The 72,089-nt window shown below is 37.9% G+C and overlaps 1 protein-coding gene across 6 annotated transcripts; it reads left to right on the top strand.

The window, feature by feature from the left end:
• The first annotated feature begins 28,677 nt into the window (after window positions 1–28,677).
• On the top strand, window positions 28,678–50,430 carry IL33 (interleukin 33). 6 transcript variants are annotated; one of them, XM_036855849.1, is made up of 9 exons: window positions 28,707–28,730; window positions 35,858–35,909; window positions 37,081–37,188; window positions 43,124–43,249; window positions 43,805–43,945; window positions 45,088–45,195; window positions 46,111–46,161; window positions 47,056–47,153; window positions 48,538–48,891. In XM_036855849.1, the coding sequence occupies exons 3-9, from the start codon at window positions 37,092–37,094 to the stop codon at window positions 48,742–48,744; spliced, it is 828 nt and encodes a 275-aa protein (XP_036711744.1). In that variant the 5' UTR covers window positions 28,707–28,730; window positions 35,858–35,909; window positions 37,081–37,091; the 3' UTR covers window positions 48,745–48,891. The 6 variants fall into 6 exon arrangements, with proteins under 6 accessions (XP_036711743.1, XP_036711747.1, XP_036711744.1 ...); XM_036855851.1 differs by having other exon boundaries at window positions 28,712–28,730; window positions 35,858–35,864; XM_036855848.1 differs by lacking the exon at window positions 35,858–35,909 and having other exon boundaries at window positions 28,678–28,730.
• Window positions 50,431–72,089: the final 21,659 nt, after the last annotated feature.

Below are 72,089 nucleotides of genomic sequence, written 5' to 3'. Positions count from 1 at the left end.
CTGTGTTCTTTTCTCTGTCTTTTTTCCCTCTAGGACTCCTATTATGCATATGCTGGTATGTTTGAGGTGTCCCAAAGGTCTCTTAATCTCTGTTTATTATTCTTCATTCTTTTCTCTTTCTGCTCCCCAATTGACCTAACCACTGATTCTTGTTAATAGTCACATTTGTTACTGATCTCCTCTAGTGAATTTTTCATTTTATTTTACTTTTTTTTTTCAATTCCAGAATTTCTAGTTAGTTCCTTTTTATAATTTCTTTCTCTTTATTTATACTCTCTATTTGGTGAGACATCATTCTCCTGGTTTCCTTTATCTCTTTGAACATATTTAAGACAGCTGATTTAAAGTCTCTGTCTGGTAAGTCCCATGTTTGCTTTTCCTCAAGGATGGTTTCTGGTGACTTCTTTTTTTCCTGTGAATGGGCCATATTTTATTGTTTCTTTCCATGCCTCATCATTTGTGTTGAAAACTGGACATGCTGAAAATTATAACATAGTAACTCTGGAAATTCAATACTTCCCATTCCCAGGTTTGTTGCTCCTGCTTGTTGTGAATTGTTGTTGTTGTTTGTTTAGTGAGTTTTCTAAAGTATTTTCTACAGTCTGTATTCTTTGTTACATGTGACCACTGAAGTCTGTGTTCCATTAGCTTAGTGGTCAGCTAGTGTTATGAACATAATTTCCTTAAACAACTACAGCCAAAATTAGAAGAAAAAAAGGAAAAGGAAAAAATTACTCTCCCAGTTTTTGCAAGTTGGTTCTGTGTGGGGCATTCCTTCAATGCTTAGCCAGGTGATTTATAACTCTGCCTTAGCCTTCACTTCATGCTACCATGGAGACTGAAGGTCAGCCAGAGGTGAAAATATAGGGTCTTCTAAGGCCTGTTTTGAACATGTGTCCAGACTTGGGTATGAGCATTGACCTCCTGATTCCCCAGTATACATTGGAACTTTTAAAAGACATTATTCTCCCATATATCTCCTTTCTTAAGTTCTTCCTTTCCAGGTTTTTTGACTTGTCTGTTGCTTATTCTGTTTTATCTCTTGTCCCAGGATGCTGCAGCCAATTCTTTTCCCTTTAAATGTTTTTGGCAAACACTTCCCAGGAGGCCACCGCAGCCCTGGGAATGCTTCAAATCAAATAAAACAAAGGAAAGTACTTGCACCAGTCCTTTAGGGAGCAGGTCAAAACACACAACCACAATTCTTTGAGAATAAGGCCTATCTTCCTCCTTCCGGCACTAGCATCTGCACCAGGGGCGCAGGCTGTCATCTTCCTGGCTGCCATTGATCTGGGGGATGAAGGATGGCAAGTAGGCAATTAAAAGTGCCACAGCGCTCTCTCACTGCAATGCACCAGCTTCTTTCTTCATTAAGCTTTTTGTGGTGGTTGTAAGTTTTTACTAGATTGAAGGGTAATGTGAAACTTGATTTTAACAGTTCTTGTCAGCTTATTTGTTGCTTTTGTGAAGGCATGGAACCCTGGAATTCCATATTCTGCCATATTAAGTGACATCAATTGAAATAGTTCTGCAACTTACATTATGGACAAGAATATGTTTAATTTTGTAAATGTTCTATATGTGCTTGAAAAGAGTATGTATTCTCCACTCTTAGATGAAATGAAATTTATATATCCATCTGACCTAGCTCGTTGATTGTGTCATCCAAGATTTCTAAATTCTTACGAATATTTTTTCTGCTTAACAATAGTTGCTAAGATATACATATTCAATCTCCCACTAGAATGATTGATATGTGTATTTCCCTCCATAATTCTATTCATTTTTGTTTTATGTACTTTAGACTGTAACAGATTTTTGTTAGTTAGATATATTTCTTCCCAGTGTATTGAATGTTTTGTCATATTCAGTAAACTTCTTCATCTTTAGGTATACTTTTTACCTAAAAGCATAACATGAATGAAGCAATACTAGCTTTCTATTGATTAGTATTTGCCAACACATAATTTTCTATCCTTTAATTTCAATTTATAGATTTTGTATATGTTTCTTAAAAACAGCATATAGATGAATCTTTTCTTTTCAAGTCCAATGATATTAGGTTTTTGACTGAAGCATATTATTCATGTAATGAAATTATTGATATATTTGGGTTAAATATACTCTATTTTGTCTTTTCTCTTTGTCTTGCCTTTCTCATGTTTTGTTTTCTCTCCTTTCTTGATTTGTATTGTATGAACTGTTTTGTTCTTTCTCCAGTCTTGCTTGATTTGTATTGTATAGACAACTATTTTATCTCCTTTTTTTTTCTTGGGCAGTGCCATGGGGCCTCCAGGATCTTAGTTCCCCAACCAAGGATTGAACCCAGGCCCTCAGCAGTGAAAGTGCAGAGTCCTAACCACTGCACTGCTAGGGAATTCCCTATTTTATCTCAGTATACTTGACCTCATTCTATTTTTCCTCCTCCAATAGCTTGGAAGTTAGTTATGTGCCTGATATCTATTATTCTGAAAATCTTCTTGAAAAATGTAACAGGCATGTTTAATGTATCTAAGCCTAAAATTCAGGAATATTTTTATCCCCTTTCTGACAAATACATGGTCTTAGAGAATTCCCATTCCTATAATCACCTCTCCAGATTTATGGGCTACTTTCGTCATGTATTTAGTTTTAGCTTTTCTTAATATTACAATAAATTATTATCATCATTTATACTCAATATTTGTTTAGTAGTACCTCCATATTTATCATATTCTTTGCTCTTCAATTCCACTTGAAGCTTAGGTCTACCATTTGGGGTCAACTTCCTCTGCCTGAAGTATATCCTTTACAACTTCATTTTTTAAAGTCTGCTGGTAGCAAACCCTCAGTTTTAGCTTTTTTCTCTTTTAGGAACAAAGTAGCATTGCCAGATCTAGTATGTGTCTGTGGGTCAGCAAAATTTCAGACAGACTCCTTGTATCTACCCTGAAAGGAGGCAGTTGGTACTTGAGAAGGAACAGGAGAGGAGAAAGAACTATGTAAGTCATAAAACTGGGGTGACCATATCTCAGTGTTCACCTATTACTCTGGACTAATTATTAATAACACTTTTTTCATTCTAAAAAGTTTTACACTTTGGATAATAAATTCTACTGTCACTTGAATAAAGCCCAAATGACCTGCAGTCCTCCTGGCTTCTGGAGCCATGTTTTCATTTGTATTGAACTCAGATAGCTAGGGACTTTCACTTCTAATAGAATGGAGTAGCTTGTGGCAGTCCAATGTTGCCATTAAGAATAACCAAAAAGGGCTGATAAAGCATCACAAACAAACAAATGAACAAACAAAAAAACAAGCAAACAAAAACCCATTTAAAGGTAAGAGAAAGGTAAGAAGCATTGAGGATGAGGAATCAAGATTCCAAGGAGAGGGAAGCTGAAGCTACAGCTGCTTTTTTCCCACGGGCATTTGCCAATTCCATGTGTGCACCAGGAGGCAGGCAATCTGGATTCTGTCTGGGCAGAAGGCCACCGCTAGGAAACAGAGAAATCAGCAAAGTCTTTGGTTGTCTTGTGGGGCTGAAGAGACAAAATTGGAGGCTTGAAGGGCCAAGAACTTAGTGAAAAAAAAGGGCTGGGGAGAACTGAGCCTGACATACAAGGAGTTTTCTCCTCAAAACATTTGCCAAATTATGCAATTGCATGAGGCAGAGGTTTAAAAAAATTAGAAAGCCCTTAAAACAGAGCTGAAGTTTTGGCAGTTTTTGTTATATTTTGCAATCTTACTCTTCTGAGGAGAGAAAAGTTATAGTGCATGACTGCTAGGGGAAATTTTCATAATTTAAAAATTTGATTAATCCAAAAGAAGCAAAGAAAGAAAGAAAATGTGGCATAAACCAGGAGGACAAAATATAGAAAAATAAAGCAAAATTGTAGACATAAATGCAAATATATCAGTAAATACAATAAATGTAAGTAGACTAAATAGTCCAGTACAAAGACAAATGATAGTCAAACTGGTTAAAAACAAAACAAGACAAAAACCAACTACATACTGCTTATAAGAGACACTTCTTAAATAAATAAAGAGGAACATTTTATAATAAAACAGAGTTCAGAGTACATCATAAAGTCACACTGTTAATCCTTTGTAATCTTAGTATTTGCAAGAATTACCAGGGTAGAGCATAATGACAGTCCCTTGGTTGTTACCTGTCATCTCTCCCTCCAATTTACTGCACACAGTTCAACTCCAAATCAGCACGGATCATCTAGCTTCTTGCCTACTTGCCTTCTTCCTTCACTGCTTCATTTCAAGAGGAGATACAGCACTCTTCTTTCATTCCTCACAAACACAACACTTAGCTTGTAACAGATAATTGCTCAGGCTTAGGGATAATGAAAGTGTTGCATGTGATATGATTCTGATGTGAATTGGAAGTATAAAAACACAGAACATAAAATCCATACTTGCTGGATTAATTTAAGATGGAAATGGGGAGAAGACAGAAAGCAGTGAATCTTAGTTGACAAGATTGTAACTATTGGCTTTTTACATGCTATTAAAACCTGCTAAAATCTCACCCATTCAGCTCTCCCTTCTACAGCAATTTGGTTCTCTGCCAAACTTTCGGTAATAAATAGAGCCTGCAAGCTCTCTGAACAGAGAACTGCAGCTTTTCAGGGGAGAAATTAAAACCAGATCACAAGGTAAGAATGAAATCCATATTCTGGTAGATTTTTAGTCACATCTTGCAAAGTGAGATCTTGAGAACCATGGAAAAATGGTTTTATTTCTATAAAGGATTAGGTCGATTTATTATTATTGCCAATAGAAGTAAAAGTTGATGATAATAGTTGCTACTAACTTCAAATTCCATTTTGCTTTCCTTTGAGTGATTTATAAAATTATTAATAAATTGCTAAAATAAATTGTTTGTATAGTACTGTTCCCCTTCCCCACCACAAAACCTCGTAAAGCAAGTTGATAATTCTATTTCCTACTCCTGAAATGCTTATCCAAGACAAACATACTCACAATTGTTTACAAGCGGTTTTCAAGAAAGGACAAATATAAGAACTGAAAGGTGCCATTCCCTCAAAAACATCTGCTCAAAAATAATTTGTGAAAAAATAAGGAATTGACATCCTAAATGAGTAAATTTAAAAGCTCATTAGTTTTGCTACTATTCTTCATTTAGAGTGAAAATTGTTTTTGTTCTCTTTAATTCTTGCTGTCTTGCACTTTCCTCTGCCTTATCTTTCCCTGCATGAATACCTGCCTCCAGACTATTTTAATTTAAAAAATGGCACAAAGTCCTAAGTATTGTGGCTGTACACAAGTTGATTCTAGAAGGTCTTCAGAGACTTGAGAGTGGAGTATCTAGGACTAGGTGTGGCTGGATATTCTTGATGCTCACTCACTCCTCAGCATTGTGCTTCTTCAGCTTGAATCATCCCTGTATGTCACTGTATGCATCCCTGTATGTCATCCTATGCTGTTCCCTACATCCCTACCTACTGCTTCTCACATTTGTCTTTTGAATACTTTGTGCTATTCTTCTAATTTCAACCCTGAAAAGGCACAGCTCTGTGTTCAGAAAACTTGAGAATCCTCTGTTTCTTAAAGTTTAGGGTGGGTGCTTGAGCTGAATCACACAGCTGGGTAGTGTCCTTAAATTGTAAAGAACTCTCATGGGCATCACTCTCTGCAACTCAAATTTCACATTTTCTTCTCCATGCTTCTCTGAAAGGATTCTGGATTTCCTACCAATCTTTGACTGGTGGCTGCATAATTCATTTTCTCAGCAATGTATTGACCTAGATGTTTTTCTCTTTCCCATCACTGTTTAACTTACAATATCTAAAGCAAGAATGTACCTCTTTTCCTTTCCCATTTATAGCGAGGGAAGAATCCTAAGGGAAACTTTCACTTAGGGGTTGAAATAGGTCTAAAAAGTAAGGGAAGCGATTGAGAAATGGGAGCTGCCTCTTCTGGCCAGAGTCTGTAGAGGATTAAAGAAACAGCTTTCAACCAACTTCAGGGAATGTATCTGAGTTTCAGCTGTAAAAAGTTCTGCTCCATGGAGGAATTAAATCATTACAGGGAAATACTGTGGGAGGTGAGGAGGGGGGTTGGGGTGCAGCATTGAGGGAAGAAAAAAATAAACACCAAGAATTGTTTATGTGAGTAAATCTGACAGCATGAGGTCTGTTTTGGAGATATGAGTGCAAAGTTAAATCATTACATGGAAGTACTATAGAGGGGGCAGCATTGGGGGAAGAAAAATATATACATCAGGGAATATTTATGCTAGTAAATCTGATAGCATGAGGTCTTTTTTGGAGATGTGAGTGTAACTGCGCCAAAATCAATGTATCTTTCATTCAACAAGTTGAAATTTTGCCAAACATGGTGGGAATCGAGTGATAGAATTCTTCTCTTATATCTCAACTTGCAGCAGGGACATTTGGAAACATTAAGACCAAAAATAATTTCCTTGAACAGAAGAAAGAAATCTTAATTCCATTTAAAAAATGATGCTTGGTTCAAGGACTTTAGGAAATCCTGGTAGAACCTCTAATCTCTTTTCAATTTCCCTATGGTTTCTCTGGTGCTGATATCTGTATGCAAAAGGAACCTTTAAGGGTACACAGCCTTAGAGGACAGGCAAAGTTCATTTTTGGAGGTGTTAAAGGGGGGAATAAAGAGTTTGGGGCACTTCCTCCCTGTAGCAGACTCCTGGCACATGTTCACATGCTGTCCTTGTTATTGTTGGTAAATCATGCTATATCTGTGAAGGTTTTTGATTTTTTTGTTTTGTTTTGTTTTTTGCTTTAAGTGAAGAGTGCAGTATAGTATAATAGTAAAAAACACAGATTTTTTAGGGTAAGATAGGCCTCAACTCCATTATCTGTCATTGATTAGCTGTATGGTTTTGGATCTTAACTTTCCTGAGCCTGAATTTTTTTTCTCTTGTGTAAAATGTAAAACAAAAACAAAACAATAATAAAACACTCTACCCTAGAGAGATGATGAGATGCTTATGAAGGTAAAGCAAGTCAGAAGCAGTCATGAAAGGTAACTGTTAATGATCACCGAAATTTTACTAAATGTGAGACATTCATTCCACATTCTCCCATTTAATCTTCACAGTACCTCTGTGAAATAAATATTATCTTCTCCATTTATAAAATTAAGCAGGTGAGATTTAGAAAGATCGTACTAACCCAACATGACACAACCAGCAAATTTCAGACCAGCAATTAAAACCCAGAGTTAAGTTCCATGAAAGAGAAAGACCCAACAGGAAAAATGGATTCCAAATGACTTAATTTAATGCGTCTCTAATCCTCTTTGTGAAGCCACTTTCTATTCAAATTTTCCATCATTTTCAAACAAAAATTTTAGTGAGATAACATTAAAACCTTTCACCTGTTTTCTTCAGGGCTACATTCATTACCATCTGAGGGAAAGTGTTCTTGTCAGCCACTGTTCTCTTATGTGACTTTCTTTTGTCATTCCCACTGGTAATGCCAGAACCAACAGTATCCATCCAGAAACTTGGCTTTACTTTTAACCAGCATAGCAGTCTACATCTAGTTCCCCTTCACTTTGAACAGCTCATAAGTTGGATGATCATCACAATTTTCCCCAGCAGTGCTAATGAATCTGAGACCTTTTGCAATTGTAAGAATGTTTTGCTCATTACTTCTCTTGGATTTCCTAGCAAAGATTAGATATTTTCTTAAAGAGTTGGACAGAACTTCATAGTTTTGCATGTCTGCTGTGTTCAAATCTCAACCACTCTAACTTCTTAGCCCTAACTTATTAGCCTGCTGGCTCTATCAGTTGCAGTTGTTTAAGAAATGCTATTTAAGTAGTTTATATTTTCTTTTAAAAGAGGAAATGATATGACTTTTCCCCACGTTCTTTCATTTGGGGGCTTGTTAAACCCAAACATGAACTTTCCTCTAACCTGAACTTATTAGTTCCAAAATTTTTCCTACCTAAGGTTTTATTTTTCCATTATCTTTTGTACATATATTATATTTTAATTGTCCACATTCTTTAGCAATCCTGTTTAAACAGTACTTTATCAGTAGTCAGCATGATTGCTTCATGCAGGTAAATCAATAGCAGTAGTATTGTTTCCTTGAGTAAATATTTCTTTTTTTCTAGTCATTTTTAAGAGTTTGAGCCACAGACCTAGGTGCCAACATTCATTCTAGTGTAATTCGGTGGCTATCTTTAGCTTCCTTTTTTTTCTTCATTATGACTTGTATAAGATCCATATTACCTCAATGTATATGTAGCATTACTTTATCAAAGAGCATGCATATTTTTTTCTTCACTGACTTTCTCAAGTGCCATATGGGTTGTGAAATCATAATCATAACATGGCAGAGGTAAGTGAGAAAGGAACTAGCCACGTGGAGCATGCCAGCTGAATATCAACACTGGAAGGGACTCTCATTGTGGCTTTGGCCTTTATCAACTAATTTGGGATAATGTGGTAGTGAAGGAGCTGTGGAATAGCTAAAGGTTTACAGAACTTTTAACAACCTGGCAAGTGTTTCTGTTACCATTCGATAGGCAAATCCCAAATATAGGAGAAAAATCCTATAAAAGTTATGCTAGCAATAACTCTAGTCTTTGTATAAGGAAATACTTTCACGTATTATGAGAACATGTTTACAATTAACTTCTGAATGAAGGTAATGTAAAATAATATCTTAATCAGAAAACAGTTTTTAGTGCTTTTCTCTTTTGAGCATCATTACAGACTCATGATTTTTGGTGATGTTGTAATTAACTCGTTTTCAGACTTGTTTTGATTAGCTATAATTTTTTGTTGTCTTGAGTCACTTGGTCACAATTTAGCACACAGAAGCCCCTTCATGGTGGCTCTTTTTTTTAAACTACCTCAGAACTTTAAAATATGCATCACTGCTTTCAGGCAACAAGTTATTCAGGCTCACCCTGCATTTCTTCCATCTGAAACATTAAATCAGCCATTCTGCAAAGAGCCCTAGTTTCTCCAGTGGAGAACATTATTAGGCTACCAAAATCTGGGCCCTGGGATATACATTGGATTATATCATCTTAATACTGAAATTAAAGCAGTTCACTTAAAATCATGAGTTCATATTTATATTATCACTGGAGTTCTATGATATATGTCAAAATACTTCTTACAATTATTTTTAATATTTTATTTTGTTATGAGTATATAAACATTTGTTTGATTTACACTTTGGTCCAATTGTTTAAGTTCTTTTTGACTTTGAAAATGTTGGTGTGCTATTAATTGAAAGTTTTTAAAATTTGGTTGCTGCATTAGTTACTGGAGGATATGGAAACCTGCTTAACAGTTCACTTTATAAATAGGATGTTAACTGAAGTTTGATCTTCAATGTCTTTACAAGTCATTTCATTTGGTCACTATGTGTCCACTCACAATGACTTAATGCATGATTATATGTATATGATTTTCATAATCAATTTTATACACAAATTAATATATATATAAATTTTTGGTGAACAAATCCTACTGGTGTTTTACAAGAATAAAATAGCAATAAAAGTACTATATTGGCAATCTGTAAAATTAATAGTAAAACTAGTAATAATAGTACCACTATTGGCAATCTGAATTTTTTTTTTAAAAGAACATCTCAAATAGTTACTTATAAATTTCAAAATCTTTTCCTGATATAAAATTTTTCAGTTTATCCATTCTGTTTCTGTCATATCATGTTTTTCTCTCATATAAAATATTTTTATTGATTTTAAAATATCAATTTATTTATGTATTCATATTATTATACTAAAATTTTGCTTAAAATATATCATTATTTAAATGTTAAAATGTTTAAACTAGCTGCTATGGAACACAGTATGAAGGTTTCTCAAAAAACTAAAAAAAGAACCACCATATGATCTAGCAATCCCACTTTTGTGTATGTATCCAAAAGAATCGAAAGCAGGATGTTGAAGAGATATTTACACACCTATGTTCATTATAGTATTATTCAAAATAGCCAAGAGGTGGAATCAACCCAAATGTCCACTAATGAATGGATAAAGAAAATATAGTGTATACATACAATGGAATATTATTCAGCCTTAAAAAAAAGGAGGAAATCCTGTCACGTGTTACAACAGGGATGAACCTTGAGGACATTATGCTAAGTGAAATAAGCCAGACACAAATACTGTATACTATATGATCCCACTTATAGGAGGTATTAAAGTAGTCAAGCACAAGAAACAGAGAGTGGAATGGTGTTGCCATGGGCTTTGGGAAGGGGGAAATGGCAAGTTGTATGATGGATATAGTTTTAGCTTTGCAAGATGAAAAAGTTCTAGAGATCTGTTGCACAATAATGTGAATGTAGTTAACACTACTGAAGTGTACACTTAAAAATGGTTAAGATGGTACGTTTTATATTATCTATTTTTTACCACAATTAAAAATGTTTAAAAAAAGAAGGGCTTTGCGCAGGGGGTGGGGGAGAATGTTTAAACAGCCCAACTGTATTTAGAGATATTATTAAGTCAATGTCCAGAATACATTAGTTGTTAGCCATTTCTTTTTAGGATTTAGAAAAAGTCAATGTAGAGTACATTTAGACAAAAAATATGTAAAGATAATTTGTATCACTTGATATGCTTTAGCTGCAATAAAAGAATAATGAATTGAATATGGCTCAAATTATAAGGACACTCACTGCTCACTTAACAAGAAGTTCTGAAGTTGGCAGCCCCAGAGTTGGTGCAAAGAATCAAGGACACTACCAAAAGACCCAGGCTCTTCTTACCCTTCTGCTCTGCCATTCTCAGACTGTCCATGATCTCTCCCTTCATGGGAGAAGATGGCTGGCCCAGCTTTGCACATCACATCCTCACAGAGGCCAAGTGAGTGGAAGTCAAACAGCACTTACTTCTAAGGAGAGAAAATTTCCCAGAAGTCCCAGGCACACCTCCCCTTTGTCTCAATGTAAGATCTCTGTCACATGCCTATACCTAGACCTGTTATTGGTAGATGGAGACAGTATTGCCATGAATGGCTTAGGTTTCTGCATATCTAAATTTCTTCTTTGGGGAAAGAAAAGAGATTTGTCAGCTAAGAAACAACATTCATGCTAGGTAAACTATCAGCATCCCCTCATTCCTGCAGAACTCCAACCATTTTTAGTTTTTCAGGACTTCTTGCCCGTCGCTGAGAAGGGCAGCCAAATTCTTTTCAAAGTCATCCTGAGGATTCTGCCTTAGTCTGAAAAACACCTCAAAAATTGTCTTTAATCTGATTTTCAGTTCTTTCAGGACAGAAAACTAAGTCTTTAATCAGACATATCAGAAGCACTTCTTCCATACTAAGTGAAGAGAGGAATGTGTCCATTTCCCATCTGACCATTTTCTAGTCAGCTCAACTCATTCTTAAGTATAGACGCTGATGTTCCTTTAATTTTTTTTTTTTTTAGCCATGAAATAGATTGCTTACTTAATTCTGTCAATGAGTCTCTTTGACCGCCACACTTGAGAAAGTAGAATCCATATATTTTAGAATTCACTGACAGTCTCTATTTCCTTTAACTTAAAAAATTCATTAACATATACACACAGAAAATTGCACAAATCATGTGAACAAACCTATGCAACCATAAAAAGAAACAGAAGAGTAAAGAACTCCAGAATCCTCCTCCTGCCCTCTTCTTGTCACTTCTCTCTACCACAAGAAAAGCCATTATTAGGTTTTCTAATATCATATATTCAATTTGCCTCTGGGGGTTTTGACCTATTTATAAATAAATTCATACATTCTATATCTTTTTGTGTCTAGCCTCATTCATTCAAGATTATGTTTGTGAGATGCCTCTGTGTTGTTGCACATCGAAGTAGCTTGTTTACTCTCATTACTGGTTAGAATTCTTCTAAATGAATGTGCCACAATTTATCCATTATAGTGTAGTCGGACATTTGCATTGTTTGCTGCTTGGAGTTATATGACTAGGACTGCTAGGAACATTCCACTACATATCTTTTGGCAAATATTTTTATGCCTTTCTGTTGGATATATACCTTCAAGTAGAGTTGTTGGGCCAAATGTATGTATATGTTCAGCTTTAGTGGATACTACCACATTATTTTCCAAAGTGGTTGTAGCAATTTACACTCTCATAAGCCATGTATAAGAATTCCAGTTGTCCCAAATCCTTGCAAATACCTGGTATTTCCTGTCTTCCTCATTTTAGCCAGTCTGATAGATAGGCATTGTGGTTCTCCTTCAACTTTAATGCATGCATTTTCTTTACTTTTCCTAGAAATATGTTGTTTCAGTCTGGGGCAACTAGACTTAAGTTAGCTGACAAACACACTTCAGAAAAAGATCTCTTCCCTAGGATTGTAGTTTTGGAGTTGAGGTATGCCTCTGTTGTGTACCAATTGCAAAGCAACATTAGTTAGAGAAGAAAACATTAAGAAAACAAACCATCATATTGTATTTGGGTTTCAGAAAAAAAGTCAGGAATCACTTTTTAAAAATGTTACACTATAGTAGAAAGAAAGGATTATTCTCTTAACCCCATGATCACAAATGGAGTATTTATAGACTTTGAATACAACATACTTTAAGGAAATTTAGTCAAGTTATTATTGAATCATTATGAGCTAATAATAATCCACCCTCAATGTTTTATTAACTAAAACATTGCCCAAGTGACATACAATTTAACAAAGTATCTACTTTATGTAATTTATCACAAGCATTTGATAAACCAGGTAATATAGAGGTTCTACATGTGACATCAAAGCACTAAAGGCTGACTGACTGACTGGTTTGGGTTTATTTTTAAGCACAAGGCCAATTCTTATCTTCTGGTTGGGTGTCAGAAGCCTTAAGTTCAAACAAAGCAAAGGTATTTTTAGAGCTTATATTTAGTCTTCATGATATAACTAGCAAGCACTAACTAGTAGTTGACTTCCATTCTTAAAGAGGAAACGTTTTTCTTAAATGTTTTTATTTTTAAAGCGGGTCTGGTACATTACCTTCTACCAATGCAAAGTTTTGCTGCTTTGGGCTGCCTTCTCGTGGTCCTAAATTTTATTTTATTTTATTTTTTTATTGTTTGGCTGTACAGCTGCTGTGGAAGTGCAGAGTCTTAACCACTGAACCGCCAGGGAAGTCCCTCTTGGTCCTAAATTTTAGGCATTAGAGTCCTTATTTCCCCATTACCATAAATATCTGGCTCACCCTTTTGGAAGCTCCTCTTGTTATTCCTCAATTTTTCAAATCTGCCTTCAAATGAAGCCTACTAGCCTCCAGGATCAATTCCAGAAATATCTAGTGGCATCCCTATGCCCTGGGAATGGAAGTTAGGTATACTTTCACTGGCTTTAAATATATATATATATATATATATATATATATATATATAGTATCTGGAATAAACTCTTCTTATCAATGTTTTATGTAGTTAAGAAATGTACCATACCCAAATCAGTCTGCTTCTTTAGAAATTTAAAGATATATATTGCATTCTACTTTGAAGATGCACTTCAAAATCTAAAGCTTTTCCTGTCTAAAATCTGATGTTTCTCTTAAAAAACAAACAGCAAGTCACCTGCTAGAATTTCGGATGCTGCCCAAAGAACCATATCCTTGTTAGGATTTGGAATTGTGCAAATATTAAACCACTCTAGGCTTTGGAATCTGGGCACTATTTCCAGAGTCAAAGCTGATATTAATGGGCAAGTTCTCATCTTTGGTTAAGCAATCTGTTTTGGTTGTATTGTTGCCAATTCCAGATGCTCTCACGCTTCTTGGTATGTATTTGTGGAGAACAGGCAAGATCCAGAAATAATTCTTCCAAACATACATACACATAGATGCAATTACTACCTTTTTTATGAATAAACAGGGATGATAGAGTTTGATATAGCTTCATTGCCTACCCTTGCAAGTTGTTTTCCTTTGTGGATCTAGGTATAAACATTTTAGAAAGCAAAACAAGGCAGGTCTAAAACAACGAACTGAAGCAAAACAGATTGGATTTTTATCTCCAGTTTTGAGTGCTGATTTTATGACCTAGTGACTCAGGTATGTTCACATGCTGTGGCTTGGCACCTGCTTTTACCTTGTGTATTTCTCAGCAAAGCCTTTATCCAGACTGAGATTTTGCCCCCACTCCTTGTTCCCCTGCCACCTTCTATGGAATGCTGTGCCAGAAATATTTTCTGTGATTCAGTTTTAATCACATCTTCTAAAACCTTTCTCACTCTTCCCTCACATTGTCTTACAAGCTAGAAGGAAACAAATCAAGGCTGCATGCCCTTATCCCCATCCAAAAAAGTGAGCAGTTTCATTGGTTGCTAGAGATGGGATATTGCACTGTGGAAGAAGGTATTCAAACATTTATTAAATTCCATACTTGAGACTAAAGGACAGCATCAAAAATTTCCCTGATAAAATGGAACAGTTCCCTGTATTTTCTTCACACTTTGTTTTTCTTTGCTGTTGTTGCTTAAAATTTTAATGAAACATTAGCAGGTTATAGAGGAAAGAGCAGTCATAGCTATTGCTCTGTGAGTTGAGGACCTAAGTTCTGGTCCTGGTCCTCCACCATGTACTCACTCACTAGCTGTGTGACCTTAAGTAAGACCTGCTTTGAGTGTTACTTCCCTCGTCTGTAAAATAAGGAGTTTTAGGCCAGCCCTGCAGTTTTTAATGGTGCTCAGTGGATGGCAAATGTGCTTTAGTGGTTCTACAAATATCTGATGCTAATTTCACAGTTTCTGGGGCTACTCTAAGACTAAACACCGATCCATAAACCCAATCAAAATTTCCTTTCTGCTAATCCAAATAGTTTCATTGTCTTCAGTGACTGACATGACAATCTTCTCTCTTTTTAAAAATGTTCTGCAGTTTCATAATTAATATATCAAGATGTAGATATTTTTCTTTTTTTTCTTTTTTTAAACCTACTTGGGATTCATTGGGATTTTTAGATCTGAGGATTGAGGTCTTTCAATAATTCTGGAAAGTTCTCAGCCTTTATATCTTCAAATATTGCTCCTTTCCTATTCTATCTCCTTCTAAAATTCCAAATAGATACTCATTAGACTGTCTCATTCTGTCCTTGAAGTCTCTTACCCCCTTTTTTATATTTTTCATCTTTTTAAAAAAATAATTATTATTTTTTTAAAGCCTTTATTGAATTTGTTACAATATTGCTTCTGTTTTATGTTTTGGTTTTTTGGCCGCGAGGCATGTGGGACCTTAGCTCCCTGAGCAGGGATCTAACCCGCAACCCCTGCATTGGAAGGAGAAGTCTGGACCGCCAGGGAAGTCCCTATTTTTCATCTTTAAGTGTTCCTGGATTGTAGTCCAAGGAATATCTTCAGATATATTTTCTAGTTCACTGACTCTCTTCATATGTGTCTAATCTGTTTAATCAATCCATGGAGCTTTAATTTCAACAATATATTTTTCATTTCTAGATATTCTATTTGGATCTTTTTCAAATCCATTTGTTCTTTGTTCATGTTTTCAATCTTTTTAGAACTCTACCTAAACATATTAAAATCAGTTGTTTTAAAAAAAAATCAGTTGTTTTATATGTCATTTCTGATTGTTCTAATACACGAAGCCTTTGCAGTTTGGTTTCTGCTGTCTGTTCCCTCCATGGGCTCTCACCATGATGCCTAGTATTCTTGTTTGCTTTATAAATCTTGACTGCAAATTACTCATTGATCCTGCAAATTTTTCTCTGTGAATATTCTGTGGCTTGAGCTGCAGCTGGTAAAATTCATCAAGATAAGACTTGAGTTTTCCTTTCCCATATGCCTTGGGATACCACCAACCTAAAACCATTTTATGTTTAATTCTCTATTTCAGGCTTTTGGAGGCACACAGGTAGTGAGTGTGAATTCAGGCTGCAAACCCCTGTGGGGGCTGACTTTTCATGAGGAGGTAAATTCTCAGAGCAATGGTTTCCCTTCCCTCGGACAAACAAGCTTCCTAGCTATCCCCTTCGGCAGGTGGGGTTTATTTATCTCAATCAGCCTTATCCTGTGAGTGTAGCCCTTTGGATATCCAGGTTTGTGCAGCAATTCCCTATTAGAATCCCCATCTTAGGCACATCCTGGGCTTTATTTCCTGGCCCCCGCACTTCACGTAGTTGTCTGCTCTCTCTAGCATTTAGCAGACAACTTTAGGAAAAAGCCAAGCTTGCATGCCTACTATACATTCTTTACTTTCATTCCAGCTCAACGATAAATTTGAAAAAACTTTAAAAAATATTTCTGGGCTTCCCTGGTGGCGCAGTGGTTGAGAATCTGCCTGCCAATGCAGGGGACACGGGTTCGAGCCCTGGTCTGGGAAGATCCCACATGCCGCAGAGCAACTGGGCCCGTGAGCCACAATTACTGAGCCTGCACGTCTGGAGCTTGTGCTCCACAGCAAGAGAGGCCGCGATATTGAGAGGCCCACGCACCGCGATGAAGAGTGGCCCCCGCTTGCCACAACTCGAGAAAGCCCTCGCACAGAAACGAAGACACAACACAGCCATAAATTAAATAAATAAATAAACAAATAAATACAAATTAAAAAAAAGTATTTCTTACAGCATTATAGTTGTTTTGTCAGGTGGTTGGCCATGGTAACTAATCCACTGTTAAGTCGGAAACAGAAGTCTCTGATTAATTAACTTTATAATGAGCAAATATTATAAACTTAAATATATAAACCATATTTATATTAATAAATTAACAAATTCCTGATTTTCTCTTTTTTGTCTCTTGGGGGTTCTATTCAATATTCCTTTTTCAGAAAAGGATTCTACTTCTTATAAAGTTTTGAAAATTTCCTCTTCCACCCACAAACTGTAATGATTATAATGATTTCTCCTTATGATGTTGCTAAATCTATTCACTAGCTAGACCACCACTGATGGCGTATGAACAGAGTCTCAGTTTCACTCTCCCTTACAAGGTCAAATAATCCAGGTGGCATGTCATATGTTCAAACTTTTAATTTTGTTTTCTTAGTAGGGAAACCTTTTTGACCTAGGAAACTTTAAGCAGAAGCCCAGTATGGAAAAGAGGTTTCTGCTCTGGGCTCAGGAATAGGGAAGAAGGTCTGAAATCCAACAGATTTGAATTTCTCCACCCCTTTTCTGGAGTACCTCATGAATTCTAAAAGTGTTTGCTTGAGGTTTTAGGCTATGGGACCTTACGCAAGTTCTCTGATGTCTCTGTGCTTCAGTTTCCTCATCTGTAAAATAGGGAAGATTATAGTACCCCCTGATAAAACTGCTATGATGATGGAATGAGTTACATATATAAAGCACTTAGTACAGTACAGTATTGGCACAGAGTGAACACTATATAAAGGTTAATTTTTTAAAATACAGAACTTTTAACTTCAAAAATCCTATTGAATTTTTCATACTCCTTTGAATTTTTACAAAATTCATAATTTGTATATTACTTGCCCAGTTTTACTTAAAAAGAATTTTCAAAGTAAAAGAAAAAAGTGATCTCAACTTTAAACTTCAGAGTCAAACTAAAACCAAAGACCTATTTATTCTATGTTGTTTCATTCCCATACATTGCTTTCTTCTAGCACTTAGGCCTCTCTGAATCCATAAAAACAAAAACAAATCTACACTACAGACTCTACAGACTTCCCTTTTCATTTTAAGTTTGCTCTAAGACAAAACATACCCAAGTCCATTATGTACCTTGATTTCAGATCCACCTCTACCCAAGATATTACATCTAGGTTACTTAATGCTCCCTTGTCCACCCGCCTCATCCTGTCTGCTATAAGGTTAGTGAAAAGAGAGGAGAAGGGCACAGGGCTGAGGCAGAGCTTGTACATTTCTCTGAGGATGGCATCTTTTGGGTGGTCAAGGGGCTGGTGTGGCTGCTGGTATAGAACCAAGCCTAGGGAGAGGGGAAAGAAGGGGCTGAACCAGGAACCTGTATAGGAGCATAGGAAAGAGAGTCAAAAGGATAAGAAGATCCTGGCTTTCAAGAACCCTCTTCAATTTTGAGATGAGGAAACTGTGACCTGGAGAGCTAAAAAGTCCTGTGGGGAGGGAGCAAATCCTGGGTCTAAGCTCGAGAATGGGAGGTCATTCTACCTCTGCTTCTTCAAAAATTACTAAAGACTTGGTCCAATACACAGCTGGGTCTCCAAAGTATGTGAGGCATGGGGAGGGGCAACCAAAGGGAATAAAACAACACACTGAACTGAATAATTCAAAATGTTGATCACACTAAAACCACAGGGCCAGAGGCCAAACATAATGTCAGCTTCTTTAAATGCTTTAGAAAAAGCATTTAAACAAAGTTGGATATGATAAGCAAATACGGGAGGAAGCAATAAATTCTGCTGATTGGGAGACAAAGGAATTTGAATTGAGCTCTAAGGGTTAAAAAGAAGTTTCCCAGGTAAAGGGGAAGAGGCAACTTTAGCAAGAGGAACAACTTGAGCAAGGCATGGAGGTGTGAAAGTGCATGGTAGCTTGAGGAACAGTAAATAGTCCAGTGGGTCTAAAATGCACAGGGCATGGAGGAAGGGGCTGTATGAGGCTACAAAGTTTGAAGGGCAGGTCGTACCAGTGTACAAAAATGATTAGATAAGACTGCATCCAGGAAAACCGTAAGAAAGCATAGAAGTGTTTTACAAATACTGTGTTATTTACCTTAAAGACATAAAAGAAAGTTTCCCTAAAAATTCATACCACACTTCCCCTCCTCTAACAAAAGGTTTGGCTTGAGTCATAGATTGATTTGCCAGGTTTCTTAATAGAGTGTTTCCTCTCCCTAGGAGGCATGTAGAAACTTACAGAGCAGTGGGGAGTGGGGGACAGGAAGTGATTCAGTTTGAGTGCTTTCTCATGGTTCCCCAAACTCAACCTCCCTTTCTTCGACATCACTTATTCTGATCTCCCCCAAGAAAGAAGTGAAGCCACCACAACCAAGGGAGTAGAGGGTCAGTGTGAGCACACTCCTGTCTTACCTTCTCCCTTCTGCTTCCCTGCAAAATCTCTCAGAATTAAGTCATACAGTGTTGCCAAGCTTAGCCATAATCCCCATTTTTTCTTCCTCCTACTAGCCAGGACAAGTTTTGGGAGGCTGACTTCTTTCAGTGATTTCCTGGTACCCAACAATGGGTTGTGTAATCCCACCACACCCTCAGAGACCCTCTGCACAAACAAGAACATGCAATCTTGATGAGACAGTGAATGGAATTAAAGGCCCAGGAATTTAATTCTACCTCATTCTACCAATGGCTTCCATGGAATAAGAGAAAGAACCAGATGGACCCGATTTCAGATTCTGGCTTTGTTACTTATTAGCTATGTGGCCTTTTCCAAGATACTTAATCTCTCTGAGCCTCTATTTCCTCACTTCTAAAATGGAGGCAATCATATTCAAATACTAGTGTCATGGTGACAATTATAAATAATGTATGTAAAACATCTGACCCACAGAAGATGCCCAAGATACTGTAACTGTTATAACCGTTAGCATTATCGCCACCACCATCATTATTAAGAGTTTGCACTAATGCAGACTACCTACTGGTTTCATTCCTACCCTCTTACTGCCCTCCATCTGTTCCTAAAATGGCAGCCAGAGCACTCTTTTAAAAACTAAGTAATATTCCATATTACTTAAAACCCTTCTTTGGTTTCCCATTGTACTTTGTTTTTTTGTTTTGTTTTGTTAATCTTTATTGGAGTATAATTGCTTTACAATGTTGTGTTATTTTCTGTTGTACAACAAAGTGAATCAGCTATATGTATACATATATTCCCACACCCCCTCTCTCTTGAGCCTCCCTCCCACCCTCCCTATCCCAGCACTCTACGTCATCACAAAGCATCGAGTTGATTTCCCTGTGCTATGGAGCAGCTTCCCACTAGCCATCCATTTTGCATTTGGTACTGTATACATGTCAGGGCTGCTCTCTCACTTCTTCTCAGCTTCCCCCTCCCCCTCTGTTTCCTCAAGTCCATTCTGTACATCTGCATCTTTATTCCTGCCCTGCTACTAGATTCATCAGTACCATTTTTTTTTAGATTCCATATATGTGCGTTAGCATATGGTATTTTTCTCTTTCTGACTTACTTCACTCTGTATGACAGACTCTAGGTCCGTCCACCTCGTTACAAACAACTCAATTTCGTTCTTTTTTATGGCTGAGTAATATTCCATTGTATATATGTGCCACATCTTCTTTATCCATTCATCTGTTGATGGACATTTAGGTTCCTTCCATGTCCTGGTTATTGTAAATAGGGGTGCAATGAATATTGTGGTACATATATCTTTTTGAATTATGGTTTTCTCAGGGTATATGCCCAGTAGTGGGATTGCTGGGTCATATGGTAGTTCTATTTTTAGTTTTTTAAGGAACCTCCATACTGTTCTCCATAGTGGCTGCATCAATTTACATTCCCACCAACAGTGCAGGAGGGTTCCTTTTTCTCCACACCCTCTCCAGCATTTATTGTTTCTAGATTTTTTGATAATGGCCATTCTGACTGGTGTGAGATGATACCTCATTGTGGTTTTGATTTGCATTTCCCTAATGATTAGTGATGTTGAGCATCTTTTCATGTGTTTGTTGGCAATCTGTATGTCTACTTTGGAGAAATGTCTATTTAGGTCTTCCACCCAATTTGGGATTGGGTTTTTTTTTTTTTTATACTGAGCTGCATGAGCTGCTTGTGTATTTTGGAGATTAATCCTTTGTCAGTGCTTTATTTGCAAATATTTTCTCCCATTCTAAGGGTTGTCTTTTCATCTTGTTTATAGTTTCCCTTGCTGTGCAAAAGGTTTTAAGTTTCATTAGGTCCCATTTGTTTATTTTTGCTTTTATTACCATTACTCTAGGAGGTGGGTCAAAAGGATCTTACTGTGATTTATTTCATAGAGTGTTCTGCCTATGTTTTCCTCTAAGAATTTTGTAATAACTGGACTTACATTTAGGTCTTTAATCCATTTTGAGCTTATCTTTGTGTATGGTGTGAAGTAGTGTTCTAATTTCATTCTTTTACATGTAGCTGTCCAGTTTTCCCAGCACCACTTATTGAAGAGGCTGTCTTTCTCCATTGCATATTTGTGCCTCCTTTATCAAAGATAAGGTGACCATATGTGCATGGGTTTATCTCTGGGCTTTCTATCCTGTTCCATGGATCTATATTTCTGTTTTTGTGCCAGTACCATACTGTGTTGATTACTGTAGCTTTGTAGTATAGTCTGAAGTCAGGGAGCCTGATTCCTCCAGCTCCGTTTTTCTTTCTCAAAATTGCTTTCACTATTTGGAGTCTTTTCTGTTTCCATACAAATTGTACAATATGTTGTTCTACTTTTGTGAAAAATGCCATTGGTAATTTGATAGGAACTGCATTGAATCTGTAGATTGCTTTGGGTAGTATAATCATTTTCACAATGTTGATTCTTCCAATCCAAAAACATGGTATATCTTTCCATCTGTTTGTATCGTCTTTGATTTCTTTCATCAGTGTCTTATAGTTTTCTGCTTACAGGTCTTTTGCCTCCTTAGGTAGGTTTATTCCTAGATATTTTATTCTTTTTGTTGCAGTGGTAAATGGGAGTGTTTCCTTAATTTTTGTTCTGATTTTTCATCATTAGTGTATAGGAATGCAAGAGATTTCTGTGCATTAATTTTGTATCCTACTACTTTACCAAATTCATTGATTAGCTCTAGTAGTTTTCTGGTAGCATCTTTAGGATTCTCTATGTATAGTATCATGTCATCTGCAAACAGTGACAGCTTTACTTCTTCTTTTCCGATTTGGATTCCTTTTATTTCTTTTTCTTCTCTGACTGCTGTGGCTAAACCTTCCAAAACTATGTTGAGTAATAGTTCTGAGAGTGGGCACCCTTGTCTTGTTCCTGATTTTGAGGAAATGGTTTCAGTTTTTCACTATTGAGAATGATGTTGGCTGTGGGTCTGTCATATATGCCTTTTATTGGCTTTTTAATTTTTTATTTTGATTAAAAACTCTGGAGAGTTTTTAATCATAAATGGGAGTTGAATTTTGTCAAAAGCTTTTTCCTGCAACTATTGAGATTATCATACAGTTTTCATCCTTCATTTGTTAACATGATGTATCACATTGATTGATTTGCATATATTGAAGAATCCTTGCATTCCTGGGATAAACCCCACTTGATCATGGTGTATGATCCTTTTAATGTGCTGCTGGATTCTGTTTGCGAGTATTTTGTTGAGGATTTTTGCATCTATGTTCATCAGTGATATTGGCCTGTAGTTTTCTTTCTTTGTGACATCTTTGTCTGGTTTTGGTATCAGGGTGATAGTGGCCTCGTAGAATGAGTTTGGGAGTGTTCCTCCCTCTGCTATATTTTGGAAGAGTTTGAGAGGATAGGTGTTAGCTCTTCTCTAAATGTTTGATAGGATTCTCCTGTGAAGCCATCTGGCTCTGGGCTTTTGTTTGTTGGAAGATTTTTAATCACAGTTTCAATTGCAGTGCTTGTGATTGGTCTGTTCACATTTTCTATTTCTTCCTGGTTCAGTCTTGGAAGGTTGTACTTTTCTAAGAATTTGTCCATTTCTTCCACGTTGTCCATTTTATTGGGATATAGTTGCTTGTAGTAATCTCTCATGATCCTCTGTATTTCTGTGGTGTCAGTTGTTACTTCTCTTTTTTCATTTCTAATTCTGATGATTTGAGTCTTCTCCCTTTTTTTCCTGATGAGTGTGGCTAATGGTTTAACAATTTTGTTTATCTTCTCAAAGAACCAGCTTTTAGTTTTATTGGTCTTTGCTATTGTTTCCTTCATTTCTTTTTCATTTATTTCTGATCTGATCTTTATAATTTCTTTCCTTGTGCTAACTTTGGGGTTTTTTTTGTTGTTCTTCTTCTTTCTCTAATTGCTTTAGATATAAGGTTAGGTTGTTTATTTGAGATTTTTCTTGTTTCTTGATGTAGGATTGCATTGCTATGAACTTCACTCTTAGGACTACTTTTGCTGCATCCCATAGATTTTGGGTCATCGTGTTTTCATTGTCATTTGTTTCTAGGTATTTTTTGATTTCCTCTTTGATTTCTTCCATGATATCTTGGTTGTTTAGTAGCATATTGTTTAGCCTCCATGTGTTTGTATTTTTTTACAGTCTTTTTTCTTGTAATTGATAACTAGTCTCATAGTGTTTTGGTCGGAAAAGATGCTTGATATGATTTCAATTTTCTTAAATTTACCAAGGCTTCATTTGTGACCCAAGATGTGATCTATCCTGGTGAATGTTCCTTGTGCACTTGAGAAGAAAGTGTATTCTGTTGGTTTTGGATGCAATGTCCTATAAATATCAATTAAGTCCATCTGGTCTAATGTGTCATTTAAAGCTTGTGTTAACTTATTTATTTTCTATTTGGATGATCTGTCCATTGGTGTAAGTGGGGTGTTAAAGTCACCTATTGTTATTGTGTTACTGTCAATTTCCCCTGTTATGACTGTTAGCATTTGCCTTATGTATTGAGGTGCTCCTATGTTGGGTGCATAGATATTTACAATGTTATGTCTTCTTCTTGGACCATTGCACTTTGAATAAAATCCAAGTTCCTTTCCCTGGCTTCCAGGGCCCAACCCTACCTGGCTTCTGTCTACTTCCATCTTCAACCCCATTATATTATACCCTTCCCATTGCCTAATCTTCTCCAGCCACACTGGCCCTCTTAGTTCCCTAAACAATACAAGTTCTGTCAGGGCCTTTGCCCCCGGAGTTTTCTCTGTCCAGAAGGCATCCTCTGTCCCCTCTCTGCCATATATTCTTCACACCCTTTGGGTACAGCTTAAATGCCACATTCTCTGACTACACTACCTTAGTACCGCTCTACTCCTTTATTTTCATTACCAGCCTAATTCTTATTTATCATGTTCATAAATGATTTATTTGTGTGACTATTTGCTCAAAATGTATCTCGCCAAAAAACGAATAAACTCCAGGAGGGTAGGAAGAAGTCTGCTTTGTTCACTACTGTATCCCCAGCACCTAGCCCAGCACTAAACAAGTGTTTGATTTATTTTTGTTATTATGAGGCAGCACCCTGTTCAGATACAAATCTACACCACTTGTGAACTCGGGACCTTAGAGAGGTTGGGATTTCCCTACAATGATTACTAGTCATGTTTCTTTTCAATGTATTTAACTACTTTCTAGGACATCAAAGCTGAAACTTTCTATTTTCTATATCATCCAAATTTTCCATAATGAAAATGTATTTTTAATAAAAATTTCTTGTAAACTCTGCATTTTAACAAGACTCCTCACAAGAAACCAATCTGATTAAATTAATTCATTTTGAAAGTAAAATTCACAATAAGGAAAGAAAGACCAGCAGCCAACTTAACATTCTTAAGGATATCAGTATTTTAAAAGAGGGAAACTGCTAATCAAAGAGCATTGCCATAAGAGAAGGTCAGTGATTCAATAAACAATTTTCTAGTTGATCAGATGTATCGATAGATAGTATGACAAAGTGAAATGAAAATTTCTGTGCAGTGTCCCATGGGTTAATGCTGATGGAATAGATAGTCCCTGGCAAGTAATGGGCACACAGTATTTGTTAAATGTAGGTTCCTGAAGCCTTCTCCAGCCAAAGAAGCAATCACACACATGGCAACTTTGGAAATGACTATACCTCATACATTTCTGTTGTTGTTGTTGTTCAGAAATTAATTACCAACTAATGAATTTCTATTTAAGATACTATTTCTTGATTAAAATCTCCTTCCAGGTTATTATTTTTATTTTTTTGTAATTTAAATGTATGGCATTTCCTCTGGAATGTTCCCCTCCCAGTACATGCACACTCTTACCCTCTCCTCCCTCCTTTTTTCTTAAAAAGCTCCTTCTATTTCCTTTTATTATCTAAAATATGGCTTTCCCCTGGTGACACCACTATTCTCAAAACCCGCTCTCTTTCATTGTGTGCCCGTGTCGCATGGCCAATAAAGAAAGTGGCACATTTCTCATTTTCCACTGCCCTTGGTAACCCCAACCCTGGGCCCAACTACTTATGTTAATTTCTTTCCATTCTGGTTACCTGGGACCCCAACATCCTTTTCTGTTTGATGTTGCCTCTGCTGTCATCACCCTCAGTGACTTCAGTGCCTGTTTTAATGATTCTTTAGTCCTCTTTCACAGCTCACTCACAAAGCCTCATCTTGACCGCCATTATTTTTTTCAGAAAGTTTTTTAAATTTTTTTAAAAAATTAATTAAAGGACTCTCTCCAAGGTCTCTAATCTCCTGTTAGGTCTCTGCAGTGCTCGTCATCAAATGTTCCTTTTTGAGAGGATCTTCTTTCTTTCTTTTTTTTTAAGATTTTTTTTGATGTGGACCGTTTTTAAATTCTTTATTGAATTTGTTACAATATTTCTTCTGTTTTCTGTTTTGTTTTTTTTTCTTTTTGGCCACAAGGCATGTGGGATCTTAGCTCCCTGACCAGGGATCGAACCCACACCTCCTGCATTGGAAAGCAAAGTCTTAACCACTGGACCACAAGGGAAGTTCCAGGATCTTCTTTCTTAGCCTTCATATATGACATCTTTTTTTCTGCTTCTCTTTCTGATCTTCTTTGTTAACTCCTTTTCTTCTCTTACCCCTTAAATTTAAGATTCTCCATAGTTCCGTCTAGACACAGCTTTCTCCTCCTGCTCCACACTCAGCTGAGACCGTCTCATTTGCTCCCACGCCATCAACCCCTATGCTTTCACAAATGAACAAATCTACATGGCTAAGTCTGACCTCCCCCACCCACAACCCAGTTCCAGCTCCCTGCTGAAATTTCCATTTAATTGTTCCTCAAGTTTGAGATACCATTTGCCCCACATTACACTCATTACCTGTTCCTGCCAATGAACTCCCCACCTGAGTTTCCTACCCTGAACCACTGGTACCACTTTCACTTCCCTTTACCTCCCCTTCCCCAGTCAGAACTGATATACCCACATCCAAAAAGAATTATGGAGGTTCTGTGGTGGACACAACCCTAACTGGGAATGAAATTGGATTCTAATACTGACTCAGCCACTAAGGGGCTGTGAGACTTAGTGGAGCTAGGACCAGGGATCTCTGGAGCCCTTTCTCACTCTAACATTCAAGGACTCTTATGAAATGCCTGCAGCACTCATCACCTACATCCTCTCCTTACTAGTCTCACTAACATTGTGCTAGCTCTGCTCTCACTGCTTTTTGCCTGGGTAATTTAATTGGCCTCCTAAATGGCCTTCTTTCCTTCCTTCTAGTCCTTCACACAGCCATAAAATTACATTCATAAAACACATCTTTGATATTTCTCAACTGCTTAAAAAACTTTCAAAAGATTCCTGTTGGCTATAGAATAAAATTCAAACTCCTTACTGTTACATTCTCATCTCTCTGCATGCTATGCCCCACATAACATGAAACTTCACCTTATCTAAATTGGATTACACGTGTGTTTGGGATAAGCATTTGGGGGGAAAAATCCCCAACTTAATCTTTTTTTTTTTTTTTTAACATCTTTATTGGAGTATAATTGCTTTACAATGGTGTGTTAGTTTCTGCTTTATAACAAAGTGAATCAGCTATACATATACATATATCCTCATATCTCCTCCCTCTTGTGTCTCCCTCCCACCCTCCCTATCCCACCCTTCTAGGTGGTCACAAAGCACAAAGTTGATCTCCCTGTGCTATGCGGCTGCTTCCCACTAGCTATCTATTTTACATTTGGTAGTGTATATATGTCCATTCCACTTTCTTCATCCCAGCTTACCTTTCCCCCTCCCTGTGCCCTCAAGTCCATTCTCTACATCTGCGTCTTTATACATGTCCTGCCCCTAGGTTCATCAGAACTTTTTTTTTTTTAGATTCCATATTTATGTGTTAGCATATGGTATTTGTTTTTCTCTTTCTTACTTACTTCACTCTGTATGACAGACTCTAGGTCCATCCACCTCACTACAAATAACTCAATTTCGTTTCTTTTTATGGCTGAGTAATATTCCATTGTATATATGTGCCACATCTTCTTTATCCAGTCATCTGTCGATGGACACTTAGGTTGCTTCCAGGTCCTGGCTACTCTAAATAGAGCTGCAATGAACATTGTGGTACATGACTCTTTGAATTATGGTTTTCTCAGGGTATATGCCCAGTAGTGGGATTGCTGGGTCGTATGGTACCTAACTTACTCTTTATAATAAAAGTAATAGTAGATTAAAGATTTAGGTATTAAATAGTAAAGAATAAAAGTTTTAGAAAGTGGCATAATAAATTTATTTATAATCTTGGAGAAGGGGAGGTCTTTTGAAGCAGGACACAAAATCCAGAAGTTCTAAGAAAACGTTGATTAAATTTTACCACATAATATTTGAAAACTTATGTCAAAAATTTAAAAAATGCAATTAAGAAAGTCTAAAAATAAATGGTACTGGGGATAAATTTTCACCAACAACGGTTTCATTTCTTAATTTACAAAGAGTTCATATAAATCATTAATTTACAGACACAACAAATATGTTTTTTAAAAAGATGTTCAATCTCGCTAAATAATTAAAGAAACAAAATTCAAAACCATGAGATATTTCCCACTCTTCTGAAAGGCAAACATTTTAAAGGTGATGACTCCCCATTGCTGCTAAGGCAATGGAGAAAAGGGCACTCACCTGAATTGCTGAAAAATTATAAATCAATACAAACCTTTTGAAGTCAATTGGATAATATCTATCAAAATATGAGATGCACGTACCCTTTGATCCAGCATTCTTGCTACTATGAATTTATCTACCAATGACCTTACAAAGGCTTGCCAAGAATCATAACACACACACACACACACACACACACACACACACAGCTGTCAGTTGCAACATTGGTGATATTAGAAAAAAAAGAAAAGGGCAAAACTGGAAACAGCCAAAGAGTTAATCAATACAAGATTGCTTGTGGTATATTTATATGATTGAATGCTATTTGTAATGCTTCCTGTAAAAAAAATTATTTTGACATGTGGAAATGTTTATGATGTAAGTTAATTGTGTAATGAAAAAAGCAGCTTACAAAATAACATTTGCAGTATGATTCTACTTTTTTAAAAAATAGATGTGCATAGTATATCTGCATTGAAAAAAGAATGTCAGGATCTACAGTATACATGGTTTCCTGTCATTTACACATTTTCTAGGTGCACGTACATCATTTTTATAACAAGAAAAGAATTACTTAAAAAGTTTTTAACTTTCTGTAGAAAAGAAAAATGCAATTAAATGATTAACTCTTTGGCTGTTTCCAGTTTTTCCCTTTTCTTTTTTTTCTAATATTACCAATGTTGCAAGTGACAGCTGTGTGTGTGTTGTGATTCTTGGTAAGCCTTTATAAGTTCATTGGTAGATAAAGTTGTGTCCTTACATGCTCTATAGTGAGCAATAAACACTACGAAGAGTCCATGTCATAGACGTTTTATAATAGTTAACGGCTGAGTACAACTCATTGAAAGTGCTACAGCTAAAACAATCTAAAAACTCTGTTTAGGATTTGGCTGTGGGAATATGTTCCCACTCATTCAACCCATTCAACTAGCTCTATTTGCATTGCCTCATTCATCCGATGTTGCTTAATCCAAGTCTGTGTATATATAAGTAGAGCTGGAACATAATTGCATCAACTACCACCAAGTGTGGATAACAGGAGACCTCATCATTTGAGACCAGCCCTTCACATTTATAGCTTAGGTAAGTATCATAACCAGTATGTGAGAATATTTGCCGTATGTTATCGGAAAAAGCAGCACAAAAGAACCAGTAATGTTTACATTGCCATTTACTCTAATATTTCTGATTTAAAAATAAGAGAATAAATACTGAATTTTAAGTCTGAAAACATTATAAAAAGAGTGATCATATTTTTAAAGTAAAAGATTTGTAGGTTGTTAAAAGAAAATGCTTTGTTTTTTAGACTAGGATTAGAAAATATTTCCTGACTGTGCTTTTGACTCATCATGTGATTCTTAAAAAGCAGCTGTCTTTCTCTGCGTCAATGACTCCATTTTAAATGTGATATTTCCGTTTCTTATCTATCTTACATAACTCTGCAAGCTAATGTTGGTTTAGAGTAGAGTTCCTTGAAGTGTGTTCTCTCAAACTAGCCACAGGAGTGTTAATAGAGGGAGTTGAGGAGATTACAAGATCAAATAATTACTGAAAATAATTAGTTAAACAAAGGTACCCACAATTTTTCAATGAGGGACTGTCAACACCTTTACTATGCTAATACGAATTCTGATTTCCCAAGAAGTGGCATATAGATTGAAACATTTCCCAGATTTATTTGAAAATACAACTTTTTTTTAATGTCTCTCCAGAAGAATTTTTTTCTAGGACATAAGGATTCTTGAATAAAAGAGAAAAACAAACGAACAAATCCAGCAATGCAATTTTAATGTTATCAGTAAAATATTACCTGAATGCCTACTGTGTGCAGGGTACTATTTTCTGTACAATTTAAAATTTAGCACAATAAGGTTACCTAACTGCACTACCCCACATTATGGTTACAAATTAAATACCGTATTCTGAAATTTAGTATTTAAAAGAAGTTGGACAATTGCATGAGCATTTCAAGTTAAATTCCCAGTTCTGATTATTTTCTTTCTACATTTGGAGGGAGAACAGAGGAGACAGGATCAGGAAGCTCTGGCATAAAGATGGAAATCAGGAGACTAGATTCTGGTCCTGGTTCTGCTTTTGTGATCCTGGGCAAGGCACTTAACCTTTCAGTTCTAGCTTACTTATCCTATAGAGTTAGGGGCTCAGTAAATGATGTCTAAAGTTCTCTGCTTCTAAGTGTTGTTAATCAATAAAGGAGGGAGAATCAGAGGAAGAAGGTAAGGATTGATGTGAGGTCCTCATTCTCTGTGAGGACAATATTCACTCCCATGGAAGATAACATTCATTCCCAGGGGGAGAGTAGGGAATCTCAACTATGTTATCATTGAAGGATTTTGCTCATGAGACTGGCTGTAAATAGAATGGCTATGTGTGAGATTCTAGTTCCATCTAAACAAGAAAATTTGGAAGTTCAGAATATTGGGGGTTTGGCAAGGGGCAAAAATAAAGGTGCATGAAGTTCATCTTCCAATGAGTCCTCTAACCCAGGAACTCAATGCTCCTCCTTTACTCTGCTAGAAGACTGATCCTAATGAAGTTTATAAGAGACTTAAGTAGTAACCACTCCTGGGATAATTTGGATTTAATATTTTTTAATCTAGCAAAAAGAGGGCAATGCTTAATAAAAGAAGCATTAACTATTATAGAATTACAGGCAATATTAGAATTTAAGACTGGAGGAGCAGTCTTGCTCCCTCCACAAACCACAGCTCCAGTGTCTTACCTTGATGATGAAGCCAGCTTGTAGTACCCTACTGAAAGAATACATAGTTTTCTGCAATTTATAAGAGAACTCCATATTCTTTCAATATGGTACTACAACCCAGCTTGATAATCGAGGAACAGCATCACTGATGATCCTTGCCTGAGTCAAGCATTAAATTGGGGGCTGCAAATGGTGATTTTCCTAATTCTATCATACCTTCTATAATGAATAAATCTCATTCATTCATTCTTGAGAAATGCTATGGAATTGCAGGTTTCTTTTTTCATAAAATGCTTTATAGTCAATTACCATCATTTTTTTAACATCTTTATTGGAGTATAATTGATTTATAATGGTGTGTTAGTTTCTGCTTTATAACAAAGTGAATCAGTTATACATATACATATGTCCCCATATCTCTTCCCTCTTGCGTCTCCCTCCCTCCCACCCTCCTTATCCCACCCCTCTAGGTGGTCACAAACCACTGAGCTGATCTCCCTGTGCTATGCGGCTGCTTCCCACTAGCTATCTATTGTACGTTTGGTAGTGTATATATGTCCATGCCACTCTCTCACTTCATGCCAGCTTACCCTTCCCATTCCCCATATTCTCAAGTCCATTCTCTAGTAGGTCTGTGTCTTTATTCCCGTCTTGCCACTAGGTTCTTCATGACCTTTTTTTTTTTTTTGATTCCATATATATGTGTTAGCATATGGTATTTGTTTTTCTCTTTCTGACTTACTTCACTCTGTATGACAGACTCTAGGTCCATCCACCTCACTACAAATAACTCAATTTCGTTTCTTTTTATGGCTGAGTAATATTCCATTGTATATATGTGCCACATCTTCTTTATCCAGTCATCTGTCAATGGACACTTAGGTTGCTTCCATGTCCTGGCTATTGTAAATAGAGCTGCAATGAACATTGTGGTACACGACTCTTTTTGAATTATGGTCTTCTCAGGGTATATGCCCAGTAGTGGATTGCTGGGTCATATGGTAGTTCTATTTTTAGTTTTTAAAGGAATCTCCATACTATTCTCCATAGTGGCTGTATCAGTTTACATTCCCACCAACAGTGCAAGAGGGTTCCCTTTTCTCCACACCCTCTCCAGCATTTATTGTTTGTAGATTTTTTGATGATGGCCATTCTGACCGGTGTGAGATGATATCGCATTGTAGTTTTGATTTGCATTTCTCTAATGATTAGAGAATGTTGAGCATTCTTTCATGTGTTTGTTGGCAATCTGTATATCTTCCTTGGAGAAATGTCTATTTAGGTCTTCTGCCCATTTTTGGATTGGGTTGTTTGGTTTTTTTTGATATTGATCTGCATGAGCTGCTTGTAAATTTTGGAGATTGATCCTCTGTCAGTTGCTTCATTTGTAAATATTTTCTCCCATTCTGAGAGTTGTCTTTTCGTCTTGTTTATGGTTTCCTTTGCTGTGCAAACGTCTTTAAGTTTTAGATCCCATTTGTTTATTTTTGTTTTTATTTCCATTTCTCTAGGAAGTGGGTCAAAAAGGATCTTGCTGTGATTTATGTCATAGAGTGTTCTGCCTAAGTTTTCCTCTAAGAGTTTGATAGTGTCTGGCCTTACATTTTGGCCTTTAATCCATTTTGAGTTTATTTTTGTGTATGGTGTTAGAGAGTGTTCTAATTTCACTCTTTTACATGTAGCTGTCCAGTTTTCCCAGCACCACTTATTGAAGAGGCTGTCTTTTCTCCACTGTATAGTCTTGCCTCCTTTATCAAAGATAAGGTGACCATATGTGCGTGGGTTTATCTCTGGGCTTTCTATCCTGTTCCATGGATCTATATTTCTGTTTTTGTGCCAGTACCATACTGTCTTGATTACTGTAGCTTTGTAGTATAGTCTGAAGTCAGGGAGCCTGATTCCTCCAGCTCTGTTTTTCTTTCTCAAGATTGCTTTGGCTATTCGGAGTCTTTTGTGTTTCCATACAAATTGTGAAATTTTTTGTTCTAGTTCTGTGAAAAATGCCAGTGGTAGTTTCATAGGGATTTCAGTGAATCTGTAGATTGCTTTGGGTAGTATAGTCATTTTCACAATGTTAATTCTTCCACTCCGAGAACATGGTATATCTCTCCATCTGTTTGTATCATCTTTAATTACTTTCATCAGTGTCTTATAAATTTCTGCATACAGGTCTTTTGTCTCCTTAGGTAGGTTTATTCCTAGATATTTTATTCTTTTTGTTGCAATGGTAAATGGGAGTGTTTTCTTAATTTCACTTTCAGATTTTTCATCATTAGTGTATAGAAATGCAAGAGATTTCTGTGCATTAATTTTGTATCCTGCTACTTTACCAAATTCATTGATTAGCTCTAGGAGTTTTCTGGTAGCATCTTTAGGATTCTCTATGTATAGTATCATGTCATCTGCAAATAGTGACAGCTTTACTTCTTCTTTTCCGATTTGGATTCCTTTTATTTCTTTGTCTTCTCTGATTGCTGTGGCTAACACTTCCAAAACTATGTTGAATAATAGTGGTAAGAGTGGGCAACCTTGTCTTGTTCCTGATCTTAGTGGAAATGGTTTCAGTTTTTCACCATTGAGGACAATGTTGGCTGTGGGTTTGTCATATACGGCCTTTATTATGTTGAGGAAAGTTCCCTCTATGCCTACTTTCTGCAGGGCTTTTATCATAAATGGGTGTTGAATTTTGTCGAAAGCTTTCTCTGCATCTATTGAGATGATCATATGGTTTTTCTCCTTCAATTTGTTAATATGGTGTATCACATTGATTGATTTGTGTATGTTGAAGAATCCTTGCATTCCTGGGATAAACCCCACTTGATCATGGTGTATGATCCTTTTAATGTGCTGTTGGATTCTCTTTGCTAGTATTTTGTTGAGGATTTTTGCCTCTATGTTCATCAGTGATATTGGCCTGTAGTTTTCTTTCTTTGTGACATCTTTGTCTGGTTTTGGTATCAGGGTGATGGTGGCCTCGTAGAATGAGTTTGGGTGTGTTCCTCCCTCTGCAATATTTTGGAAGAGTTTGAGAAGGATAGGTGTTAGCTCTTCTCTAAATGTTTGATAGAATTCGCCTGTGAAGCCATCTGGTCCTGGGCTTTTGTTTGTTGGAAGGTTTTTAATCACAGTTTCAATTTCAGTGCTTGTGATTGGTCTGTTTATATTTTCTCTTTCTTCCTGGTTCAGTCTCAGCAGGTTGTGCATTTCTAAGAATGTGTCCATTTCTTCCAGATTTTCCATTTTATTGGCATAGAGTTGCTTGTAGTAATCTCTCATGATCTTTTGTATTTCTGCAGTGTCAGTGGTTACTTCTCCTTTTTCATTTCTAATTCTATTGATTTGAGTCGTCTTCCTTTTTTTCTTGACGAGTCTGGGTAATGGTTTATCAATTTTGTTTATCTTCTCAAAGAACAGCTTTTAGTTTTATTGATCTTTGCTATTGTGTCCTTCATTTCTTTTTCATTTATTTCTGATCTGATCTTTATGATTTCTTTCCTTCTGCTAACTTTGGATTTTTTTTGTTCTTCTTTCTCTAATTGCTTTAGGTGTAAGGTTAGGTTGTTTGATTGAGATGTTTCTTGTTTCTTAAGGCAGGATTATATTGCTATAAAGTTCCCTCTTAGAACTGCTGTTGCTGCATCCCATAGGTTTTCGGTCATCGTGTTTTCATTGTCATTTGTTTCTAGGTATTTTTTGATTTCCTCTTTGATTTCTTCAGTGATCTCTTGGTTATTTAGTAATGTATTGTTTAGCCTCCATGTGTTTGTATTTTTTACACATTTTTTTCCTGTAATTGATATCTAGTCTCATAGCATTGTGGTCAGAAAAGATACTTGATATGATTTCAATTTTCTTAAATTTACCAAGGCTTGATTTGTGACCCAATATATGATCTATCCTGGAGAATGTTCCATGAGCACTTGAGAAGAATGTGTATTCTGTTGTTTTTGGATGGAATGTCCTATAAATATCAATTAAGTCCATCTTGTTTAATGTATCATTTAAAGCTTGTGTTTCCTTATTGATTTTCATTTTGGATGATCTGTCCATTGGTGAAAGTGGGGTGTTAAAGTCCCCTACTCTTATTGTGTTACTGTCGATTTCCTCTTTTATGGCTGTTAGGAGCACCTCAATACATAAGGGAAATGCTATGTTGGGTGCATAAATATTTACAATTGTTATATCTTCCTCTTGGATTGATCCCTTGGTCATTATGTAGTGTCTTTCTTTGTCTCTTGTAATAGTTTTTATTTTAAAGTCTATTATGTCTGCTATGAGAATAGCTACTCCAGCTTTCTTCTGATTTCCATTTGCATGGAATATCTTTTTCCATCCCCACACTTTGAGTCTGTATGTGTCCCTAGGTCTTAAGTGGGTCTCTTGTAGACAGAACATAATATGGGTCTTGCTTTTGTTTCCATTCAGCCAGTCTATGTCTTTTGGTTGGAGCATTTAATCCCTTTACATTTAAGGTAATTACCGATATGTATGTTCCTATTACCATTTTCTTAATTGTTTTGGGTTTGTTTTTGTAGGTCTTTTCCTTCTCTTGTGTTTCCTGCCTAGAGAAGTTTCTTTAGCATTTGTTGTAAAGCTGGTTTGGTGGTGCTGAATTCTCTTAGCTTTTGCTTGTCTGTAAAGGTTTTAATTTCTCCGTCAAATCTGAATGAGATCCTTGCTGAGTAGAGTAACCTTGGTTTTAGGTTTTTCTCCTTCATCACTTTACATATGTCCTGCCACTCCCTTCTGGCTTGCAGAGTTTCTGCTGAAACATCAGCTGCTAACCGTATGGGGATTGCCTTGTGTGTTATTTGTTGTTTTTCCCTTGCTGCTTTTAATAGTTTTTCTTTGTATTTAATTCTTGATACTTTGATTAATATGTGTCTTGGCATGTTTCTCCTTGGATTTAACCTGCATGGGACTCTCTGTGCTTCCTGGACTTGATTCACTATTTCCTTTCCCATATTAGGGAAGTTTTCAACTATAATCTCTTCAAATATTTTCTCAGTCCCTTTCTTTTTCTCTTCTTCTTCTGGGACCCCTATAATTCGAATGTTGGTGCATTTAATGTTGCCCCAGAGGTCTCTGAGACTGTCCTCAATTCTTTTCATTCTTTTTTCTTTACTCTGCTCTGCAGTAGTTACTTCCAATATTTTATCTTCCAGGTCACTCATCCGTTCTTCTGCCTCAGTTATTCTGCTATAGATCCCTTCTAGAGAATTTTTAATTTCATTTATTGTGTTGTTCATCACTGTTTGCTCTAGTTCTTCTAGGTCCTTGTTAAACATTTCTTGTATTTTCGCCATTCTATTTCCAAGATTTTGGATCATCTTTACTATCATTATTCTGAATTCTTTTTCAGGTAGACTGCCTATTTCCTCTTCATTTGTTAGGTCTGGTGGGTTTTGCCTTGCTCCTTCATCTGCTCTGTGTTTCTCTGTCTTCTTATTTTGCTTAACTTACTGTGTTTTTGGTCTCCTTTTTGCAGGCTGCAGGTTCGTAGTTCCCATTGTTTTTGCTGTCTGTCCGCAGTGGCTAAGGTTGGTTCAGTGGGTTGTGTAGGCTTCCTGGTGTAGGGGACTAGTGCCTGTATTCTGGTGGATGAGGTTGGATCTTGTCTTTCTGGTGCGCAGGTCCACGTCTGGTGGTGTGTTTTGGGGTGTCTGTGGCCTTATTATGATTTTAGGCAGCCTCTCTGCTAATGGATGGGCTTGTGTTCCTGTCTTACTAGTTGTTTGGCATAGGGTGTCCAGCACTGTAGCTTGCTGGTCGTTGAGTGGAGCTGGGTCTTGGCGTTGAGATGGAGATCTCTGGGAGATTTTTGCCATTTGATATTACATGGAGCTGGGAGGCCTCTTGTGGACCAGTGTCCTGAAGTTGGCTCTCCCACCTCAGAGGCACAGCCCTGATGCCCGGCTGAGCACCAAGAGCCTGTCATCCACATGACTGCTAGTGTTGAGGGTCTCCTGCAGAGGCGGGGGGTGGCTGTGGCTCACCATGGGGACAAGGACACTGGCAGCAGAAGTTCTGGGAAGTACTCCTTGGCATGAGCCCTCCCAGAGTCTGCCATTAGCCCCACCAAAGAGCCGAGGTAGAAACCATCATTTTTTTGATGCACAAACTATGCCAAATTTGCCCAGCAGGAGACCCTTCAAGGGGGCTCCTGTGTCCTTTTGACACAATCTCACGAGTTTTTTAATGACTCACTGCTTTATGGCACAAGATACTCAATGTTCACTTCTACTTTCCCAGCCCAGATCTAGAATCCTGGTTCCTTTTAGTGGAGAAAGTATGTAGAAACTAAGATATGGGCACACTGATATTGCTAATTCAAATTTAACACTACAGGGATTTTCCCTTCTTCTTTTATTTTATATTTATATCTCCTTTTCCCTGCAGTGAAAATCCTTTAACACCAATACATTTGTTTTATTCCATAGTATAGCAAAAACAATCTCAGAATTTCAATACCAATATTTCCTCTAACAACAAACCCACAAAGTAAAGTTTAAGATTTCTTTACAGTTCTTTTTGTCCTCTCACTATATTTCTAGTATAGATATATATTCAGAATACGATGTTCAAATTTTACTGAAATTATTATTTTCTCTATGTGGCTATGTTATCAATTTTATATTGAGTTAGCCACAGTTGTTTCTGTTTGTTTTCAAGTTGAGACAATTGAAGTAATGTTATATGTTAATCCAACAGAAGCCTGAAAAATGAAGCCTAAAATGAAGTATTCAACCACCAAAATTTCCCCAGCAAAGATGCACAGCTCAGCAGGCAAAGCCTTGGTAAAATCTCCCACGTTGAGAAGTAAGGACTTAAGCCTTTCTGATTGTTTTACACACTATTTTTATCTGTTACCAAATCTTTATTATTCCAATGTTTATACATTCTACCTTACCAAAAACTACTAAGAATACAAGAGCTGAAATTGAGAGGGATGGGTCATAAATGTGTAACACAGTCAGTGCTGGTTTTAAACAGACTATATCCAGCCAACTTTTGCTTATTTGATGTATCACAGAACAGGAGTGGCTCAGATGACTTAAACCTGCTAATAGTGATAAACGTAATTATGGCCCTTCATATTAACCCCTTCTCTACCCATACCTCCTGCCACCAAATCCCAAAAGCTTTTTCCCAGATTTCCTAACAAAAATTTAAACAGACCCACTTTTATTCAACAAACATTTATTAAGACCTTTGGTATATCAAGCTTGTGGTCTTGACTTGAGACTTCTGATAAAGGAGAGAATAACAAGCAAAGATATTTGAATAATCCAGGACCCAAATAAAGCAGAATTGACCAAATGATGCTCAAGTCTGTCCAATTGCAAACTCAAAGGGTTTGGAATAAGTTGAAAGGTAACTAAGTCAGGTAGTAGCCTTAGTTTTAAGATCAAAGGACTATTAACATCTTTGATTCTTAAAATTACTTATCCTAGAAAAGAATTATGCAAATTTATTCTCATGTTTTTCATTTGAGAGCAGTAACACAAAAGAATTAACAGAGCTCTGGTGGACCAGAAAGAAAATAGAGCATGAGAAATGGTAGTGGGGACTGGCATATCTTTGTCCCTTGTGCTCTTCTGCATTTCCCTGAACATTTTAGGCCAGAAGAGAAAGCAGTGTTAAAGAATGTCATTTCTGTCTCCCTGAGGCTCTGGACCACGCATGCTCTTCTTTTGTAAGTAGGAAAACCAGTAATTGGACTGTGGTTTCTGAATTACCAGGAAATCACAGCTAATTTAGTTCTTTTATTTATGTCTGAGTCAAAATGCTCCTTGCAGGAACGGTGACTCATTAGAAGTGACTCTGTGTCCCCAAATTCCCTCTTAATAAAGAATGAATTTTCTTTGTACCCTAGGAGATGTGGGCTCTATGTAGATACTGGAATGAGGGAGGGAGCAGGCTGGAATATACACCAGAGTTGCTGGCATTGATGGAAAATGAAAATGTAACCCCACCTGTCAGGGTGCAGTGGCCCTAACAGCTTATTTACACTATTCAGAGAAACAATGATAAAGATAATCCCAAATCTCATCGCATTATTTTTATGGTTCCTTACCAGATTTTTTTCCCCAACAATATTGGCTCAGTTTAATACTGTAATTGTCATTATTTAAACACTCCTGGCTAAAATTTCAACAGATACCTGTGTGGTGTGTGACAGGTATGAACTGCTTTTCAAAACTCAAGGTGCAAGAAATGTCACATCTTATTTTTCTAAATAAACTGCTCTGAGCCCCCAAACAACAACGTTCATTTTAATTCCTTCTCCTCCCCTGGGCTAGCAGGATCTTACACAATCACAAAGCCATAAAACGCAATACCCAACCACTACAGGTATCCACACAGTCAGGTCCCACATGAGTTCTGGTCAGCACCAGGGCATTTCACCTCTAGTGCCAACAGGGCACGGGACGTCATGAGCTAGAGGAAAGCCTCTCCCCGAACTCATCTACTTCCCTGTTTCTAGGAAGCTACTCCTCAGGGTCAGGTCATTCTCCTCTGTTAATTCCTCTCCCCCACATCCATCAACCCTTTCCCTGCCCTGAAAATACAGTGTCCTTATGTATCTAGCCAGAGGTCACAATACGGGAGTCCTGGGACATATCCATCCAGCAGGAGTATTTTAGTTGGTCTGAATAGTGTTACTGTTGTTTTTAAATTGAGACAACATTTTAAAATTGGGAGATTTTGCATAAAAATCTGAATGTGTGGTTTCTCTCGAAAAATCTGAAGATCTAGCAACAAATGGGCCCATATCCCTACATGGCAATAGTTGGAGGTAGAACTGAGTAGGGATCACCCCCTTTAGTTTGCAGCTCTCCACAGAAGATCTTCTGTTACAGTGAAGGAGCTTTCACTTTATCCTGTGGACAGAAGGGAACCAACTGAAAATGTCTAAATGAGGAAAAACAGGACATTTTTATTTTGGAAAGATCATGTTGGTGGTAGTGAAGATAGAGCAAGGAGGCAAAAGTAGAAATAGAAACTGGTCAGAGGTCTACTGCATTCATCTTAGGGGTCTGGTGATGAGGGCCTGACCTAAGATGACAGAATGGAAAGACTAAAATTCAGATACGTTCAGAAAGTGAAATCAGTAAGGTAAACTGAATGAATTGAAGGATGGAGAGGGGGAAAATGGATAATTCTCAGCTTTCTGATTTAAAAATTGGGCAGATAATGGCAGATAGAGGTACTGCTTTTAAAGATAGGGAATTCTGGAGGAATATATTGGGGGTAAAAGATAAAGAAGTTGTTTTTTTATTATGAGTATATTTGCATTTGGGGTATGTGTAGGTCATTCAGGTAGAGATGTCCAGAATTCAGAAGGCTCTACATAGATAGAAGTAGACATGCTTTAAGGTAACTTTAGTCAAAATGCCCTGTGGCATCAAAATTTCTGTAGAGAAAGAGCAACAGATATAAAGCTCAGGAGACAGACCAAAGGTAGAGTTACAGTTTGGGGAGTCATCAATGTATAAAAAGATGATTGAAGTCATTGGAGCAAGCAAGATTGCCCAGAAAGAAAGCTTAGAGAGAGAAAAAAAGGCAAAGGACAAAACCTTCAGGAACACCAACATTTTAGGATCAGGCAGAGAAGGAAGAACTAACAAAGAGACAGAGATGGACTGATCAGAGGGAAACAAGGAGAATCCAAGGAGACAGCTGATACAACAATAAGGGAAGAAGGGTTCAAAGAAGGATGTGGTCCCCAAGTCAAATGCAACAAATGGGTCAAAGGTAGTAAACACTGCAAAGAGACCTTGGTAAAATTAGTGTTTGGGGAAAAAATGAAAGATGAAGTGATTCCCTTCTGTAGTTCCTGTCAGCCGTGGTCTGGCTCTACAAAAAGATTTCCAAGCCCATTCCTATTTACTCACCAGAAATGCCTGAGGGATTTCATCATGCAGTTGCTATGAAGAAATTGCTTGTGAGAATTTCCTTAAAAGCCATATAAATACACTGCCTTCAGATATCAAGCAGGATGGAGACATAGGAAATGGCAACAGCCTTTTCATAAGTTTGAGCTGGCTCTTTGACCCTAGTGGAACACTCTCTTCTACAGAGTTCCCATGGCCATGCCAGCTTCATGCTTTCCTCCCAAGAACACAACCCTCACACCACAGTTTCAGCTGCCCCGAATACCAAAGTATACCTTCTTCCAAACTCTCCCAATGGAAAGTATTTTAAATACTTCAAACACAGTCAGCCCCCAAGGAATTAAACCCAGTGTTTGTCTCACTAGGTGCTAGCCCTTACATTCACATATTTAGCCCCCAATTCTATTCTTCTACATCCATAATATTTCCCCAGTGCTATGACCTTCACTTCTAACTACCAAAGACCCATATTCTCCTCCCCAAAGAGTCCACTCCCAATATTAGACATACCTGGCATGGGATACCTCATGGGATGCTACACATAATGAGAAGCATACAGGAATGAGCATGCTTAGAGCATCATCTTATGCCTTTTAACTCTGAAGAGACAATGTGATACAGTATAGTGTAAACCCTGACAGCTGGATTTTGTTTTTCTATTTTGTAATGCAAGTGCCCGACTTAAGCTTTGATTGCTGAGGCATGCACTTCAAAGAGGTATCCACTTCAAAGAGGCATCTACTTCAAAGATGGCTATCTCAAATAAATACACGGCCAGCCACAAGACTAGATAAAGAAAAGGAGATCTTGGCTGATTTCCATAACTGGCCATTTGGACTACTTTCTTTTTTTTTTTCCCACACTTTAAATTCCTGCTTTTATGTTTTAAATTCACCAATTCGATATCCTAGGCTCCCACCCTCAACTCCAATAAAAGCAGAACCCCACGCCCGTGCACCCTCTCTACCTGTGACTTCTCTGTGGGGTCCCAGATATGCAGTGTAATTTACAGATCCTATAATTAATTAACCTTGATTTCTTCAGTTTCCTGATGGTTATTGCTGAAGGTCATCTTGCAATCATAATAAGAACCTTAACAGCCAGTCCAAAAACAACATTGGTTATTGACAGGCTAAGACCAGCACAAAACATGCAATTAATGACATATTGTATTAAATTAGTTGTCAGGAGACCAAGTTCAGTGTTGGCTCTGGCACAGCTTTGTAAATTATCTTTGCACTATATAAATGTGAGATACCATAGCTGACATATCTGTATTATAAAGGAATATTAGGGATTTTCAGGGTGAATGAGTATGATTTAATGGCCTTGCCCTGTTCAGACCGTTGAAGATACTTAAAGGTAGATGCCCATCTGAATTGGAAGTAAGATATAGATAATTCAAAACAGTAACTAACAAAAGTTTATTCCACTTAACTTTGAAAAGCATATTAGGAAGGCAAATCTTCCTGAGAATAAAAAAAAAATCATAGAATGGATCTCAAATCACAAGTAATTATTTTCATTTTCTGAATTACTGTCAACAATTGAAATTTGGCTATATTGCATAAATTGCTTGATAATTCATTTACTATAATGTTGGAAATTGAGTTCCTATGACTCAAGTGTTATAACTTTCTTTTCTATTTGACTTTGAAAGGCTTTTCATGATTTCCAAGTGACAAATTTAATGTTTTATTTGAGATTTTAATTTTTATTTGGATAAATGAAATAAGAATTACTGAATAACTGATTATATTTTTTTTACTTCAACTGATTTAATTTCAATTTGCATTTTGCTATTCCCTAAAGTTGTAGTGTAGCATTTTTTTAGATGGAGGTAGATGGAAGCATAGCTTTGATATTAGACACACTTGAGTCACAACTTCTCACCAGACCTGTAACCTTGGGCAAGTGTCATGACTGCTAAGAACTTCACATCATCATCTGTAAAACAAAGAGAATAATACCTACCTTGCAATATTATTTGTGAAGGGTTAAAGGAAACAGTATGTAGAATTATCAGCACAGTGCTTGGCCCACTGTAGACACAATAATATTTGACAAGGGAGTCAAAAATACTCAATGGAGAAAAGATGGTCTCTTCAATAAATGGTGCTGGGAAAACTGGATAATAACATGTAAAAGAATGAAACATAACTCCTATCTACACCACTCACAAAAATTAACACCCAATGGATTAAAGACTTAAATGTAAGACCTGAAACCACAAAAATCCTAGAAGAAAACATAGGCAGAAAGCTCCCTAACATGGGTTGGCTATTTTTAGTATCAATAACCTTTATAGACTATAGTCATCTCTCCAAAATTATTAAAAGTATATTCTAGATAAGTAGAAATTATTGTAGATTTCATATGATCAAAGAGCTCCCCCTCAGTTAGGCAAAAATTGCTATATGTTGGATGTAGATCCACACTCCCTTAAACCAATTTTGAAATCAAAATCTTTTCTAAAGACCTAAAGTTTTTCGTATCTCGTTTGACAGCAAAATACGACCTGAACTCATTTGACAGTTAAATCCTGACCTGAACCACATGAGGTCTTTATTTATTTCACTTTATGTAAATTTTCCTGTTTCACTATAAAATTATTAACTTTTTATTATGAGGTGCTGCCTTAGTCCCTGCTGGGTGTTCTAGTTATATACAATATATGGTCTACATGACAATCTTAAAATCTAATAAACTCTGAATTTTGAAACACAACTGGCCCCAAGGTTTCTGATAAGATACTGTGGACCTGTAGTTGCTTTCTTGGTCTGGTACACTCAGGGTTTGTAAAAGGATAAAGATGGATGGAATGAAATGGTATCACAATTTTTTCAATTGCTCAGAATCCCAACAGAAGGCTGAAGAAGTTTGCCCCATGTACTCTATGCAGCTACGCTCTGGCCTTAAAATAGAAAAGAAGACCTGTTACTTTAGGAAAGAAACCACCAAAAGGCATTCACCAAGAACAGGTAAGGAGAAACTGCATTTCCTGATAATTTTTCAACATAATGATGGGCATCTATTTGCCTTCACTTACCACATCAAGATACATAATTTTTTTCCTCATCCAAATTCCTTCTGGAAAAGAGTAAGGATGATGAACTATTTTTTAGCCATTTTCAGAAGGGCATATAGAGTTTTTAATAGCATGGGAGAAATGGTTATGCTATAATATTAAGTGAAAATAGAGGATACAAAATTATAAATATATTTACAATATTTTTAAGTGTTTTTTTCTTTCATTTAAAGGAAGTAAACTAAAATGAATAGTGGTTGCCTTTTGGGTGTTGAGACCATGGGTGACTAGTTTTCTTTTGCCTGGACTCCAGTGGGTGTGCCCTATTGGGATATAAGTGTATAGGAAGTATTGATTCCTTCAGACCATGGGGTGACTGAAACCCTGGGGTCAGTCATCATTGTCAGCAAGCAGCCTCGACTGGAAATCCTCAAAGGAGAGATGGGAGAGGGGTTCTGCACAGAGTGAGGACTGACAGTCCAATCTTATTCCTACACCTGTCCTGCAGCTAAAAAGTACAAAGAGCAACGTCTGGTATTCGCTGCCTGTCAGGAGCTGGAACACATTGGACAGTCTGTGAAGAGCTTCACCTTCGATAAAACTAGGGTCCAGAAATATACTACAGCAACTGGTCTTCCAAGTATCAAAGGTAAGACTGGTCACAGGGGTGGTGTGAGGGTGAGGAGGGAGGTAAGACACGGACCTTGGAAGTGCCACTCCAGGAAGCAGCCCCAAGTCTACAATTTCATGTAAATATATCAGAAACTTCTGTCCATTTGTTGCTGATGTGCCCATGTAGTGGTATCCAAACTAAGTACAGGGTAGTTGCTCTAACAATGCATGTGCGTTCTATAGTTAGCATTCCATTATTATTTTGAAATGCTTGCTATGGATTGGAATTTCATATACATTATTCCTGTGAAAAATACATTATCCTTTGGGGAAAAAAACCACATTATCTCCCCAAACTTCAACATTTTGACAATGAAAGAAAAGGAAGAGCTATTATATTTTTTAAATATAATTTCAACTCAAGTATTTTAAATAGTTGTTAAAATGGTTTTAAATTATATCACATACTTGTGCAAATATTCGATATTTAATAGTCTTAATTTTTTATATATTATTTTCTTTAGCATAATTCTATACTATAAAGAAAATATGATTTTTTCCTCCAGGACCTATATATGTAGTCTCTAAATCTGCTCCAGTTTACCTCAGCATGCTGTAGAAATATTATCATTTTCTATGTGTGCTCGTATATTAAAAAAAAATTGAGAGTACTGCTTTAAGTGTCACTGTTATTTAGCCAGAAGACAGAATGAGGCTCACATCTGCATTCTCCAGGACTGTTGAAAGTCTCTGAGTAACTCCATGCTTTACAGATGGGTATTCACTTATCCATGTCTATCAAAATACAGTCCTTTCTTGCCCATAGTTCCCTAGATCATGTGGAGTCAGGAAGCAGAGGTTTCCTCAGGCAAAGTCTGTAACTTTTCCAGCTTCTTTCTCCCCACTAAACCCTCCCATAAGCACACTAACATGGCCTACCATGGCCTTCATGCAGGATGCTAGCATCTTTAATCCCATTCAGGTGGCACACCTCAGACTTTTAGCTACATTAAGCTTGGGCCAGAGGCTTTCATCTATCCAACAGTGATGGACAAAGTGCAGCTCAAATTGCAGAAACAAACACAACCCATTGAGAAGGCTTTTTTTTTAATTTCTAAAAGATTTTTCATGGAAACAAGGTTTTTGAATTCTTAATGACAAGATTTTTACTTGTTACAGAACATTCTGCTTCCCTGAGTACATACAATGATCAATCCATTACTTTTGTTTTCGAGGATGGAAATTATGAGATCTATGTTGATGACTTAGGAAAAGACCAAGAGAAAGGTAGAGTATTTCTTTTTGTCTTTAATGATATAATGATGACTAGTAAAGTAAAAAAAATAAATTTACCAAACCATAAACAATAGATTAACTCAGACATGGCAAATAGATTTCATGCTATGTGCTAACTCCAATGCATTGGCAGGGGATGCTTGAATATCACTATATTGAGGAGGATTCAGAAGCTTATTCAGGGGGCTTCCCTGGTGGCGCAGTGGTTAAGAATCTGCCTGCCAATGCAGGGGACATAGGTTCGAGCCCTGGTCCGGGAGGATCCCACATGCCACGGAGCAACTAAGCCCGTGTGCCACAACCACTGAGTCTGCGCTCTAGAGCCCGCGAGCCACAACTACTGAAGTCCATACGCCTAGAGCCCGTGCTCCGCAACAACAGAGGCCACCGCGATGAGAAGCCCGCGCACTGCAATGAAGGGTAGCCCCCGCTCGCCACAACTAGAGAAAAGCCCGTGCAGCAACAAAAGCCCAACGCAGCCAAAAATAAATAAATAAAATAAGTTAAAAAAAAAAAAAGCTTATTCAGGATTCATCAGGGAAGAAGGATGATACTGAGAAGTGGTATCTGTTGTGAAATGTGGAAAGAGGTACCACATATATTTGCTTTCGCTAAATTATCTACTAGATCTTTCCAGCTTTATCAGTATCACTAAAGTATAAACCCTAGTAAAAGAATATACCAATGCTATGAACAACATTTTAAATATTTTAATACCAACATTGTTGGAGAATTCCTCAGAATATATTTATACATTTTTAAGACCTTTCTCAAAACCACAGAAGTTTTGCTTTTATTGATATACAATAAAAGAAGAGGATGTTTTCCGATGTTATATATATGTTGAAACTGAACCATTTGATAAAATTGTATCTCACCAAAGGGATTTTATGCATTCTCTTTCAGACAAGGTGTTACTCCGTTACTATGATTCCCAATTCCCCTCAAGTGAAACAGGTAATTTCGAAAGCTGGGTAGATCTAGTGCTTGAATTCTTAAATTTAGGGTAAAGACAAATCCAAAAATGCTCCATGGGAAAGGAAAGCAGTCTCAGAAGGTTCTCTCCAACCCAAACTCATGGTAAAAATCTTGGATCTACGATTCTAAAAGGATATACTCCATCTCATCCATTTTGCAGTTTAATAATTAGGATAAATGTTTGGCTACATTTAACAGAGATTCAGAATAATAGTGTCTTAAGTTATACAAAACTTTATTTCTGTTTTAGCCAGGGCTGGAATGGCAGTTCTGCTCAACAGGTTGCCCAGACCCAGCTCCTTTTCTCTTTGTGGCTCTGCCAACATCCACATGGTTCAAGATTCCTTGCCACCATGAAAATATCCATTCAGCAGGACAGAGGAAGACAGATGTATTATATGAGTTCTATTTCCCTTTAAGGATGCAACCTGGAAGTTGCACCTGACACTTCTATTCACCTTATGTTGCTCAGAATTTAGACATATTGCTACACTTAGCTACAAGAAGGCAGGGTGGGAAACATTCTATTATTACACAAAAAGAGGAGTTGGATATTGGGGGACAACCATCAGTGGCTTTCTATGCAGACAGGGAAGCTGACAACTAGAGAAATACCCATTAGAGTCACAATTCTACTATTATTCTAATAGTATATAAGAAAACTAACCTCTCTCCTAAGGGGACTTAGAATTACCCCTTACTGTCCAATGACTCTTTAGTTTCATCTGGGTACAAGTATTTCTAAGAGATGTGTTGTTGAATGAAGTAGTTATTTTATATGACACCTTGGACTCTTTTCCTGGGTGTTAAATTCATTTAAATTAAAATGAGTTACAATTCTTAACTTTATAATTTGCATTTTTTAATTGCAAGATGGTGGTGGTGATCATCGGAAGTTAATGGTAAACCTGAGCCCCACAAAAGACAAAGACTTCTTGCTACATGCCAACAGTAAGGAGCATTCTGTGGAGGTAATAGAAATATGCACCTAACTGTCATGACTGACTCTACTCATCTGTGCAGATTTGGGTGTTTGGGGTACTTTGAAGAAGAAGTTTTGTTTGTGCTATTGTACATAAAACAAAATCAGTTATGATTAATAACTTGCTTCTGGAACATGGAAGGGAGTGAAATGGCATGTGTAGCCTTGCTACTGAAAGTTTGATCTCTGCCAGCAGTACAGCATTGCCTGAGAGCTTTATAGAAATGTAGACTTTCAGGCTCCCTCACAACTGAATCAAAATCAGCATTTTAACAAATCTCCAGGAGATTCATAGGTACATTAAAGTTTGAGAAGCACTGCTATATAGAATGACTCGAATCCTTTCTATTTGGCTGTAGGAACTACTATGTTCTTCCAGGAAGTACTTCCTTGTAAAATATGGTTTTCTTAGGCAATTGAAAAACTAATTTTATACTCTGAGACTGGCTAAAGGGAGAGTCATAAACATTTCCATGTGCCAAGATATATAGAAAACATAATAATCTACATTTTAATCATAGGATTCACTGCATTGTCTTCTTCAGTTAGTAAATAGCAGTATTATATTGGTCATGATGAAGAATTATAAACATCTTGAGGAACAAACAAGCCAAAGTGGACACAAGGAAGAAAACATGAAAGTCTAATATAGAAGATAAATTACATAAATATACAATATATAGAGCTAACTAATATAGCCATGCAAGGTATTAATATAAACTCTGGATGGTAATCAGCATCTCCCTTAACAAAACATTCTTAAGTATATATAATAGTGTTTGGCATATATAACTACTCAATAATAAGTGCTGACCCCTACTGAGCTTTATTATATACCAAGAAGTGTGCTAAAGGTTTTACAAGTACTATCTCATTTAATTCTCACAGTAACTCTCTTATGAAGTTATTGTATTGGCTAGGTTTGCTGTGTAACAAACCATCCCTAACACTTAATAACTTAAAATAATAATCATTTCTATCACTCATGTATCTGTGGGTAAGTTGGGGGTTGACCGATCTAGAAAACTGGCTACACTAAAAAACTGAGGCTTGAAAGGTAAAGCAAAGTGTCCAGGTCTCAGAGATACTACATGGCAAAAGAGAAGTATGAATCCAGAAATACTGCATCCAGATCCAGTCATTCTAAGCCATCATGTCTCTCAAAATATACTATCAGTGAATCAAATCAAATCCCCCTACTTTGGCCCTCTGCTCATTTCTTCCCCACCTCCCATCCCCTTCTCAGTAAGCAGGCTTGCTACAAATATCAAGTTATGAATAATTATTCTCCTTTAGTTTCCAATACAGGAATGTAAAGTTGACTCTGGACTTCCAACTCACATATTGGTTACTTTCTCTCTTGTCTTCCTCAGCTACAAAAATGTGAAAACCCATTGCCAGAACAGGCCTTCTTTGTCCTTCATGAGGAGACCTCTCAATGTGTTTCATTTGAATGTAAGAGCAATCCTGGAGTGTTTCTAGGAGTAAAGGATAACCACCTAGCTCTAATTAAACGAGGGGAACACCCTGAGGATTCAAATGAAGAGAATACCATATTTAAGCTCTCAAACTTAATATGACGGAAAGCTGCGGATCTTGGGTTGAGTAGTCCAAACAGCTACCATTGGAGAAAGGATGAGCGATAAAGAGACAGATAACACGAAGGGAAATGGAATGTTTAGTATGCTGTGGAATGTTTTCCTTATTATGTATAAAAATAATTTTTTTATAATCCTTCAGTTCTGTTTTTTATTTCCCTCTGCATCACTGCATATTCAGTACAAGTATTGGTATATTAAATAGCATATTGGTAAAGAGACTTGCCAACATTCTGAAGAGATACAGCCTGACCTTTACATTTTTCCACTTTCAGTGCTGAAAGAACTTCTTCATATTTTGAGCTGAGACCTCTGGGGAGAAGCGAAGGGGCTGATCCGCAGTTTTGTTTTAGACAGGGATCAATTTAAAGAGCTACATAGGGACATAATTTTCCCTGGTTCCAAATAATAGCCTCAAACACTAGAGCCTCTAATAAAAAAGACAACTGGAAGCAACACAGATTGACCATTTCACAACTGGAATAAAACACCAAGTTTGTTTGTAAATTCCGAAACTTCAGATGCCTATATGGCTAGACAGGTAACATAAATATGTGAAAAAGCAAGGATAATTTAAAAATTAAGGAAAATAAATCTAGTATTTTAAAAGTGAATAATTTCACCTCTAACTCACTTTTAAAATTCTGATTTTTATAGACTGAGTTAACTTTAAGCAAGGCATTCTTACATTAGAAAGTGAAATAAATTTTAGTTCAGACACAAAATTGAAATTATTAGGAATATCTAACAAACTAGAATATTTTTAAAAGCACTGAGCCCCAATACATGTTTGGGCATCCAAGTACCATGGGTTCCAAGTACCATGGTGTGGCCAGAAGTCCTCTAACCTACTAGAGCTTAGACGGGACATAGGATTAACATTACAACTTCAATAACTGGTTATCCTTCATATGTTCTTCTGACCCTGGCTTCCAGGAATCTGTGACTTTTGATATATTCATTACCTTGGACAAAATTTCTTCTCATCCTTTCTTCCCATGTGCACAAGGCCTTTTGTTGTTTAGCTTCCCAATAACCCTGCTTACTATGGAATATTCACTTGACTTCTGTTCTTTCTCCATTTCTTTTGACCATCTGTGTCCTTCTGCACCACCTGACCTCACTTCCACATCACCTGACCTCTGGATGTCAACATCTTTATTCTGCTTTTTCTACCTGATGGTGTAGAATTTTACATAAACCTATTTATGGCAATATTCTTCATTAAACATCTTTGTGTTTTATTGCTACTAAGGTACTAAAATTTATACTCAACCATATAATAACATTTCTCAACTACTAAATAATTTTTGCTTATTTTAAAACCTTAGCAATTTCTACTGTAATTCTTCACAGGTGTAATACTGATAATAAATGACAAACATAATGACAGAATACTTATAAAAATATGACTTTTTCTGAAAGTGTAGGCTTTTTAATTTGTTGAGATATATTGAATATAATTGTTGGTGGAAAATAAAATAAAAGAGGCTGAGAATTACTGTATGAGGACAAACAATTATAGAACAATATATCTTTGTTTCATTACTTTGTCAATAATTTTACTATAGAGACAAAAATAAAAGCAGAATCTATATCATTCCCTCTGAAAAACACTAAATGTTGACCATGTGTATCTGTATGATATACTTAAATGATTACTATTCAGTAACCAAATATATCCATTACATTGTTCATATTCTTGAATAAACTGTATTTTTCAAAAGTATGTGAGAGACCATAATGATTTTATCATAAAATGACTCATATTGTGAAATTCTTAAGTGAAAGTAAGCATATCCCAATCCATCAATGTTGGTAAATGGAGTAGGTCATTTGTCTAATATTTTTTTTAAAAAATCTTTATTGAAGTAAAATTGCCTTACAATGGTGTGTTAGCTTCTGCTTTATAACAAAGTTAATCAGTTATACATATACAATATGTTCCCATATCTCTTCCCTCTTGCATCTCCCTCCCTCCCACCCTCCCCATCCCACCCCTCTAGGTGGTCACAAAGCACTGAGCTGATCTCCCTGTGCTATGCGGCTGCTTCCCACTAGCTATCTATTTTACATTTGGTAGTGTATATATGTCCATGACACTCTCTCACCCTGTCACATCTCACCCCACCCCCTCCCCATATCCTCAAGTCCATTCTCTAGTAGGTCTGTGTCTTTATTCCCGTCTTGCCACTAGGTTCTTCATGGCCTTTTTTTTTTTTTCCCTTAGATTCCGTATATATGTGTTAGCATACTGTATTTGTTTTTCTCTTTCTGACTTACTTCACTCTGTATGACAGACTCTAACTCCATCCACCTCATTACAAATACCTCCATTTCATTTCTTTTTATGGCTGAGTAATATTCCATTGTATATATGTGCCACATCTTCTTTATCCATTCATCTGTCGATGGACATTTAGGTTGCTTCCATGTCCTGGCTATTGTAAATAGAGCTGCAATGAACATTTTGGTACATGACTCTTTTTGACCTATGGTTTTCTCAGGGTATATGCCCAGTATTGGGATTGCTGGGTCGTATGGTAGTTCTATTTTCAGTTTTTTAAGGAACCTCCATACTGTTCTCCATAGTGGCTGTATCAATTTACATTCCCACCAACAGTTCAAGAGTGTTCCCTTTCCCCCACATCCTCTCCAGCATTTATTGTTTCTAGATTTTTTGATGATGGCCATTCTGACCGGTGTGAGATGATATCTCATTGTAGTTTTGATTTGCATTTCTCTAATGATTAATGATGTTGAGCATTCTTTCATGTGTCTGTAGACCATCTGTATATCTTCTTTGGAGAAATGTCTATTTAGGTCTTCTGCCCATTTTTGGATTGGGTTGTTCGTTTTTTTTGTTATTGAGCTGCATGAGCTGCTTGTAAATCTTGGAGATTAATCCTTTGTCAGTTGCTTCATTTGCAAATATTTTCTCCCATTCTGATGGTTGTCTTTTGGTCTTGTTTATGGTTTCCTTTGCTGTGCCAAAGCTTTTAAGTTTCATTAGGTCCCATTTGTTTATTTGTGTTCTTATTTCCATTTCTCTGGGAGCTGGGTCAAAAAGAATCTTGCTGTGATGTATGTCATAGAGTGTTCTGCCTATGTTTTCCTCTAAGACTTTGATAGTGTCTGCCCTTACACTTAGGTCTTTAATCCATTTTGAGTTTATTTTTGTGTATGGTGTCAGGGAGTGTTCTAATTTCATACTTTTACATGTAGCTGTCCAATTTTCCCAGCACCACTTATTGAAGAGGCTGTCTTTTCTCCACTGTATATGCTTGCCTCCTTTATCAAAGATAAGGTGACCATATGTGTGTGGGTTTATCTCTGGGCTTTCTATCCTGTTCCATTGATCTATATTTCTGTTTTTGTGCCAGTACCAAACTGTCTTGATTACTGAAGCTTTGTAATATAGTCTGAAGTCAGGGAGCCTGATTCCTCCAGCTCCATTTTTCGTTCTCAAGATTGCTTTGGCTATTCGGGGTCTTTTGTGTTTCCATACAAATTGTGAAATTTTTTGTTCTAGTTCTGTGAAAAATGCCACTGGTAGTTTGATAGGGATTGCAATGAATCTGTAGATTGCTTTGGGTAGTAGAGTCATTTTCACAATGTTGATTCTTCCAATCCAGGAACATGGTATATCTCTCCATCTGTTTGTATCATCTTTAATTTCTTTCATCAGTGTCTTATAATTTTCTGCATACAGGTCTTTTGTCTCCTTAGGTAGGTTTATTCCTAGATATTTTATTCTTTTTGTTGCAATGGTAAATGGGAGTGTTTTCTTAATTTCACTTTCAGATTTTTCGTCATTAGTGTATAGAAATGCAAGAGATTTCTGTGCATTAATTTTGTATCCTGCTACTTTACCAAATTCATTGATTAGCTCTAGGAGTTTTCTGGTAGCATCTTTAGGATTCTCTATGTATAGTATCATGTCATCTGCAAATAGTGACAGCTTTACTTCTTCTTTTCCGATTTGGATTCCTTTTATTTCTTTGTCTTCTCTGATTGCTGTGGCTAACACTTCCAAAACTATGTTGAATAATAGTGGTAAGAGTGGGCAACCTTGTCTTGTTCCTGATCTTAGTGGAAATGGTTTCAGTTTTTCACCATTGAGGACAATGTTGGCTGTGGGTTTGTCATATACGGCCTTTATTATGTTGAGGAAAGTTCCCTCTATGCCTACTTTCTGCAGGGCTTTTATCATAAATGGGTGTTGAATTTTGTCGAAAGCTTTCTCTGCATCTATTGAGATGATCATATGGTTTTTCTCCTTCAATTTGTTAATATGGTGTATCACATTGATTGATTTGTGTATGTTGAAGAATCCTTGCATTCCTGGGATAAACCCCACTTGATCATGGTGTATGATCCTTTTAATGTGCTGTTGGATTCTCTTTGCTAGTATTTTGTTGAGGATTTTTGCCTCTATGTTCATCAGTGATATTGGCCTGTAGTTTTCTTTCTTTGTGACATCTTTGTCTGGTTTTGGTATCAGGGTGATGGTGGCCTCGTAGAATGAGTTTGGGAGTGTTCCTCCCTCTGCAATATTTTGGAAGAGTTTGAGAAGGATAGGTGTTAGCTCTTCTCTAAATGTTTGATAGAATTCGCCTGTGAAGCCATCTGGTCCTGGGCTTTTGTTTGTTGGAAGGTTTTTAATCACAGTTTCAATTTCAGTGCTTGTGATTGGTCTGTTCATATTTTCTATTTCTTCCTGGTTCAGTCTCGGCAGTTTGTGCATTTCTAAGAATCTGTCCATTTCTTCCAGGTTGTCCATTTTATTGGCATAGAGTTGCTTGTAGTAATCTCTCATGATCTTTTGTATTTCTGCAGTGTCAGTGGTTACTTCTCCTTTTTCATTTCTAATTCTATTGATCTGAGTCTTCTCCCTTTTTCTCTTGATGAGTCTGGCTAATGGTTTATCAATTTTGTTTATCTTCTCAAAGAACCAGCTTTTAGTTTCATTGATTTTTGCTATTGTTTCCTTCATTTCTTTTTCATTTATTTCTGACCTGACCTTTATAACTTCTTTCCTTCTGCTGGCTTTGGGGTTTTTTTGTTCTTCTTTCTCTAATTGCTTTAGGTGCAAGGTTAGGTTGTTTATTCGAGATGTTTCCCGTTTCTTGAGGTAGGCTTGTATTGCTATAAACTTCCCTCTTAGCACTGCTTTTGCTGCGTCCCATAGGTTTTGGTTCGTCGTATCTCCATTGTCATTTGTTTCTAGGTATTTTTTGATTTCCCCTTTGATTTCTTCAGTGATCACTTCGTTATTAAGTAGTGTATTGTGTAGCCTCCATGTGTTTGTATTTTTTACAGATCTTTTCCTGTAATTGATATCTAGTCTCATAGCGTTGTGGTCGGAAAAGATACTTGATACGATTTCAATTTTCTTAAATTTACCAAGGCTTGTTTTGTGACCCAAGATATGATCTATCCTGGAGAATGTTCCATGAGCACTTGAGAAAAATGTGTATTCTGTTGTTTTTGGGTGGAATGTCCTATAAATATCAATTAAGTCCATCTTGTTTAATGTATCATTTAAAGCTTGTGTTTCCTTATTTATTTTCATTTTGGATGATCTGTCCATTGGTGAAAGTGGGGTGTTAAAATCCCCTACTATGATTGTGTTGCTGTCGATTTCCCCTTTTATGGCTGTTAGTATTTGCCTTATGTATTGAGGTGCTCCTATGTTGGGTGCATAAATATTTAAAATTGTTATACCTTCCTCTTGGATCGATCCCTTGATCATTATATAGTGTCCTTCTTTGTCTCTTGTAATAGTCTTTATTTTAAAGTCTATTTTGTCTGATATGAGAATTGCTACTCCAGCTTTCTTTTGATTTCCATTTGCATGGAATATCTTTTTCCATCCCCTCACTTTCAGTCTGTATGTGTCTCTAGGTCTGAAGTGGGTCTCTTGTAGACAGCATATATATGGGTCTTGTTTTTGTATCCATTCAGCCAGTCTGTGTCTTTTGGTGGGAGCATTTAATCCATTTACATTCAAGGTAATTATCAATATGTATGTTCCTATTCCCATTTTCTTAAATGTTTTGGGTTTGTTATTGTAGGTGTTTTCCTTCTCTTGTGTTTCTTGCCTAGAGAAGTTCCTTTAGCATTTGTTGTAAAGTTGGTTTGGTGGTGCTGAACTCTCTCAGCTTTTGCTTGTCTGTAAAGGTTTTAATTTCTCCATCGAATCTGAATGAGATCCTTGCTGGATAGAGTAATCTTGGTTGTAGGTTTTTCTCCTTCATCACTTTAAGTATATCCTGCCACTCCCTTCTGGCTTGCAGAGTTTCTGCTGAAAGATCAGATGTTAACCTTATGGGGATTCCCTTGTGTGTTATTTGTTGCTTTTCCCTTGCTGCCTTTAATATGTTTTCCTTATATTTAATTTTTGACAGTTTGATTAATATGTGTCTTGGCGTGTTTCTCCTTGGGTTTATCCTGTATGGGACTCTCTGTGCTTCCAGGACTTGATTAACTATTTCCTTTCCCATATTAGGGAAGTTTTCAACTATAATCTCTTCAAATATTTTCTCAGTCCCTTTCTTTTTCTCTTCTTCTTCTGGGACCCCTATAATTCGAATGTTGGTGCGTTTAATGTTGTTCCAGAGGTCTCTGAGACTGTCCTCAGTTCTTTTCATTCTTTTTTCTTTATCCTGCTCTGTAGTAGTTATTTCCACCATTTTATCTTCCAGGTCACTTATCCTTTCTTCTGCCTCAGTTATTCTGCTATTGATCCCATCTAGAGTATTTTTAATTTCATTTATTGTGTTTTTCATCATTGCTTGGTTCCTCTTTAGTTCTTCTACGTCCTTGTTAAATGTTTCTTGCATTTTGTCTATTCTATTTCCAAGATTTTGGATCATCCTTACTATCATTATTCTGAATTCTTTTTCAGGTAGACTACCTATTTCCTCTTCATTTGTTAAGTCTGGTGTATTTTGACCCTGCTCCTTCATCTGCTGTGTGTTTTTCTGTTGTCTCATTTTGCTTATCTTACTGTGTTTGGGGTCTCCTTTTCACAGGCTGCAGGTTTGTAGTTCCCATTGTTTTTGGTATCTGTCCCCAGTGGCTAAGGTTGGTTCAGTGGGTTGTGTAGGCTTCCTGGTGGAGGGAACTAGTGCCTGAGCTCTGGTGGATGAGGCTGGATCTTGTCTTTCTGGTGGGCACGTCCACGTCTGGTGGTGTATTTTGGGGTGTCTGTGGCCTTATTATGATTTTAGGCAGCCTCTCTGCTAATAGGTGGGGTTGTGTTCCTGTCTTGCTAGTTGTTTGGCATAGGGTGCCCAGCACTGTAGCTTGCTGGTTGTTGAGTGAAGCTGGGTCTTGATGTTGAGATGGAGATCTCTGAGAGATTTTTGCCATTTGGTATTACGTGGAGCTGGGAGGTCTCTTGTGGACCAGTGTCCTGAAGTTGGCTCTCCCACCTCAGAGGCACGGCCCTGATGCCTGGCTGGAGCACCAAGAGCCTTTCGTCCACACGGCTCAGAGTAAAAGGGAGAAAAAATAAAAAGAAAGAAAGAAAGAGGCTATAATATAGTGAAGTAAAATAAAGCTATTGTAAAGCAAAGCTATACAGACAAAATCTCACCCAGAAGCATCTACATATACATTCACCAAAAAAAGGAAAAGGGGAAAAATTAATATATCCTGCTCCCAAAGTCCACCTCCTGAATTTGGGATGATTCGTTGTCTATTCAGGTATTCAACAGATGCAGGCACATCAAGTTGTTTGTGGAGTTTTAATCCGCTGTTTCTGAGGCTGCTGGGAGAGATTTCCCCTTCTCTTCCCTGTTCACACAGCTCCTGGGGTTCAGCTTTGGATTTGGACCCGCCTCTGCGTGTAGGTCGCTTGAGGGCGTCTATTCCCCGCCCAGACAGGACGGGATTAAAGGAGCAGCTGCTTCGGGGGCTCTGGCTCACTCAGGCCGCGGGGAGGGAGGGGTACAGAGGAGGCGGGGCGAGCCTGCGGCGGCCGAGGCCGGCGTGACGTTGCACCAGCCTGAGGCGCGCAGTGCGTTCTCCCGGGGAAGTTGTCCCCGGATCACGGGACCCTGGCAGTGGCGGGCTGCACCGGCTCCCGGGAGGGGCGGTGTGGAGAGTTACCTGTGCTCACACACAGGCTTTTTGGAGGCGGCAGCAGCAGCCTTAGCGTCTCACGCCCGTCTTTGGGGTCCGCGCTGATCGCCGCAGCTCGCGCCCTTCTCTGGAGTTCATTTAGGTGGCGCTCTGAATACCCTCTCCTTACGCGCCGCGAAACAAAGAGGCAAGAAAAAGTCTCTTGCCTCTTCGGCAGCTGCAGACCTTTTCCCGGTCTCCCTCCCAGCCAGCTGTGGTGCACTAACCCCTTCAGGCTGTGTTCACGCCGCCAGCCCCAGTCCTCTCCCTGCGATCTGACCTAAGCCGAGCCTCAGCTCCCAGCCCCGCCCGCCCCGGCGGGTGAGCAGACAAGCCTCTCGGGCTGGTGAGTGCTGCTCGGCGCCGAGCCTCTGTGCGGGAGTCTCTCCGTTTTTTCCTCTGCGCCCCTGTTGCTGTGGGGTCTGCGCTGATAGCCGCGGCTCGCGCCCGTCTCTGGAGTTCGTTTAGGCGGCGCTCTGAATCCCCTCTCCTTGCGCACCACGAAACAAAGAGGCAAGAAAAAGTCTCTTGCCTCTTCGGCAGCTCCAGACTTTTTCCCCGGACTCCCTCCCGGCTAGCTGTGGTGCACTAACCCCTTCAGGCTGTGTTCACGCCGCCAACCCCAGTCCTCTCCCTGCGATCCGACCGAAGCCCGAGCCTCAGCTCCCAGCCCCGCCCGCCCCGGCGGGGGAGCAGACAAGCCTCTCGGGCTGGTGAGTGCTGGTCGGCGCCGAGCCTCCATGCGGGAACCTCTCCGCTTTGCCCTCCGCACCCCTGTGGCTGCGCTCTCCTCCGTGGCTCCGAAGCTTCCCCCATCTGCCACCCGCAGTCTCTGCCCGCGAAGGGGCTTCCTAGTGCGTGGAAATCTTTCCTCCTTCACAGCTCCCTCCCACTGGTGCAGGTGCCGTCCCTATTCTTTTGTCTCTGTTATTTCTTTTTTTCTTTTGCCCTACCCAAGTACGGGGGGAGTTTCTTGCCTTTTGGGAGGTCTGACGTTTTCTGCCAGCGTTCAGTGGGTGTTCTGTAGGAGCAGTTCCACGTGTAGATGTATTTCTACTGTATCTGTGGGAAGGAAGGTGATCTCCGCGTCTTACTCTTCCGCCATCTTCTCTCCTCCCCCCTGTCTAATATTTTTGGTGATTCAAAATTAAGTAAGATTTTTCAGAGAACAGACTGTGTCTTTTTCACCTTTGTACTCATAGTGCCCATCATGGTGGCCAGTACAAAGGAGGTATTCAGTGACTTTTACCCAAGATCAAACAGCCAACATATACTTGCATTAAAACTTTAACCTGGGACTTCCAACTCCTTATTTAGATATCTTTCAATTTGGTTATCTTATTTTACCAGTTTAATTTTCCTTTTTTAAAAAAAATACTTTCCACCATCACTATAGTCAGTATTATTTGATTAAAATATTCAAATGTATGGTAGCTTTTTGTCATTTACTTGCATTTTTTTTAACATCTTTACAGGAGTATAATTGCTTTACAATGGTGTGTTAGTTTCTGCTTTATAACAAAGTGAATCAGCTATACATATACATATGTCCCCATATCTCCTCCCTCTTGTGTCTCACTCTCACCCTCCCTATCTCACCCCTCTAGGTGGTCACAAAGCACCAAGTTGATCTCCCTGTGCTATGCGGCTGCTTCCCACTAGCTATCTATTTTACATTTGGTAGTGTATATACGTCCATGCCACTCTCTCACTTCATCCCAGCTTACCCTTCCCAATCCCCATGTCCTCAAGTCCATTATCTACATCTGCATCTTTATTCCTGTCCTGCCCCTAGGTTCTTCAGAACCTTTCTTTCTTTTTTTGAGATTCCATATATATGTGTTAGCATACGGTATTTGTTTTTCCCTTTCTGACTTACTTCACTCTGTATGACAAACTCTAGGTCCATCCACCTCACTACAAATAACTCAATTTCGTTTCTTTTTATGGCTGAGTAATATTCCATTGTATATATGTGCCACATCTTCTTTATCCATTCATCTGTGGATGGACACTTAGGTTGCTTCCATGTCCTGGCTATTGTAAATAGAGCTGCAGTGAACATTGTGGTACATGACTCTTTTTGAATTATGGTCTTCTCAGGGTATATGCCCAGTAGTGGGATTGCTGGGTCATATGGTAGTTCTATTTTTAGTTTTTTAAGGAGCCTCCATACTGTTCTCCATAGTGGCTGTATCAATTTCCATTCCCACCAACAGTGCAAGAGGGTTCCCTTTTCTCCACACCCTCTCCAGCATTTATTGTTTGTAGAATTTTTGATGATGACCATTCTGACTGGTGTGAGGTGATACCTCATTGTAGTTTTGATTTGCATTTCTCTAATGATTAGTGATGCTGAGCATCCTTTCATGTGTTTGTTGGAAATCTGTATATCTTCTTTGGAGAAATGTCTGTTTAGACCTTCTGCCCATTTTTGGTTTGGGTTGTTTGGTTTTTTGATATTGAGCTGCATGAGCTGCTTGTAGATTTTGGAGATTAATCCTTTGTCAGTTGCTTCATTAGCAAATATTTTCTACCATTCTGAGGGTTGTCTTTTTGTCTTATTTATGTTTTCCTTTGCTGTGCAAAAGCTTTTAAGTTTCATTAGGTCCCATTTGTTTACTTTTGTTTTTATTTCCATTTCTCTAGGAGGTGGGTCACAAAGGATCTTGCTGTGATTTATGTCATAGAGTGTTCTTCTTATGTTTTCCTCTAAGAGTTTTAGAGTGTCTGGCCTTACATTTAGGTCTTTAATCCATTTTGAGTTTATTTTTGTGTATGGTGTTAGGGAGTGTTCTAATTTCATTCTTTCACGTGTAGCTGTCCAGTTTTCCCAGCACCACTCATTGAAGAGGCTGTGTTTTCTCCATTGTATATTCTTGCTTCCTTTATCAAAAATAAGGTGACCAGGGGGCTTCCCTGGTGGCGCGGTGGTTGAGAATCTGCCTGCCAGTGCAGGAGACACGGGTTCGAGCCCTGGTCTGGGAGGATCCCACATGCCATGGAGCAGCTGGGCCCGTGAGCCACAATTACTGAGCCTGCGCGTCTGGAGCCTGTGCTCCACAACAAGAGACGCCGCGATAGTGAGAGGCCTGCGAACCGCGATGAAGAGTGGCCCCCACTTGCCACAACTAGAGGAAGCCCTCGCACAGAAACGAAGACCCAACACAGCCATAAAAATAAATAAATAAATAAATAAATTATAATAAATAAATAAATAAGATAAGGTGACTATATGTGCGTGGGTTTATCTCTGGGCTGTCTATCCTGCTCCATTGATCTATAGTTCTGTTTTTGTGCCAGTACCATAAATGTCTTGATTACTGTAGCTTTGTAGTATAGTCTGAAGTCTGGGAGCCTGATTCCTCCAGCTCCGTTTTTCTTTCTCAAGATTGCTTTGGCTATTTGGTGTCTTTTGTTTCCATACAAATTGTGCAATTTTTTGTTCTAGTTCTGTGAAAAATGTCATTGGTAGTTTGATAGGGATTGCACTGAATCTGTAGATTACTTTGAGTAGTTTCATCATTTTCACAATCTTGATTCTTCCAATCCAATAATATGGTATATCTCTCCATCTGTTTGTATCGTCTTTAATTTCTTTCATCAGTGTCTTATAGTTTTCTGTATATAGGTTTTTTTGTCTCCTTAGGTAGGTTTATTTCTAGGTATTTTATTCTTTTTGTTGCAATGGTAAATGGGAGTGTTCCCTTAATTTTTGTTCTGATTTTTCATCGTTAGTGTATAGGAATGCAAGAGATTTCTGTGCATTAATTTTGTATTCTGCTACTTTACCAGATTCATTGATTAGCTCTAGTAGTTTTCTGGTAGCATCTTTACGATTCTCTATGTATAGTATCATATCATCTGCAAACAGTGACAGCTTTACTTCTTCTTTTCTGATTTGGATTCCTTTTATTTCTTTTTCTTCTCTGATTGCTGTGGCTAAAACTTCCAAACTTGCATTTGTTTTGATGTTGTATAACACATATTACCAGAACGAATTTGCCCATTTCATTGTATCAGAAATGACAATTATGTCAAAATTTAGTTTTCCCTCATTTTATTTATATCCTTTACATTTTTATGCATTTATTGGATACCCTGAAATATTGTCAGGAAAATTTTATTTGAATGAGTAAAGTGACTTAGAATTGGAAAAGAAAACTAAGTAAGAGTTGAAATTTGGGGAGTTGGGGAAAGAAAATTCCTAATTTAAGTAGAATGCAACAGCTTGTTTAAAGTCTAAAAGGATTAATTCACAACCCCCATATCTGCAGAAAAAAACAATCCAAAAAAAAAAAAACCCACCAATTTCAACCTTTGCGCCTCATGCTGAGAAACTGCATGGTGGATAGAGAAATCTTAAGCTGGGATACTCCAGTTGGGTTTGGGACAGGCTTGTCCTAAAACTCCTTCTCCCCTCATACTATCACCTCTACAGCCCAGAAATCTCATCTTCTAGCAGCTACTCCTTAAATACATGCCATATATACTGGATGTATCAATGAGCTACTTCCTGTTGAGATGCCAAGATGATGAAACACTTCCTCAAGTCCAATTACAGTCCCTAACCCAGAGGACACTCCCATAAAGAGAGGGCTTCCCTGGTGGTGCAGTGGTTGAGAGTCTGCCTGCTAGTGCAGGGCACACGGGTTTGAGCCCTGGTCTGGGAGGATCCCACATGCCGCGGAGCGGCTAGGCCCATGAGCCACAGTTGCTGAGCCTGCGTGTCTGGAGCCTGTGCTCCACAACAAGAAAGGCCGCAATAGTGAGAGGCCCACGCATCGCGATGAAGAGTGGCCCCCGCTTGCCACAACTGGAGAGGGCCCTCACGCAGAGGCGGGGACCCAACACAGCCAAAAATAAATTAATTAATTAATTTTAAAAAAAAGATCACAAGCACTATATTATTTCACTGAATTAAAAAAAAAAAAAGAGAATGCATGAATCACTGCCTAGCATATTAAGAACATAGGCTGGGACTTCCCTGGTGGCGCAATGGTTAAGAATCCACCTTCCAATGCAGGGGACGCCAGTTCCATCCCTGGTCAGGGAACTAAGATCCCACATGCCACGAGGCAACTAAGCCCATGCACTGCAACTACTGAGCCTGCGTGCTCTAGAGCCCACATGTTCCAAAGCCCACATGCTGTAGAGCCCATGTGCCACAACTAGAGAGAAGCACGTGCCCCACAACAAAAGAACCCGCATGCTACAACGAAAACCCGATGCAGCTAAATAAATAAATATTAAAAAAACAGAAAAAGAACATAGGCTTGGTTTACTGCTTACTGCCTGTGCAACTTCAGCAAATTATATAACCTCTCTCAATCTCAGTTTATCCTCTGCAAAAATGAGGAGATACCAAATATTGTAGTTGTTTACTTACTATCTATCACCACCACCCCTACTTCCTTGCCCACAGAAACTCATTTTGACCTGGGCAGCAATATGCCCAACTAAAAATACACTCCATCCCAGACTTCCACACAGTAACCATTTGAAACTGTTCTGGACAATAAAAGATAGACGGTATAATGGTTCGAGAAAAACTACTTATTTATGGCTGCATTGGGTCTTCATTGCTTTGTGTGGGTTTTCTCAAGTTGCAGTGAGTGGGGGCTACTCTCCATTGTGGTTCACAGGCCTCTCATTGCAGTGGCTTCTCTTGTTGCAAAGCACAGGCTCTAGGTGCACGGGCTTCAGTAGTTGTGGCACGTAGGCTCAGTAGTTGTGGCTCGCGGGCTCTAGAGCTCAGGCGCAGTAATCGCACAGGCTCAGCCACTCCACGGCATGTGGGATTCTCCCAGACCAGGGCTCAAACCCATGCCCCCTCCATTGGCATGCGGATTCTTAACCACTGTGCCACCAGGGAAGTCCCCGAGAAAAACTTTTTAAAGGGGACATATTCAGCTGGCATGTCCTTTTTCAGTCTTTCACCCTCTCCCCTTCTTCCTACCTAGACCATAAGTATGAGGTTGAATGTGCAGCAGAAAACTTCTGACCATGAAGCAGTAAGCAAGGAGACAAAGGCTTACATATTAAAAATGGCAGGAGGGAAAAATGGGAGAACTCTGGTGTAGAGAACAATATTCGTGTTCTGCTCAAATCTCCTTGAGTTTTTTTATACTGGATTCTTTGATAACATTTATGTGTGTACCATACACCCACACCACCACCACCACCACCACTTTCTGTGTGCTTTCAATATCCAGCACTTGCAGCTCTTCTTACAAAGACTGCACTTACAGTACTGATGCTGCTTTTCTTTCTTGCACAGAGAGATAAAAGGTTTCTGTGAGTTTGCATTCCTTCCACCAGCCTTATAAGGCTCCTGAAAGCCCAGCTCCCTTGTTTTGGGTGAAACAACTCTGTCTTAAATTTCACTCAAAAATCCCCCTACAGGGTTCATGTGGAAGCTACCCTCTGCTGGACTTCAGCATGAGATCACATTCTTGTTTAGATTCCTGTCCATCCCTGCCCTGCCCAACTCCCTTAGCAGTATTTCTTGGGAACACTTCCTTAGTAAATCACATGCTGATAAATCCCTTAATCAGAATCTACTTCTGGGGAAACTAATGTAAGACACCAGGTCACACGTGACATTTTTTTGCTGCCATACTAGTCTTGTAGTGTTAACTGCAGACTTTCTTGTTGAGAGAAAAATAAAACCATGTTTGCTTAAGCTAATGGTGGGTTTTCTGTTGAATGTGGCTTAAAGCAAACTCATCCATAGAAGAGATGACAGTAACACCTGCTTCTTAGGACACTGATAAGACTTGCCTTGTACATTGCAACCACTCAGTGAATGTTAGTTTAGAAAGACAGGCAAACCCAAGAACAATCTTTCTTAGGTATAATTGGAATATAGAAAGGCACAATCAAATCCCTCCATGACTTTAAGAATAAACCTCTAAGAGATAAAGTATGGTGGTCAGGGGTGGGGATGGAATCAGAATGGATGTGATCTTACAGGTATAGAAGTAATCCACTAAGTTCATAGGGGTTTATTTGATTATACTTCTTAACCTACAAATAAGTTACATATAGTCTTTCATATACATCAAATATTACATTATAAATATAAAAAGATTTAAAAGTAAAAATGAAAGAATGACTCATATTCCTTCAAAAGATCATTGGATAAGAGCATAGATGTTCCAAAATATAGAAATGGGATAACTAAAAAATTACATAATAATTTATTAATATTAAATAGATCAGAAAAACAATAGAGAAATCAATGAAAACAAAATCTCGATATTGCAGAAAAATCAATAAAATGGATAAATCTTTTGCCAGATTGATTAGGAAAAAAATGGTGATACAAATTACCAACATCAATAATAAGAGAGTAGTCATCAGTATAGATTCTAAAGATATTGAAAGGATAAAAAAGGGAATATTATGGACAATACTTGGCAATTTTAATAAAAATAGACAGATTACTTGAAAGACACAAACTATCAAGACTTACTCAAGAAGAAACGGACAATATGAATGGCCCTATATTGATTTACTCATTACTCTGTAATGGCCTATAAGGGAAAAGAATCTTAAAAAGAGTGGATATATGTATATGTATAACTGATTCACTTTGCTATACACCTGAAACTAACACAACATTGTAAATCAACTATACTCCAATAAAAAATTTTTTAAAAAGTGAATCTGTAGTTTAAAATCTTCTCATTAAAAACTCCAGTCTTCATTGGTGAATTCTTCCAAATATTTAAGGAAGAAATATCAATTCTAAACAAACTCTATCAAAAAATTGAGGGAATTCTGTTGAACTAATTCTATGCAGCAAGTGTTACACTAAAAACCAAAGACATTGAAAACTACAGACCAATAGTTTTCATGAACAAAGATAAAAGAATACTAAATAAAATTTTAGCAAATCAAACCCAACAATACAGAAAAAGGATATATAATACATACAAAGGATACACACACACAAACATATATTTAAAAGATATAAAAATGCATCATGACCAAGTGGGGTTTATCCCAGGAATACAAGGTTGGTTAAATATTCAAAAATCAATCAATGTAATTTACCACATTAACAAATTAAAACAGAAAAACAATACGATGATGTCAATAGATGCAGAAAAAGCAGTTCAAAATCTAATATCCATTCCTAATAAAAGCACTCAATAAACTAAAAATAAAAGGGAACTTCTAAACATGATAAAGGGCATAGACCAAATCACACTTACAGCTAACATCGTAATTAATGGCAACAGACTGTATAAGATCAAGAGCAATGAACGGATGTCCACTCTCACCACCTCTTTTATTCTTTTTCTCTCACCAGTTGTATCTAGCATTTTACTGGAGCTTCTAGCCATTGCAATAAGGCAAGACAAAGAAATAGATAATCCAGACTGGAAAACAAAAGTAAAACTATCTGTATTTAAAAATAACATGATCATCCATGTAGAAAGTCTGATGTAATTTGCAAAGAAGCTAATAGAACTATAAATTGAGTTTAACAAAGATCCAAGATGTTACAATACACAAAAATCACTTTTATTTGTATATAATATAATAACAAAAGACAACTGGAAATTTAAATGTTTACCATTTATAATACAATTAAGTATTTTAAAGTACTTAGGGATAAATCTGACAAAGATATGCAAGACCTGTTCACTGAAAACTACCAAGCACAGCAGAGAGAAATTAAAGAAGACCTAAATAAATGGAAAGACGTACCTTGTTCAGGGGTCAGAAGATTCAATATGGTTAGATGTCCATTCTCCTGAGGTTGATATATACGTTTGGTGCAATCCCAATCAAAATCCCAATCTGATTTTAAAATTTACATAGAAATTCGGAGGACCTAGAATAGCCAAAACAATTTCTAAAAAGAAAAACAACACTAGAGGTCTCTACTACTTGCTTTCAAGACTTATTATAAAGCTACATTTACGTTGAGAGTGTGGTATTTCCATAAAGATAGACAAAGTCATCGGTGGAACAGCACAGAGAGTTCAAAAATAGACTCAACCATATATATACAACAGATTATTCCCAAAGATGCAAAGTCAATTCAATAGAAAAAAAAAAAAAAGGGTAATCTTTTCAACAAATGGTGTTGGAACAATTGCCTATCCATATGCAAAAAACAAAAAAAGAAAGAAAGAACGAAAAGAAAAAAACATTAAACTTCAATCCATACCTTGCACTATATATGAAAACTCAAGATGAATCACAGACATAAAAAGTAAAACCTAAAACTATAAATCTAGAAGAAAACATAAGAGAAAATCTATGTGACACTGGGTTAGATAAAGATTTTTTATATAGGATATCAAAAATATAATCCATAAAATTTTAAAATTTGATATTTTGGAATTCATCAAAATTAAAAACTTTTGCTCTTAGAAAGATGGTGTTAAAAAGAGTGAGAAGACAAGCGAAAGACCATAAGAAAACATTTGCAAAACATGTATTTGCTAAAAGACATATTTAGACTATATGAAGAACCCTTAAAACACAGTAAGACACAGTGATGTCAGCATTATGGTAGTATGAGACAGTCCCTTTACCTCTCCCCTTCTATCTATAACTAGTAAAACATGCATAATTTAACAAAGGCTCTGCTGCACAACACATCAGGATGCTGGAGAGATCCACACATTTGTACATCTAAAGGTGGGTGGATTTGAACTCATAGAAGAGGCAGAACTGGGGGAAGAGTGGAGGCAGTACAGCTATCCTGGTCCTCCTGGCCATGGTGGCTGAGCCTGCAGCCCCAGAGAACCTGATAGCAGCAACAGGTGGTGCACACAACTCTGGCCTCTAAGCTGCAGCAGCACCCACAGCCACAAGCAACTGGGCAGCAGTAGCATCAGGGCCCACAATCATAGTTCCTACAGCCACAGTGGCACCCATGACTCCAGCCACCCGTGAACATGAGAACACCAGAAGTGGTAGAGGGAACCATAATCCTGGCTTGTCCCAAATTTCCCCCTCCCCCTGCCACAGTGGCAGTGCCCACAACCCAGGTGAACCTGGACACAGCAGAGGCACCCACCATCCTGGTGCCCCCAGCAGCAATGCCAGAAATAGCACTGACACCAGCAACAACAAGACACCAGTGACCCCAGGAGCACAAGTAGCAATGACAAGGGCACTGGTAACACCTCTGGCAGAGGTGGTAGAGGGAGCAGAGTGCTGATTCTCAAATATAGCCAGAGGCAGCTCAAGCAAGAGAAACCTAAAACTTGTGCTATAGCACCACCTAGTAAAAAAACAAAAGGAAGGACTTAATTACGAACCTGTTGAACAATTAAAATCAAATTGAACAAAAGCTCTATCTAAACAAGAAAGATGTTCACTACTTCAAGTACACCAGTGGAGGAACAAGTCATCAAGCACCATGAAAAACCATAGTGACATAGTATTTTAAAAAGAAAATGAAAGAGGGAGGGGATATGGGGATATATGTATACATATAGCTGATTCACTTTGTTATACAACAGAAACTAACACAACACTGTAAAGCAATTATACTCCAATAAAGATGTTAAAAAAAAAAAAAGAAAATGACAATTCTCCAGAAACCAAACTTAAAATCTTGAAAGACTGTGAGGACAAGATAGCAGAGTAAAAGAACCTTGAGCTCACCTCCTCTCATGAACACACCAAAATCACAACTAACTGCTGAACAACCATCGATTAAAAGGACTGGAATCTACACACAAAAAAAGTTATTCTATATCCAAAAATACAAGGAAGAAACCACAAGACAGTAGGAGGGGGTGCACTCTTGATATAATCAAATTCCATACCACCCAGGTGGGTGACCCACAAACTGGAGAATAATTATATTGCAGAAGTTCTCCCACAGGAGTGAGAGCTCTGAGCCACATGCCAGGCTCCCCAGCCTAGGGGTCCAGAATTGGGAAGAGGAGCTCCCAGAGCATTTGGCTTTGAATGCCAGCAGGAGTTGATTGCAGGAGCTCCACAGGACTGGAGGAAACAGAGACTCCACTCTTAAAGGGTGTACACAAGGTCTCACATGCACCAAGACCCAGTGCAAAAGTAGTGACTCCATAGGAGTCTAGCCCAGACCTACCTGCAGGTCTTGAAGGGTCTCCTGGGGAGACAGGGGATGGCTGTGTCCCTCTCTGGGGTCAAAAAAGCTGGTGGTGGACACAGCAAGGACCTACATGACCTCTGACTAAATGCAGACATTTTGGTTCCTTGGCATGGAGACCTGGCCCCACCCAATAGCCTGTAAGCTCCAGTGCTAGGACACCTAAGGCCAAACAACAAATAGGGTGGGAACACAAGCCCACCCATCAGTAGACAGGCTGCCTAAAGACTTCCTGATCCCACAGCCAGCCTAAGACATGCCCCTTGACACTGCCCTGCCCACCAGAGGGCCAAGAAACAGCTCTACCCACCAGTGGGCAGGCACTGACCCCTCCCACCAGGAAGCCTGCACAAGCCTCTAGACCAGCCTCACCCACCAGGGGGCAGACACCAGAAGGAAGGAAACTACAAGCCTGCAGCCTGTGGAACTGAGTCCACAAACACAGGTCAGAATCTACCCTGGAACCAGCTGGTCCCTGGCCCTTGGGTGACGAGAGGGAAGTGTACTTCTGGGACACACAGGACAGCCCCTACAGAAGGCCACTCCAAGGTTGAGAGATGTAACCAAGCTAGTACATACATAAAAATACAAATAGAAATTTAAAAATGAGATGGCAAAGGAATATGTTCCAGACAAAGGAACAAGATAAAACCCCAGAAGAACAACTAAGTGAAGTGGAGATAGGCAACCTACCCATGAAAGAGTTCCAAGAAATGGCTACAAAGATGATCCAAGAACTCATAAAAAGAACAGATGCACAGATTGAGAAGTCACAAGAAGTTCTTAGCAAAGAGATAGGAAATATAAAGAACAACCAAACAGAGTTGAAGAATACAATAACTGAAATGAAAAACACACTAGAAGGAATCAATAGCAGAATGAATGAGGCAGAAGAACGAATCATTGAACTGGAAGACACAGTGGTGGATATCACCGCTATGGAACAGAATAAAGAAAAAAGAATGAAAAGAAATGAGGACAGTTTAAGAGACATCTGGGACAACAGCAAACACACCAACATTCACATTATAGGGGTCACAGAAGGAGAAGAGGGAGAGAAAGAGCCTGAGAAAATATTCAAAGAGATAAACAGTCACCCAAGTCCAGGAAGCACAGAGTCCCTTACAGAATTAACCCAAGGAGGAACACGCCAAGACACATAGTAATCAAATTGACAAAAATTAAAGACAAAGAGAAAATATTAAAAGCAACAAGGAAAAAGCAACAAATAACATACAAGGGAATCCCCATAAGAATATCAGCTGATTTTTCAGCAGAAACTCTACAGGCCAGAAGGGAGTGAAAAAATATATTTAAAGTGATGAAAGGGAAAAAGCTACAACCAAAAATACTCGACCCAGCAAGGCTCTCATTCAGATTCTATGAGAAATGAAAAGCTTTACAGACAAACGAAAGCTAAAGGAATTCAGCACCACCAAACCAGTGTTATGACAAATGCTAAAGGAACTTCTTTAAGTGGAAAAGAAAAGGCCACAGCTAGAAACAAGAAAATTACAAAATGGGAGAGCTCACTAGTAAAGCAAACATACAGTAAGGGTAGGAAATCATCGACACACAAATATGATATCAAAACCAGTAATTGTGAGATCCTCTGGCACAAATGCTGGATAGCTGAAATGCAATTGAAACTAAGAGATCAGCAACCTAAAACAATCATGTATACATATAGACTGCTATATCAAAACCTCATGGTAACCACAAAAATCTATAATAGATAATACACACAAAAAAGAAAAAGGAATCCAAACACAACATTAAAGATAGTCATAAATCACAAGAGAAGATAACAAAAGAGGAAAGGAATAAAAAAACACCTACAAAAACAAATCTAAAACAATTACCAAAATGGCAATAACAACATACATATCAATAATTACCTTAAATATAAACGGATTAAATGCTCCAATCAAAAGACATAGACTGGCTGAATGGATACAAAAACAAGACCCGTAAAGATGCTGTCTACAAGAGACCCACTTCATATCTAGAGACACATACAGACTGGAAGTGTGGGGATAGAAAAATGTATTCCATGAAAATGGAAATCAAAGGAAGCTGGAGTAGTGATACTCATATCAGACAAAATAGACTTTATTTGTCTGTCTGTTTGTTTATTTTTGGCCACTGTGCAGCTTGCAGGATCTTAGTTCGCCAGCTAGGGATTGAACCCAGGCCATGGCAGTGAAAGCATCAAGTCCTAACCACTGGACCACCAGGGAATTCCCCAAAATAGACTTTAAAATAAAGACTGTTACAGGAGACAAAGAACAAAACTACATAATGATCACAGAATCAATCCAAGAAGAAGATATAACACTTGTAATAAATATATATGCACAGAACATAGGAACACCTCAATATATAAGGAAAATGTTAACAGACATAAAAGGATAAATTGACAGTAACACAATAATAGTGGGAGACTTTAATACTTCACTTACATCAATAGACACATCATGCAGACAGAAAATCAGTAAGGAAACACAGGCCTTAAAAGACACGTTAGACCAGATGGGCTTAGTTAATATTTATAGAGCATTCCATCTGAAAGCAGCAGAATACACATTCTTTCAAGTTCACATAGACCATTCTCCAGAAGAGATCACATGCTGGGCCACAAAAGAAGTCCTGGTAAATTTTAAAAAACTGAAATCATATCAAGCATCTTTTCCAACCACAACGCTATGAGATTGGAAATCAACTACAAGGAAAAAAAACTTCAAAAACACAAACACGTGGAGGCTAAGCAATGTGCTACTAAACAACCAATGGATCACTGAAGAAATCAAAGAGGAAATTAAAAATACCTAGAGACAAATGAAAATGAAAACACTACAATACAAACCCTATGGGATGTGGGAAAAGCAGTTCTAAGGGGGAAATTTATAGCAATACAGTCTTATCACAGGAAACAAGAAAAATTTCAATAAACAACACACCCTTACAACTAAAGAAGAACAAACAAAAGCCAAAGTTAGTAGAAGGAAAGAAATCATAAAGATCAGAGCAGAAATAAATGAAATAGAGACTAAGAAAACAATAGAAAAGATCAAGGCAAGTAAAAGCTGGTTCTTTGAAATGATAAACAAAATTGATAAACCTTTAGTCAGACTCAACAAGAAAAAAGGGAGAGAGCCCAAATCAATAAAATCAGAAATGAAAAAGGAGAAATTACAACTGACACCACAGAAATACAAAGGATTATAAGACACTACTATGAGCAGCTATATACCAATAAAATGGACAACCTGGAGGAAATGGACAAATTCTTAGAAAGGTACAATCTCCCAAGACCAAACCAGGAAGAAATAGAAAATATGAACAGAATAATCACAAGTACTGAAATTGAAACTGTGATTTGAAAACTCCCAACAAACAACAGTGCAGGACCAGATGGCCTCACAGGCGAATTCTATCAAACATTTGAAGAAGAGGAGAGACCTTCAAGATGGCAGAAGAGTAAGACGTGGAGATCACCTTCCTCCCCACAAATACATCAGAAATACATCTATATGTGGAACAACTCCTACAGAACACCTACTGAACGCTGGCAGAAGACCTCAGACTTCCCAAAAGGCAAGAAAATCCCCATGTACCTTTTGCCCCACGTAGGGCAAAAGAAAAAACAGGGTCAAAAGAATAGGGATGGGACCAGCACCACTGGGAGGGAGCTGTGAAGGAGGAAAAGTTTCCACACACTAGGAAACCCCTTTACTGGCAGAGACCGGGGGTGACAGGGGGGAAGCTTTGGAGACATGGAGGACAGCGTAGCAACAGGGGTGCAGAGGGCAAAGCTAAGAGATTCCCGCACAGAGGATCGGTGCTACCAGCACTCACCAGCCCGAGAGGCTTGTCTGCTCACCCGCCAGCCAGGACGGGTGGGGGCTGGGAGCTGAGGCTCAGGCTTCGGTCAGATCCCAGGGAGAAGACTGGGGTTGGCTGCGTGAACAAAGCCTGAAGGGGGCTAGTGCGCCACAGCTAGCCAGGAGGGAGTCCGGGAAAAAGTCTGGAACCACCTAAGAGGCAAGAGTCCATTGTTTCGGGGTGCGTGAGGAGAGGGGATTCA

Source organism: Balaenoptera musculus, chromosome 6 (genome assembly GCF_009873245.2).
Source record: "Balaenoptera musculus isolate JJ_BM4_2016_0621 chromosome 6, mBalMus1.pri.v3, whole genome shotgun sequence".
NCBI lineage: Eukaryota > Metazoa > Chordata > Mammalia > Artiodactyla > Balaenopteridae > Balaenoptera > Balaenoptera musculus.
The sequence above is the reverse complement of the archived record's forward strand: the minus strand, read 5'-3'. Positions and strand labels throughout refer to the sequence as shown.

What these genes read in the sequence shown, in the direction of transcription:
- IL33 (XM_036855848.1), top strand. Translation starts at nt 37,092, where the DNA reads ATGAAGCCTAAAATGAAGTATTCAACCACCAAAATTTCCCCAGCAAAG. An exon ending in AGGAAAAGACCAAGAGAAAG is followed by an intron (nt 45,196 to 46,110) that starts GTAGAGTATTTC and finishes ATTCTCTTTCAG; the next exon opens with ACAAGGTGTTACTCCGTTAC. An exon ending in GTAAGGAGCATTCTGTGGAG is followed by an intron (nt 47,154 to 48,537) that starts GTAATAGAAATA and finishes TGTCTTCCTCAG; the next exon opens with CTACAAAAATGTGAAAACCC.